At 32.6% G+C, this 60,948-nt stretch overlaps 3 protein-coding genes and 1 long non-coding RNA gene across 12 annotated transcripts in view; 2 read left to right on the top strand and 2 right to left on the bottom strand.

Annotated features, from left to right (window-relative positions):
* The first annotated feature begins 254 nt into the window (after window positions 1-254).
* On the top strand, window positions 255-31,025 carry LOC131941585 (myosin-VIIa). The gene is made up of 45 exons (XM_059300900.1): window positions 255-398; window positions 1,547-1,810; window positions 2,282-2,466; window positions 3,115-3,236; window positions 3,380-3,636; window positions 3,961-4,114; window positions 4,373-4,449; window positions 4,555-4,808; window positions 5,034-5,244; window positions 5,617-5,752; window positions 6,164-6,270; window positions 6,724-6,858; window positions 7,203-7,448; window positions 7,738-7,848; window positions 8,294-8,389; window positions 8,753-8,866; window positions 9,149-9,517; window positions 9,885-9,971; window positions 10,390-10,485; window positions 10,681-11,063; window positions 11,399-11,516; window positions 11,897-12,025; window positions 12,338-12,511; window positions 13,032-13,217; window positions 13,415-13,456; window positions 13,916-14,122; window positions 14,275-14,483; window positions 15,038-15,228; window positions 20,739-20,923; window positions 21,213-21,316; window positions 22,012-22,168; window positions 22,462-22,520; window positions 22,875-22,968; window positions 23,198-23,259; window positions 23,855-24,010; window positions 25,486-25,591; window positions 25,847-25,961; window positions 26,177-26,269; window positions 26,615-26,721; window positions 27,381-27,499; window positions 27,753-27,819; window positions 28,241-28,357; window positions 28,829-28,912; window positions 29,429-29,545; window positions 29,882-31,025. Exons 1-45 carry the CDS (start codon window positions 375-377, stop codon window positions 29,930-29,932), a joined length of 6,477 nt encoding a protein of 2,158 aa, XP_059156883.1. The 5' UTR covers window positions 255-374; the 3' UTR covers window positions 29,933-31,025.
* On the bottom strand, window positions 16,375-20,277 carry LOC131941580 (uncharacterized). 3 transcript variants are annotated; one of them, XR_009386658.1, is made up of 5 exons: window positions 19,661-20,277; window positions 18,819-19,057; window positions 18,280-18,418; window positions 18,048-18,164; window positions 16,375-17,669 (listed from the first exon to the last, which is right to left on the bottom strand). It is a non-coding gene; the product is annotated as an uncharacterized LOC131941580 (long non-coding RNA). The 3 variants fall into 3 exon arrangements; XR_009386659.1 differs by having other exon boundaries at window positions 18,644-19,057; window positions 19,812-20,277; XR_009386657.1 differs by having other exon boundaries at window positions 19,812-20,277.
* Window positions 31,026-31,975: 950 nt separating the features above from the next.
* LOC131941598 (sodium/hydrogen exchanger 6) lies at window positions 31,976-53,605 on the top strand. 7 transcript variants are annotated; one of them, XM_059300917.1, is made up of 21 exons: window positions 31,976-32,225; window positions 33,891-34,114; window positions 34,417-34,494; window positions 34,617-34,693; window positions 36,023-36,120; window positions 36,280-36,385; window positions 36,650-36,785; window positions 37,163-37,268; window positions 38,419-38,507; window positions 38,771-38,884; window positions 39,120-39,231; window positions 39,858-40,011; window positions 40,398-40,458; window positions 40,927-40,944; window positions 42,190-42,294; window positions 44,025-44,078; window positions 45,287-45,390; window positions 45,631-45,739; window positions 46,205-46,375; window positions 47,852-47,947; window positions 50,965-51,075. In XM_059300917.1, exons 1-20 carry the CDS (start codon window positions 31,976-31,978, stop codon window positions 47,897-47,899), a joined length of 2,214 nt encoding a protein of 737 aa, XP_059156900.1. In that variant the 3' UTR covers window positions 47,900-47,947; window positions 50,965-51,075. The 7 variants fall into 7 exon arrangements, with proteins under 7 accessions (XP_059156900.1, XP_059156901.1, XP_059156898.1 ...); XM_059300918.1 differs by lacking the exon at window positions 47,852-47,947 and adding an exon at window positions 47,653-47,693 and having other exon boundaries at window positions 50,965-51,060; XM_059300915.1 differs by lacking the exon at window positions 47,852-47,947 and having other exon boundaries at window positions 50,965-53,605.
* Window positions 53,606-55,974: 2,369 nt separating this feature from the next.
* LOC131941583 (mucin-5AC-like) overlaps window positions 55,975-60,948 on the bottom strand; it is a 6,156-nt gene continuing 1,182 nt past the window's right edge. The window contains exon 3 of the mRNA XM_059300899.1: window positions 55,975-56,783. Coding sequence (XP_059156882.1) covers window positions 55,975-56,783 — 809 coding nt within the window. The remainder of the gene's footprint in view (window positions 56,784-60,948) is intronic.

Here is a 60,948-nt window from a genome sequence, read left to right as displayed (position 1 = left end):
AAGAACTTCATATCATATCGCTTTTTTTTCCTACAGTCACTCTGTCTCGATCTTCAAGAGAAATAACATTACACTTGTAATGTAATCGCTGTCTGTCTTTACTGGGAAAACATGACAATACCATTTCCGCAACCTTAGGACTTATCAAGCATACCGAATCTGACCTAAATCAATCGAAGCTTAATCTAATGTTATCGATAACACATTCGTCTTCTCATCTATATGTTATAGCCAACTCAAGAACAGATAATACATTTATACTGAGTCCTGTGTTTGGATAATCAAACGCCCACTTTCAATGATGTTCTCATAACCCGTCAAATACATCGGCTTAGCACACAATCTGGATAATCCACATACAACACGACGTTAAAATGTCTCAGGTTCACGATTACAAGGTGATTATTAATTAGTCTTGACACCTATATATATATTTCTTACAAGTTTGTCCGTAAGAGTGAGTGGTATAGGTTTCGCAATTTTCTGATTTTAAAATAGATAATAGGAGCCTTCATCTCATGATGCAGTGTAGTCGATTGCTAACACATAACTCAGACATAAACATTATTGTGTAAGTTACATAGATAGATCTAGCTCTGTTCATATGCATTTGTTGATATCTTAAGGCCGAAGCAACATGTAAACTTTACATCTAACTCTGATCTTCATTATGTGAAAATTCAAATTAATTTTTTGAAGCTTGTTCTACAATTAGTAAACATTAAACAAAAAGGTATCAAACCCTCGCACAAACTTCATATAAAGTATGGGTTGTTATAATAAATACGAAACAACATGATTTAAACTAGGAATAAAAAAACTATTAATAGATCTACATGCTTTATATTCTACGGAGGCTCTATTAATTAGGTTGGTCTCTGTAATGACCCCCCAACCCTCACACATCCACATGTGTAAGATCCAAAACACATGAGACAACTTACTTTTTCATGTGAACATTTGTTTTGGTTGGATCAACTAAATTACCAAGTGTTTATGAGTTTACATCTGTTGCACAACTTTCTAAACTAGGATCAGCCAAATCTGTATTTTTCACCGTCCTTCTCTTCCCCCCCCCCCCCCCCCCCCACTCATGAAGTAGCGGTCCACACCACCTTAGCGACACCACGACAAGTCTGTGTGCTGTCACAACTAAAAGTTCACTAGAGACAATGTATTCAGGATCATTATTTCGCCAGACAGGAAAAAATAAACAAAAACGCGCACTAGATTATAGATCTAGATCTAATTCGTTTCACAATCTGAATTTTCTAGGCGCCAAATAACTTGGGAAAAGGCTAGGTCTATTTAAAAAAAAAAACGAGATTCTTAAAATATGTTTTGGCTATACAGTGGGGTATTGATTTTTATTAAAACAGTGTCGCTGAATCAGTATCGGTGAATGAATGGTGCGGTACTGAGTAAAGCTGGGGTTAGGTTATCAAAACTAACACACACAAATATATAAATTTTTTCTTTAAAATAAAATGGACTTGTAGCCCTTCGAATAGTCGTTAGTAACATGTAAATACCCATTTTTCCCCAGGACGAATACGTGTGGATCGATCCGGAAAAGCCAGGAGAATTTTGTGTGTCGATAGGGGCCAAAATAATAACATCGGATGCTGGCGAAATTTTGTTGCAAGACGATGATGGACGGGAGAAATGGATAGAAGAAGGCGCGCTGCTCCTTCGTCACATGCATGTTACATCGGTCGAAGGAGTGGAGGATATGATTGGTCTTGGGGACTTGAACGAATCCAGTATCGTCAGAAATCTGTTTACTCGATACATGAAACATCAAATTTATGTGAGGTTTTTTTTTTGTTTACATTATTTTACAATAAAACAAAACATGGGATGGTATGCTACTTTAGTACTTTAACTTCCATATCCGACTTATTCAATTTTAAATCTAAAAAGACTAGGATATGTTTTGATATCTAGATCAATGACGAATTTAGGTATGCATTTATTCTTCACAAATATTAGACACAGTTCAGCTGTTCTTTTGGTTCGCCTACCGACCTGGCCAGAATAAATTCTAGAAAATGGTTCTAAATGTTATACTAAAATAGCTCATTCAGGTTTCTTTCAAACATTTTTCTCCAGTGTGGGAAGGTGAGGGTGGCATTTGCAACTTCAAGTAAAGGGGGGGGGGGGTCCACAGTAATCTTGTAACACTTGTGTTTGCATTCGGAAAAATCTACAAGCAAGCCCTGATTTAAAAATTGTCTTTTTTTAAAGCAAAGTTTAAATTGTTTAAAACCATTCCCTCTAGACCTACACAGGATCAATCCTTGTGTCAGTGAACCCCTACCAAGTTCTCCCCATCTACACAGAGGATCAGGTGCATTTGTACCAGGAGAAAAAGATAGGAGAGTTACCTCCCCATGTGTTTGCTATAGCAGCCAATGCATACAGTAGCCTGAAAAGATATCAGAAAGATCAGTGCATCATTATTAGGTTTGTAGTTTTTCTTTATTAAGAGTAAAGTGTCAATTTGAATCTGATGATACATAGGGATAGTGATGATGATTTCACCTGTTTCTGCAACCTTGGTATAGGAAGGAATAATTTGGTCAGAACAATGCCCAGCCGACTACTTTTACTGATGCAAGGTAGTACTACTAGTCAAGGTAGGTACCCATCAGAGCTGGGTGGACTCAAGGACATTCTACACTTAAACCATGATTTGAACTTAGACTTTCGGTTTCTTCATTAAGACCCATCTGAAATCACATTACAAGCAGAAGTCTGTTTTGTAATTGATCTCACAATGTAGTAATGAAAGTCTTATAAGTTATAATGTTGTGGTATGAATGCTGAATGATTGTCCAAATATGCTATATAAGTTTCTGTAACAGATAGCGGAGAACAGAGATGTATTTATTTCTGCAATAGGAATTGATTATTAAAACCAATGGTAAAGTAATGAACATATTCTGACACAAACAAAATAAAATTAAAATTTTGCTTCTACTAAATTAGTGAATTGTGTCAAATCAATTGTTTAAATTTGTTTTATTTTAAAAATGAAAAAAATCTCTTTAACATATCTGATAAAGCTAGTAAGATTTTTAAAATGTACAGCTGTTTTAACTTTTTGTATAGCGGAGAATCTGGCTCTGGCAAGACAGAATGTACCAAACTAATTTTAGAATATTTGGCCTCTGTTTCTGGACAAAATTCTGGCATAGAAAAACAGATTTTACAAGCTAACCCTATCATTGAAGGTAAAAAGTAAAAAATAATTCCCCCTGTGCTTGCAGTAATTATAAATCTTGCCAAAAGACTACTCTAGAAAGTAGATTAAAACACACTTTTTACAATAAAAAGACAAAATAATTCAAATATTCATTTTTTTTCTCCCCTTCAGCTTTTGGTAATGCCAAGACAATCAGGAATGACAACTCAAGTCGTTTTGGTAAATACATCGACATCCATTTCAACGAGAAAGGTGTGATTGAAGGGGCCAGGATAGAGCAGTACCTGCTTGAGAAGTCTCGTATTGTCAGCCAAAGAAATGGAGAAAGAAACTATCACATATTTTACTGTATGCTGGCAGGGATGACTCTGGAAGAAAAATCTATTTTTGAGCTCAGGGAAGCTGAATACTATGATTATCTTGTACAGGTACTGAACTCTTCATTTTCAAAGTTTTGTTTTTTTAACACTGTTGAATTGACAGTTTTGAATAGAACTTCATGAAGTTAATGGCTACATAAACTTTATAATAATTAGCTTTTTGCATGTAGAATAGGGGAATAAAATAAACTGTAAAAATTCATTTTTTTAAACAGCAATAGCTGATTAAAAACTTATGTTGAGTTAAGATTTAAGCCATCATTTTATAAAAAGTGCAATGTTCCTTGCTCTAATTTTAGTCATCAAAATTTTGAAGGAGATTAAAAAATTATTATTAATTATTTAAAAACAATTTTAATTTGATTTCTTTAGGGTAAAAGTATTGAATGTGATGGAAGAACTGACAACAAAGACTTCTCTGGCATTTTGTCAGCAATGAAGGTTCTCATGTTTGAAGAAGATGACATCATGAATATCCTTAAGGTTCTCTCATCTCTACTACAGTTAGGGAACATTAAATTTATAGGTAAGTATAGGGGAAAATGAAACCAGCATAACATTCTGGAATTAAAAAAGGGAGTTTTGTTGATCTTGAACTTTCCCTAACTTTCGTCACTCTTTCTAAAGTTTCAGCACCTGAAATAATGACATCTGAATAGATTCAAGATTTCTGGAGATAATTTATATTTAAAAATGTATTTTTGGAATTTAAAAAATTATTTTTCACTGAATAAACATTACAATTATGTTTTATTTAAATCCTAAAATTATCTTGATGTTTCAGAAACTGAATTGGATAATATTGCTGCTTCAGAAATAGAAGATATAATTTTCATCAACAAAGCATCAAAATTGATGGAGGTTGAGACCCTTAAATTAAATATAAACATACCTTTATTTGTCTTCTAAATTACAATGTTAAAAAAGTAGGAATATTTTAAATGTTTTACTATTTTTCCGTTAAAGGTTGATGCTCAAGCATTAATTGATGCCCTGACCACTAAAACAATTTCTGCCAAAGACGACATGGTCACATACACAATGAGCAAGTCTCAAGCTGTTGATGTGAGGGATGCATTCGTCAAAGGGATTTATGGTCGTATGTTCATCTGGATTGTGGAGAAAATTAACAACACCATATTTAAACCCCAGGAACACTGGAACAGAAAATCTATCAGAGTCCTGGATATCTTCAGTTTTGAAAACTTTGATCAAAACAGGTACAAATACATTGGATTGTAAAATTGATGCAGTTTTTTATTTTTTGAACTATTAAAAAATCTGCTTTTCTTTTTAAAGAAAATGTTTGCACAGTTAAAAAGTAATTATTGTTTTGTTGTAAATACTTACTATACTTATGTAAAAATAATTTTCAGTGTAAAATTTGTAGTATAAATTTGTAAGAGTGGTTCTACATTCCTGACCAATCTAAGTTTTGTTTCCAGTTTTGAACAGTTCTGTATCAACTATGCAGTTGAAAGCCTTCAACAGTTTTTTGTGAAACATATCTTCAAATTTGAGCAAACAGAGTACAACACTGAGGGCATCAACTGGAAACACATTGAGTTTGTTGACAATCAGGATGTGCTGGATCTGATAGCAGATAAGCCCATGAACATCTTAGCATTGCTGGATGAAGAGAGTAAATTTCCAAAGGTAATTCTTTAGGCTGGACAGAGTTAACATAACATTTTAGAAATGTGGAGATTCTCAATACATATTAGTTGTAGCTCCATCAGATTCAAACAATTTATAGGACATTTTGATTTTGTGTTGACCTCTTTTTACTATCTTATTTGAATATTTTAAAATGCATGTTGACTGTCATATTGATATTATTAAAAACATGCCTATTATTTTGCTTTAACACTCTTCTGCAATAAAAATATAACTTTGTCATTTATTGTACTGTAGGTATGTTTTTTTATTGATAAACTTGCAGGGCACAGATGAAAGCATGTTAAAATATATTGATAAACTTGCAGGGCACAGATGAGAGCATGTTAAAATTTATTGATAAACTTGTAGGGTACAGATGAAAGCATGTTAAACAAGCTACACAGATATCACGCTAACCATCCCAAGTACCAGAAACCCAAGTCAACTGCCAGTCAAACATTTAGCATTCAGCACTTTGCAGGGCTAGTGGTTTATGATTCTAAAGGTAACTATTGAAATATACTATTTGACAATTAGTGATGAAATATAAAAATTGTTTTCCTAAAAAAGTTTTGAAATTTCACAAAAAAATGTTTTTAAAAAATTCTAAGCCTAGCTTTGTGTTAATTTTTAACTCAACTGTCTAACAAAAGTACATTTATTGAGTTCTGTTTTATCATTATCTTTCCACACAGGACTTTAAACTAGATGATCAGATAAACTCAATTTTACTGCTGAAATATTTTTTTTTAACGTCAAATTATTAAAAAATTCAATTCGTTTTATTTTAATATCCATGTTTACTAATCTCTATTTCTTTTAATATAGGTTCTGTTTTATTTTACTTGCTGTGTTTCCTAGAAATAAACATGCAGAAAAAAAAAATATTTTGAAAATATTTAATCTGATTGTCTAGGTTTTCTGGATAAAAATAGGGACACATTCAGCTCAGATCTGGTTCAGTTGATTCAGGCGTCTAAAAATAACTTTATCAAATCTCTGTTTAACTCCATCTTTTCAATGGTAAGTATAACTTTATGAAGTCTCTATGTGATTTGGATGTCTTTAAGTCTTTGACAGTATGGAATTCATTGCTTATTAAACCTGCTATAAAATTGGCTACCACAAAACTGCCATATTGTAGGATTTGGCTGGTTAATGCCAACAATGGCAGTTCTATTCACTGTCTTGTTGTGATGCTGAGTTTTTTTACACTGCTGAAATATATATTGTTACATTGTTTTTTTAAATTTAAATATTTAGAAGTTTAAAAAATTTTTAAATCATGATTGGCCTAAACTTTGAATATAAATAATATTCCTATTTTTTAGTTTATTCTTTCTGTTGCATGTAAAATCTCGAATTTATTAGCATTTTTATGCATTTATCTCCAGTCTGTTTAGACAACTTGTGTTTTTCTTGTCTAATTGTACAATTATTTTTAATGCTATCTCATCCACTTCCATGGAAACAAAGGACAATGAGAGAAAGAAAACCCAGACACTGGCTTCACAATTCAAAAAGTCCCTGGAACTTCTTATGGCCACACTAAATGCTTGCCAGCCATACTTCATCAGATGCATCAAACCCAATGAGTTTAAAAAACCTTTGGTACGTTTCAATAACTTGCTTATTTTTCAGTCTGTTGTTTTTTTTTTAAATTTTAATATCACTCTATACGCATCGTTAAAACAAACTTTAATCCAATTTTTTTAAATATTTAAAACTAATTTTACTTTTCAAAATGTTGTATGAAGTTAACTCTCAAAGCTTTTACCCAAGTTACATTTACAAAGAGCACATAATAAAGAGCACACTTGATAATCTCTTATTGTTTGCACTTCTTTAAAATCCCACTTGATTTACGTTATGCATGCAGTAGGCCTACACATCTTGTGCATAAGGTATTCTAGAATTATGGATATTTAATACTCACACCTTTATACCTCCACCAGGTATTTGACAGAGAGCTATGCTGCAAACAGCTCAGGTATCTCGGCATGATGGAAACCATCCGCATACGTCAAGGGGGGTACCCCATCAGGCACAGGTTTGCAGAGTTTGTTGACCGCTACAGGTGTTTGGTCAGTGGTGTTGGACCCTCTGTGAAAGGGAACTGTAAGGCCTCGTGCACTAAGATATGCTCCAACTTTTTGAAAAGTTCTGACTTCCAGCTTGGAAAGAGTAAAGTATTTTTGAAGGTTTGTCATAAAAAACTTGCTATAAATTACACAAAGCTTCTGAAAATTTATTAAGTTGTGTTAATATATTTCAGACTAGTCTAGTTTATAAAATTAATACAGTTCTAATGCCCAAAAAATATTGCAATTCATGTAGGCCTACATACTTGATAGATCGATCAAGACACATCTCATTCTCAATGTTGTGATTGATTATGATTTACTAGTGAATTAATGTGTGATAACTACCACATTTGTGTATCATGTGCTTATGGCAGTATTTTAAAGTATGGATGACAATAATATTCAGGGAACTGCTGATCTGTGCCTAGAGCATGAAAGGGAAGTAATTCTGACAAAGAATATTTTGATATTGCAAAAATCAGTTCAGTGCTGGTTATGCAGGAAGAGATACTTTAAGGTAGGAAAATTTGTTTAGGTGGGAAATAATATTTTTATATTAGGTGGATATTATTTTTTAAGGTGGGAAATGTTTTCTTTAGGTGGGATATCATTAAGGTAGAAACTGTTTTTATTTTAAGATAGGAAAAGCTTTTTTAAGTGGGATGTCATTTATGTATATTATACTAAATTCAATTTGAGGTAGAAAATTAAATAAAAAATTCTTTAGGTGGGATATTATTCTATTAAGGTGGAAAATGTTTTTTATTTTAAGGTAAGAAATAGGTTTTTGTATTACAGCAGGTAATAATGTTTTCTTCTAAGGTAGAAAGCAAGATTTATTCTATGTAGGGAAACAAGTTTTTGTTTTACATTAGGAAGTACGTTTTTATTTTATGGTGAAAACATTTTTATTACATTAAAAAATAAAAAGAAATGACATTAATAGATTTACTTCTTTCTAGATGAAAAAAGGATTTACCCTTCTGCAAGCAACCTTCAGATCGAAAAGATTGAATAAAAGCTGGAGAACTATTCAGAAATGGGTTGTTGATCTACAGGTGTGTTGATCTAAAACTAAATTCATTACATTATTTTACTTTTATATTTAACAATTAATGCAGATTCACAATGTAAGTAGCTTGTTCTATAAATGGGTTTATTTTTACCTTAATTTAGATGAAATTCTTAATAGTTAGATTTTTCTTGTTAGTTTAACAATACCTAAAAGGAGGAGTTGAATTTAGCATTACAGTTGCATTGTAGAAAAATAATTGTAGTTGTGACCAAAGGAGATAACTTTGCAAACAAGAAACCCAACTGCTTTTAACTATGATGAGAATATTACCATTTTAGTGTAAAAATATAGGTAGATTTACAGTATAGGCCTACTTAATTGAAAAAAATCTTTGCTTTCATTTTAGAGTGTATGTAGAGGCTACATGGTAAGGCGTAATTTACAAAACCAACAGATTTCCAAACCAGTTAGGATTAAACAGCAGCTTAGCTCCTCAGTGGGGAGTGATACAATGCATGAGGTAAATTAATAGACTAATTAACTTAATTATCAAACATTATGTTTATTGAAGAAAATAAACCTGTAAAGAAGAATTCCATTTAGATAAGTTTTGAAATTACCATCTTTAAAGTTATAGAAAAAAGCGGATGTTAAAAATGTAGAGCATTGTCAATTTTTTTTTTTTAAAGTGTTGTGTTTTACATGGTGCTTTTAGCAGCTTATTTCAAAAACTTATGTTGTTAGATTGTTTATGTGTTTATACTTATGAGATTGACAATTTTATGTTTGTTTTTTTTTCCAGACTAAAAACGTTGAGAAGATTTCTGATAGGTTGACTATAAATCCTTCAGTCAAAGAAAAAGATTCACTCAAAGAAGAGGAGAAAGAATCAGTGAAAGATGAAGAAAATGATTCAGTGCAGGAAGCAAAAAATGGTTCACTGAGTGCACCAGATGTAAATGATACTGAAGACAAACATCAAGTGACACAGACTCAAGAGGTGCCCTCAGTGACAGCCATGAAAAATGTGCACCCTATGATAGACACTACAGATGAAAATACATTTTCTAACTTTGCTGCCAAGAACTTTCAATGGGAGGTCACTCCGAGTCACAGTATAGAACTCCTGACACAGCCATTGCTTGCCTTGTCTAGTGAGGCTGATCAGCTAGTAAGAACTGATTGGTTAAAACAGTGTTAATACATATAGACAAAGTATTTTTCATAGTTAAAAACGGTGTAATACACATTTATCATAACTTAATCACATGTCTTCATTTAAAGAAACATTACAAAGTTGTTGTTTCAACTTATTTTTCAAAAATATTTATTTAGTTTATTTAAACTAATTTATGTTGTATTTATTCAGAATATATTCAAAATATAAATATTTTATCATGTAGCTAATTAATTATATTTGCAAATGCTTTTTTATTCTGTCTATAATAGCGGTAAATAAAAATAGCTTTGAGTTACATAAAAAATTGAATAAGCAAATGAAAAACAAATCTTTCTAACGCAATTTTGCTTTTCCCTAGGCAGCCTTGGCAATATGGATAGTTATTCTCAGATTCATGACCGACCTCCCAGAACCAAAGAACACTCTGACCAGAACAAGCAGCAATGTAAATACAATGGCTTCTTTGTTCTTAGTTAATCAAACCAAAAGTATGTAGCATTGTAATCCTTAGTGGCTGGGGCCTTTGGAAAAATCTGGCTTTAATTTCTTACAATTTCTTTCCACTTTTTTTCTTTACATAGCTAGCTCCAATTAAAGTTTATTTGCTTTACTTTTAAAAGTACTTATGAAAAACAAATCACTGGTAAAAATCTAGATAAAGTTTTATAAAATGCATCTACCAATGTCTATTGACTGTAATGCAAGTTTGAAACATAACTACGACCAAAATGTTAGTTTAAAATATAAAGTAAACAAGATATAAGAGATAAAAATTTCATTTTTTCTTTTTAATTTATCAAAAAAGAAAATCTGTTTAGTTACTGGGTAAATAGTTATTTTTAAAGACCTGTTTTTGCTTACAGAATGAGACACCAACAATGACCAAAATAGCTTCAAATCTTTCACAAAAGTTTAGCAAAAAGGATGTGCAAAAAGCAGTCAGGTTGACTAAAGCTAAGGCAATTATACTTTTGATTAAATTATTTGAAAAATTATTTATATGTTGCTTTGGATTTGATTTTCAATGATAGAATTATTTTCTAAAAATGATATTTAGCATTTATTTTTTATTTTGTTAAATGCTTGCAATACTTATAGATAGATAAAAAAAAATTTTTAAACTTAGCCAAAGCAAACGTAAACTTTAATTTTAGATAGCAGGGGAGGCAAATTTACCAGAGACATCCAATTTTTTCAAACCATCCAACATGGATGAGTCGCCAGACTCAACAGATGAGTCAGATACTGATACATCAGATGATGAAAATGATTCAGCTTTTCGAAAACTCTCCTACGCTGGTTACGACTCAAGAAAACATTCTGTCATCACTTTACCCAAAACTTCTGGCAAGAGATCAGAAAAAGATTTGGACACAATATCAGATATTATTGGTGGTGATATTAACACCACACAACACAGTAATGGGACTGTTACTAGTCTTGAAATCCACAACCCACTTTTGGAAGACCGGCGGATGTCCAGCTTTGAAAAATTGCAATATATTATTGGTCATTGCATACTCAGATCAGATTTAAGGTTTGTAACATGCTACTCATAACCATTAAATGAATAATAATGCTTGATGATAGAAATATATATTAATATCAATGTAGGTTTTAATAGGTAAATTTATTAGTCTACTTAAATTTATCCCTCATTAGTACTGATGTTAAATATAGTAATATATATATATATATGTATTAAACAATTTTAAAATGTGATAGAATATTGAAAACACAATAAGATTCATCGTAAATTTTATTACACTACTTTCTGTACTTTTGTTGTGTGTATAGAGAAAATATAATTTTATTTTGAAATTTTTTTGAAAATTTTATGTTAATTAAAAGAATTCACTTTGTGTCCACCAGAGATGAGATCTACTGCCAGATCTGCAAACAGCTGACCAACAATAACTCCAACATATCTGCTGCCAGAGGCTGGATATTGCTCAGTCTGTGTGCCTGTTCTTTCCTACCATCAGATAAGGTAACTTCTTCTGAGCAATTGGGTTTATAATTATTTGGTCAGATCAATTGAAATTGCTGAAACTGTAATTTTTCAATCAAGAACTAGAACTAAGATGACAACCTAACATTTAAGAATCTGCTTTTTCTATTGATCATATATATCATTATATGTAATTTATTATGTATTTTGATGATTTTAAAATCACAAATATTCATACTTGGTCTATCTAAAGTTAATACCTTTGTAAATTTAAAAGTTTTGAAAAAATAATTTAATTTTAATTTCTAAACCGATAATATTTTTTTAATAAATAATAAACCGTGTTTATAAACTTATTTTATATATATATATATTCACGTTTTCTGCATTTTTATGAAAACAACTTTTAAAAATTGCAGTTACTTCCCTGTTTGCTCAACTTCCTTCAAACATCAAATATACAGCAGGGATCCTTCTGTGAGAAGCTGTTGAGGAGAACATTAGTTAATGGTGTCAGGACTAGCCCACCTGGGTGGACTGAGATCAAGGTAAGATATGTATTAAATACTCACATCTTAGTAGATAAAACAAACAAGTTGTTCTTCCCAGAGTAAGCCAACAATCTTTAAGTGATATCTTAAAAAACTGATGTGAAGTCAAATACATTTTATTAAAATTTGTGGGGTTTTTCTATGCACTTAAATATAGTAAAATATTTTACAGGGTTAGTACACTGACTAGTACTAATGAAAAATAAGGCAAAGCTTATACCAAAACACATGGATGCAAATTTTATTATTTAAATGTGTAACAAATGCATACTTTGTTTCACATTTTTTCTTCATATTTATCTCACACAGGCTGTGTCGGCCAGAAAACCTATTTCACTAGAGGTGATATTAATGGATGCGAACCCATGCGCAGTTGAAATAGATTCTGCCACGACAGCTACAGAGCTGTGTCTGCAACTCTCTGATCACATCGGACTCAAAGACAAGTTTGGCTTCTCACTTTTCATCGCCCTTTTGAACAGAGTAAGTCACTTCAGCATTTGCTTCCCTCTGTTGCTTGCTTATTTTTATTATATTTTGTTTGTAAACTTGAAATTTAAAAAAAAACATAATAATAATCAAATAGTATTTAACTTACAGGATATGATTTTTTAAACAATCATAGGTTAGGTAAAAATTGAAGTACCTTGTAAGAATTTTGATATCAGTGTATAAAGGGATAGTAGTGTCACATTTAACATTAGATTTAAAAGTTTTCTTTACTACAGTTATTGGAAGGCATGATCTAGCAGTAGATCACTCAATTACTAACCTGAAAGTCTCGGCTTAGTTCACTGGCTCAGTAGGACATTCCTTAGTTCACCCACATACGTGAATACATGAGTCCATTCACAAAAAGTAAAGATAGCTGGGCATTGTACTGACCACACATTATTCATTATGTCTAGCTTTGACTGGTTTAAGCTGCTACTTTACTTTATTTACTACATTAAAATTATTGACAATAGTTAAATTTTTGTACTTCACATCTTTATTTTTTAAGATATCAAAAATCGATTCTGATGATGATCATGTGATGGATGTTGTAGCCCAGTCTGAGCAGTATGCTGCACAGTTGGGATGTGAGGAGAAGGATGCACCATGGAGGTTGTACTTCAGAAAGGAAATTTTCACACCTTGGCATAATCCGTCTGCTGACCCTATAGCCACTGACCTCATATACCATCAGGTATTTATTTGTCTTGTCTTGGCAAAGATATCTATAGTGGTCAACTATGGTGGTCAGCCAATAGAGAATTGGCCAAGATCTCGCTAACCCAAGTAGCAGCTTGTCCTTAATTTAACCTTTGTGTTTAAAACTGTGTAAGTGAATATAAAATAGTTTAAAATTATTATCCTCCAAGTTGTTTTTCTTTCTTTTGGCAGATTATTATAGGTATAAAGTCAGGAGAATACAGTCTAGAAAAGGTAAATACACATAGTTTAAACCGATATCCACTAAACTGACCATCACATAAAAAAATAGTTAAAAACTTTAAGAACTCTTATTGAAATATACATTTTTGTAATAAACTACAATGATGAGTTTCCAAATTCCTTATAATCATGAAAAAACTGAAAATAAATTAGAAATAAATTTAAACACAGCACATGTAAATAAAATAATTTTAATATAAGACCCATGATAACTAAAAACATATTTGTAAAATATACATTTTTTATTGCATGTAAGAAGGTGGGGATGAATTCTACTTATCTGCCATATGTGTCTTGGGCATGTATAGCAAGAGATAATGAAATTAAAGACATTAGTTATTCAAACAATGTAAACTAAAAATGAGAAATTGAGGGTTTTATAAATTGAGTTTAATTTACTAGCAATACAGTGTAAATGTCACACAGAAATTTGGATATTTTAACCCCTAGGATCAGGACCTGGCTATGTTTGCAGCCCAGCATTACTTCATACAGCATGGGGTTAAAGTTGTCATTAAAAAACTGGAAGAGCTGGTACCACTAATCATTCCAGACTCCATGTTGGATGAAGAAGGTTCTGTGAAAGTCTGGATCAACACCATTGTAAATAAGCTCAGGGACCAGTACTTTCAGAACCCTAAAGTTGAATCTCTCAAGGTTTGGTTTCTTTTATTACTTAGAGCAAAGAAAATAGGCTTTTCCTTTAGCAAACATTAAAATCAATCATATATTTTTAAACTTTTAGATAAAAGAAGACAAACCTATACATTTACTACTACTAAATTTATATTTTATTTTTTAACTTCTAGATAAAAGAGGACATTGTTAGCTATGCCATGTTTAAATGGCCACTGTTGTTTTCAAGATTTTATCAAGTTTACACAATATCTGGCCCCAACATGCCTGATGAGGAAGTCATTATAGCTGTAAACTGGACAGGGGTCTATGTTGTTAATGAGGCAGAGGATGTTCTGTTAGAGTTGTCTTACCCTGAAATTATCAGTATCACAAGTGTAAGGTTAGAAAATTATTTCAGTAGATTTTTTAATAAAATTTAAGCTTATTAATAAATAATAATTAATATGTCAGGCTTAATTCTTGGTTTCCTTCAAAAGATTATATTACATACTGTGTTTTTAATTAGTTTTAGTTTTGTTCTATTGTTTTGAGGAATTTTCCGTACTTTTCTTTCTTTGGTGCTATATCTCACCATATAGGCATGTTTTTTAATGCATGCTTATTTCTATTTTTTTATAGCTATTTAGGGTGATTTTAATTTTATATCTTGTTTAGAATTCCTCTGTCAAGTTAAAAAAAATGCTTAAACAGCAGCAAATATCATGCGAGTAAATCTTAAAACTTGAAAGATGCAAACAGCCTCTTTGTCGCTTGACTATGTCATCTCAGTTTATGTCTTACTTTCAAATATTTGTCTGAAATGTTTTATTAACTCTTATAAATATGAATTTTTTTCTCCCCTGTCTCCCAATATACTCAAAAAAATAATACCAACCCATTATCATTAGATCCTTATTTTAAAATGTTATAATTCTTTTCAAAATGTCTTTATAGAACTAAAGTTCAAAAACAAGAGCAAGGAAGACAACCTGGACAGAGTATATCAATATTAACAATCAATGATGAGGAGTACATTGTTTACCTCCCTTATGCTGATGATCTCAAGAAACTTGTTCAGTTGTTTTTAAAAGGCTTGAAGGAGAGGTCCAAATATGCAGTGGCCATTCGAGACTCTAAAAACACTGGTATGTTCATTCATTATTTCTTGTCTAAACTACTTTGGCATTGGCAATGATAAAAATACCTGGATATAGTTGTAACTTTAAAGCAAACAGTATATTTTCTGGCACACATGGTTTTAAATTAAAAAATAGATTATAATGTACATGTAGTATACTGTTATTTGCCGACCACTCCCACTTCAAATAATAAAACCAGTACCATACAAATGTGTATTAAGTCTTGGTAAGAAAGAACAAATAATATCTCAAACCATCAAGTGCTGTACTTTGGCTATTTATTCTTAAGCTAATTTTATCTGAAATTGTACAGACTTAATTAGGAAAGAGAAAATTAAAAAAAAGAAGAAAGAAAGATGCATATAGGCCTACATCAATATAGACAATGGGAAAAAACACTTTAGGAGAATGTCAGGGGAATACAATTCATTAGTGAAGGCAAACTGTTAATCTTTGTGTAGTTTAGGTGGTGTAAGTTGACTTCTAATCCAATATTTATTATTTCTATTGTGGTGTCATGGAGTAAGTGGAATTAGTTCTTTAGTTTCAGTTTTACAATCTTAATTAAAGTCCTACCCAGTCAGCACACATATATTGGCCCAATATTGGCTAAACATTGGTTACCAATATTGGCTACATCTTGGTGCAACATTGGCTTAACCTTGGCGAAACATTGGTAGTGAAACTCGGCATGATGTTGGCGCAATGTTGGCACAATATTGGCTATATCCCGGCTACATATTGGCCCAACATTGGCTAGATCTTGGCCAAATATTGGCTATATCCCGGCTACATATTGGCCCAACATTGGCTATATCCCGGCTACATATTGGCCCAATATTGGCTACATCTTGGCTCAATATTGGCTATATCTTGGCCCAATATTGTCTATATCATGGTTACATCTTGGCCCAATATTGGCTACATCTTGGCTCAATAATGGCTATATCTTGGCCCAATATTGGCTATACCTTGGCTCATCCTGTATTATATCCTGGCTACATCTTGGCCCAATAATGGCTATATCTCGGCTATACCTTGGCTCAGCCTGTATTATATCCTGGCTACATCTTGGCTCAAATTTTTATTTTTAGCATACAAAAAGATCCATTCTCATATCAGTCATAATATTTACAAAGGTAATTTCAAAATGTGAAAGAAATTTTAATCAAAATGTAGTAAAGCAGCAATACATACACAAGAACTGCTCATCTATTAAAATCTGTATTATACCATCCATTCAATTGTAAGAAAATTATAACTATACTATAAAGTATTGATTGAAAAAGAATAAGTAAATTATAGTGTAGTAACTTTCATTTTGACTTTTATACAAACAAATTAAAACAAATATACAAAACATTTTCATATAATGTAACAGATGTTAAGCAGGCCTACAGTTTAAATTAAACTAATGTAAAAACTTAGTTTACTGTACAAGAATACAGAAGCTGTCTTGTACTATGATACGTAAACATAACATTAAAAATAAAAGTATAAAATATTTGTCTAACAACATTTAATTGCATAGCTCGTTTAAGTATTCTAATTAAGGTTTACATTTTAATGCTGGACCAGTCTGCCTTGTCCATAAATAACAGAACGAAAATATGTTCAGGATCTCTAGATTATAATTGTGGTTAAATAGTGTTGAAATGAATGCCATTGTGTATACAAAATGTACAATCTTTCAAAAGACAGATGGTTCGAGGGTTTATACGCATTGTGTAGAACAGGAATATCACTGCGATATTTAATAAATGTTTTTTTGTCTCGAGTATGAGGTATTTAATTATAGTAAACTGAATATATATTAATTTACTTCATTAATTAGAAATAAATATCACCAGCAGAAGTATTGTCAATACAAATGTTGCAAGCTTTTTTCAGATTGTACAGTGAAACTAAATAATGAAAGAAATTTGCAACTAATTCTTTAAAGAAAAAAATGTCAATTGTATATTTCATTTAGGGCATTAAATCTACACTAAACATACATACAATGCCAACTTAAATTATTATATTATTACAAAAGGAAACAATTTATTAATTTAAAATCAGCATTTTTCTTAGACTATTTTGGTAAGAGCATCTTTTCTTTTCGTTAAGCACTTAAATGCAATATGTATTAAACTGTTAACCTGATCCATCTGATCAAATTTTTTTTTTTAAATCTGATCTAAAATTATTACGAAAATCACCGTTGTCCTCATTCTTGTGGACCCTTGTGGAGCTGAGAGACACAACCACACCTCTCTATTTTTATACTTGGTTTTAGGAGATTCCCCAAAGTTGTGTCCATAAGACTCTGCCTGCTTGTGTTTTGTTCGTTTCTGATATTTTCCATGTTTGTTTTGGATAACAAACTTTCTCTTTCCTTTGGGATTCAAATCCAATAAAAGCCTGGTTGTTGATTTGTGCAAGGTATGTCATAATCCATCCACATTCTAAAAAAGAAAAGTTACACACTAAAAGTCATTTATGAAATAATTACAACCATACACTGCTCATTTTGCACTAAATTTATTATGTTTATTTTATTTTGCACTGCACTGAACATACAACAAGAAGCCCCTAACATCATGTTTGCTACCTTGTAACGATATATTATATAGGTATAAAGACTGGTGGTCTGGGGTGTTCATGCTACCCAGGTAACACTTATACTGCATATATATATATATATATATATATATATATATATATATATATATATATATATATATATATATATATATATATATATATATATAAACAAAAGTGAAAAAAAAGACCTGGTAATAAAAAAAATAATAGTATGTATATAAATATTATAAACCCCTTACCCTATGTCTCTGAGCTAAGAAGGTGCCAGAAAATTTTTGAGCAATTTCATCAACTTTATCAATTCAGTAATTGAACGATTAGACCCTTCAGAGTGACCCAGAAGTAATGCTTGTGGTCTGAAATTATTTTACTAATATCAGTAAAGGCATTAACTACACATGCTGATCAATACATGCAAGCAAAAATTACTAAATGAAAATTATTATTCACTTTGAAACAATGTAAACTTACAGTTGTTAAGTGTTAAGAACATTTAGTCATTTTCTGGTGTAGCCAGTATTTGGTGAAGTATCAAGCAGTGGGACCTTATAATTTATTAAAGATTGATATATCTCCAGTGGGCTGATTGATATACACAACACCTGGAGGCCTGAAAATAAATGGCATTCTTAGTTATTAAATATAATAATAAAATGAGTGAGTGATACAATAAATGATAGCCAGATTAGATACTAATTTTTAAGTATCTCTGTTTATTTGATCTCTGTATATAAAGGATTGTGTAGTCAACACTATATCTAGCCACCTTTTTTATTTCATAGTCTTAAATTGGGTATATATCAGACTTAGGTGAACTGATGAATGTACTACTAACTTGGCTTTATGTTTAGCAATAGTGTCCTCAACCATTTGCCTACTCTGTCCTCTATATGATAATATGAGTAGTGTTGATCATTAAGTATGGCTTACTAATAGTACCATCTTATCGCTGTTGGTCATGAAATTAAGTGTTGCTCTGAGGTCTCCACACTACTATTTACACAACTTACATCTTATTCATCAAAACATGCATTAGACTGGAATCCCCAGGGAAAAAGGAGGGTGGGCCGGCCAAGGAAAACATGGAAGAGAACGGTTGAGGAGGAGGCGAAAACAGCTGGGCTCTCATGGGCACAGATTAGAGGAGCAGCCCAAAACCAAGTCCGCTGGAGATGTGTGGTTGCAGCCCTTTGCTCCCCAGGGGCCACAAAGGAGTGATGATGATGACATCTTATTCTCCCATAGGGACCTGTAACAGTAATAGAAATTTGAATGACAATCTTGAATCAATTTAGAATTCTAGTTGACTATTTTTTTTTTCAAAATTAATACCTATCAAAATACACTGTTTAACATGTAGAAATTTGTTCTATAATTGTGTCTACTGTTCCTCTCTCTCTCTCTCTCTGAATTAATTAATAAAGACAGTTTCAAATCCTTACACAAATAGGCCTAGAACAATAAAATTAAGTTTTTAAAAAAGTTAAAGTGAATGATTATTTATTAATTTATAAACATTTAAGCCCCCCCCCCCCCCTTTCCCTGTGCGTGATAATTATACCTAAAGTTGAAAACCAATAAATACATCGATCTATCAATAATCAATATAACCCCAAACGTACTTGCATACTTTTCAATACAAAAAAAAAGTGCTGTCAAAATTAACCGCCCTCTGATTACGATTTTTAGTTATTTAGTATTATTAGAATCTAGATCTATCTAGATCTATCATAAAGGAGATTATTGTAAAATGTAATTTTAGCCTAATGCCAAAATAAACAGAATATAGACTCTAGTATTATTAATATTATATAGATCTAGACTAGATCTAGATCTAGGCTCATTTTATTACCTCAAATAAACTACCTTTTATAACTTTTATTTGATGACTTAGGCCCATAAAGTTAAAGTTTCCAACAAAAAAATACGAGTTTTCCAGATTCTGCATAAATACAGTTATACTACTTCTCACTGTTGAACTAAAATGGCTACAGTGGGCCTACCTGTTTTACTGTGACTGGATACAAAGTCTTTTGTTAAGAAAAATGGCGCAGGACCGGGATGCTGGCTTGCGAACAATAGGAAGGAATGTGAACAAAGGGACAATGGGCGACAGGGGGCCGGTGGCAGTAGCGCACACAATTTTAAAAAGATTAACAAAATGTTTAACACATGCAACGTAGTCTGTTAATCATGCTATGTTTACATTAGAGCATGATATTAAAAGATAAATTAATTTTAGTTAACATATATTAAGTTTAACAAGCATATTTAACTAAAATTTCTGCAGTGAATCCATAAATCAGTGTAATCTTGGCAGCCAAGGTAAAAACGGTTAAATATCAAGGTATCAAGGGATGCAAGCATGTACAAATCTTGGCTGTACCCTGGCGTAAGCTTGTCCAATGTTTGGCCATGATTACAACATTGGGCCAAGGTTGGGCCGACCCTGGTATTACATACTGTGTTAGCTGGGTACTTATTTTTATGCAATAAATTAAATTTTAACACTTGTTTGACTTGTATGGGGTGTTAATCTTTTATGTTTTACATTAGTTATCTTCGCATAATGAACCTAATAAATCAACACTAATAAATCAAGACTATTAAATCAACATTAATGTATCAAGCTGAAAACTGTGATTTAGATTGGTCTGCAGTGTAAGAAAATGATTGTCTTTAATATTTTTTACTATAGTTATATTTATTCTAAATAATAATATTTAGTGCCTTCAGTTAAGCTAAATAAAAATTCGGATTATACTCATACATTTTTATGGTTGATTTTTAAACTGTGTTCAATTAGGCCTATACTAAAAACTTCTGAAATTACATTGAGCTTTTACTGTTGGTATCAGTACAAAAGGAAATCTGATTTGTTTTGTCTCCTTTTATTCATTTAGTTTTACTTACATCCTATTTTGTTTCAGATCCCACAAAGCTGTTTTTAAAAAAAGGAGATTTTGTCCTGCTGGACAGACCAACAGGGGAGTCTCCACTTCCTAGCTCTGCTTTATGTAGTGGTCACAATGTCAACACTGGGAAAAAGGGGAGCTTCACACTTGATAGTATCAGCATAGTCCCAGCTCTAACCAAACCTCCTGTTGAAATTATGGTAAGAGTTAAATAATGTTTAGAAAAGAAATATAAAAATGTCTTAAGAACTGTTCATGGAACACTGGTGTAATGTTTAAATTGACATTGAGGCATACAAAAATGTTTTTTGGTAAAGCAAATTAAATGACATGTGTCGGTTAAAACAGGAGTGTAAACTAAAAATCTTCTGGCTTATCAAAACCTGATTGTCAATAAAAATATGACCTTTAAATTATATCATTGTTTAAATTTAGACCCAGTAAGTCAACTTTGGTGAGGGTTACAAAAACAAGTTATTTATTAAACAGAATATGGTCACAAAATGGGCAAAGCTTTACAAGGAGAAAGAAATTACAAGAGAAGTTTTTGCTGACTTTCACACACTAGAAGAGTTTGCCACCGGGAATTTTAGGTCAGTCCTATAACTTTGGCGGGACGGAGTGGTCTAGCGGTAGAGAGCTGGACTGCTAACCCGTAAGTCTCAAGTTCGAATCTGGGTTCTAGTCAGTAGACCGTCCCTGAGTCCACCCAACTCTGATGGGTACCTAACTCACGTTAGGGAAAGTAAAGGCGGCTGGGCATAGTGCTGACCACACTATCTCTTCATGTGCCGAGGTCACAGAAACAAGTGAACTCTACTTCACTTGTCCCATAGACCGTCAGGTCTGAAAGGGAAACTTTACTTTTTTTTACATATAACTTTGAGGGAATTTTAAGGCGGACCTGTATTATACAGGATTTTAATGTCAGTCCTGTATTTAACTGGGAATTTTAAAAGGTGTAAGTAAAGTTCCCTTTCTTACCTGGTGCCCTACGGTGCAGGTGAAACAGAGTTCACCTGTTCCTGTGACCTCAGCATATGAAGGGATTGTGTGGTCAGCAGTATGCTCAGCTGTCTTTTTTTTCCTAACTTAAGTCAAATACCCATCAGAGTTGGGTGGATTCATGTTGTGCTACGACTTTTGCCCAGGACCTGAACTTAAGAGTTTTGGGATGGCAGACAACTGTTCTACCATTCTACCATGCCGCCACAAGTATAGTGTATTTTATTCATAGAATGCAAATCTGTTCAAACTTTAAAAAATGTTATAACCTACATTATGTTAGACCATCCTCCAAGCGGAATGTAGCACATGGACAAGAGAAATGGAGGCATTCCAAGAAACCTTTGAAACATCCACTCTTGAAGAGATTAGTTGGGCAAGAACAGTTGTCTCTACAGGCTTGCAAGAGTTATGTTGATATCCTTGTTCACATACCTAGTGTGTGTCATTATTGATGTCATATGTGTTTCTGTTTGCAAGAGTTATGTTGATATTCTTGTTCATGTACCTAGTGTGTGTCATTATTGATGTCATATGTGTTTCTGTTTGCAAGAGTTATGATGATATCCTTGTTCACATACCTAGTGTGTGTTGTCTATTGATGTCATATGTGTTTCTGTTTGCAAGAGTTATGTTGATATTCTTGTTCATGTAACTAGTGTGTGTTGGCTATTGATGTCATATGTGTTTCTATTTGCAAGAGTTATGTTGATATCCTTGTTCATGTACCTAGTGGGTGTCGTCTATTGATGTCATATGTGTATCTGTTGGACCTTTCCTACAACAAAAGTTGTACATCATCATATATATTTTTACTTGCTAGTTGGCTGTATATGAATCCAACGTGGTAGAAATAAATTTTAATTGGATTAGTGAAGGCAGGATCATGACATGGGGAGGGTGGTTTTAAGAAGGTTAAATTTTGAGTTTGTGCATAAACAATATTAGTATTAAGAATAGCACAAACTAGCCTTCATGTTAGTACTGTTAAGGTAACTACATAAATGAAGAAATAGTTCCTGCTTTATTCTATGATAGACATATACTAATTTAAAAAAAACTAATAGATTTTCTGTGACTCATTATTCTTTTAGTAATAATTACCACATTTTTGTTGAGCCAAAATTTGATTTAACAAAACATAAGTATTATGAAATATATGGGAGACTACCCAAGTAAAAAGGCCAGAACTGCCAGTGTCTTTTTTACAGATCAAATTTTTACAGGACCAGTGAATGATGTGAGTACATTTTGCTACAACAGTTTTCATGTTAGAATATAATTTTAAAACAATATTTGGGCATTTTTACCTTGTAAGATTCATGTTACCTAGATATTTTTACCTGTGTGATTCATGTCACTTAAGCATTTTTACCTTTTGTGTGATTCATGTTACCTAAGCATTTTTACCTTGTGTGATTCATGTTACCTAAGTATTTTTACCTTGTGTGATTCATGTCACTTGACAGGAGCTGTTGAGAGATGAGTTCTACTGCCAGATGATGAAGCAACTCACTGACAATAAAAATAGGTGAGCAATCCAAACACATAACATATATCGTTTTAGATTTATAGTGCTATACAATGTGATGTTCTTTTCTTTCATTTTTTTTCTCTTTTTTTCGATCACTTTTTAAGTAGATAGCAATTTTTACTTCAGAAAATATACAAGTTAAAAGTTACCTTCTTCCCTTTTTTGAGAAAAGAATTGCTTAAACACATTGTATAAATATATCTAGATATGAGCAAAGTGACAAATATGATGCTATAGATCATCTATACATATTTTATAAATACCAAAATGCTTTTTTGGTAACATTTAATGCATATTTTATAAATCCAAAAATTTTATTTTAGCAATGAATGCTTTTTTTTTTTAACAAAGCTGCAATTTGTTGGGTGTATAGATTCATGTTTTATAACACTTAAAATATTTGTTGTTAGCATCTGATCCATGTTTTATTAAGTTTTAAAAGTTTGTTTTGTTATCATCTGAGTTATGTTTTTATTTTGTTGAAAAAGTTTGTTTTGTTAGTATCTGATCCATGTTTTATTAAGTTGAAAATGTTTGCTTTGTGTGCATCTTATCCATGTTTTTATTAAGCTTAAAATGTTTGCTTTGATAGTGTCAGTGAGGAGAGAGGTTGGGAACTGATGTGGATGGCCACAGGTTGCATCTCACCCAGCCCAGACCTGCTGAAGGAATTGATCACATTCTTGATGACCAGGTGCCACATCAGTCTTGCTGCTGAGTGTCTGGGCAGGCTCCAGCTGTGTCTGAGGTAAACTCTGGTACCATATAGGTGTGTCTAAGGTAAACTCTGGTACCATGCAGGTGTGTCAAAACTCTGGTACCATACAGGTGTGTCTAAACTCTGGTACCATACAGGTGTGTCTAAGGTAAACTCTGGTACCATGCAGGTGTGTCTAAACTCTGGTACCATACAGGTGTGTCTGAACTCTGGTACCATACAGGTGTGTCTAAACTCTGGTACCATGCAGGTGTGTCTAAACTCTGGTACCATACAGGTGTGTTGAACTCTGGTACCATACAGGTGTGTTGAACTCTGGTATCATACAGGTGTGTCTAAAGTAAACTCTGGTACCATACAGGTGTGTCTAAAGTAAACTCTGGTACCATACAGGTGTGTCTAAACTCTGGTACCATACAGGTGTGTCTAAACTCTGGTACCATGCAGGTGTGTCTAAACTCTGGTACCATACAGGTGTGTCAAAACTCTGGTACCATGCAGGTGTGTCTAAACTCTGGTACCATGCAGGTGTGTCTAAACTCTGGTATCATACAGGTGTGTTGAACTCTGGTACCATACAGGTGTGTTGAACTCTGGTATCATACAGGTGTGTCTAAAGTCTGGTACCATACAGGTGTGTCTAAGGTAAACTCTGGTACCATGCAGGTGTGTCTAAACTCTGTTACCATACAGGTGTGTCTAAACTCTGGTACCATACAGGTGTGTCTAAACTCTGGTACCATACAGGTGTGTCTAAACTCTGGTACCATGCAGGTGTGTCTAAACTCTGGTACCATACAGGTGTGTCTAAACTCTGATACCATACAGGTGTGTCTAAACTCTGGTACCATACAGGTGTGTCTAAAGTAAACTTTGGTACCATGCAGGTGTGTCTAAACTCTGGTACCATGCAGGTGTGTCTAAACTCTGGTACCATGCAGGTGTGTCTAAACTCTGGTACCATGCAGGTGTGTCTGAACTCTGGTACCATGCAGGTGTGTCTAAACTCTGGTACCATGCAGGTGTGTTAGGGTAAACTCTGGTACCATGCATGTGTTTCCAAGTTAATCTCTTGTACTATGCACCTGTCTTAATCAAACTCTAGAACCAGCTAATTTTACAACCATGAATCTCCCAACATTAATTTTAAGTCCTTTAAATATTGTCACAACTCACTGTCTTTGTATACACTGAAGCCAGTTTTTTTATTCATTTGACAGATGACAACCTAAAACCCAATTGTATTTTATCTAAAACGTTTCAATTCTGTATGAATTAAGTAATAATTAGTGGTTAAAAATGCTCTATTGGAAGATTTTAATTATAAGAGCAAAAAAACATTCCATGAGTGTCTATATAAAATTTTTTAGTTTAAGCATAATGACATAGTGATTTGCTATTTTTTTTATCCTAGAGGTTAATGCTATTCAACACGAGAATGTTTATATAATATTTTGTAGGTTTAACCATAATGACATAGTGGTTTACAATTTTGTTTATTTTAGCAAGGGTGTTCGCAAGAGCCCCCCTCACATTCTTGAGGTAAATGCCATTCAACAGAAGACACTGAAGATCTCACAAAGGGTGAATTTCCCAAACAACAGAAATGAGGTATGGACCAGCCACACTTGTATTATTTTGAAATAATTGAGTCTATTCTATTTAAATCCCTTGACACCTTATCCATTATTTAATTTGAATAATGTGTCTTTTAGGTTATCTTATTATTGGATTTTTGTTTATATGATTAACTTTGATTTAATATACAAATTTTATTTTTTACATTTTTACAAAAAAATAGAAGGCCTACTTATTTTTTTTAGATCCATGGCTTATGTTTTTAAAGATTTACTTCATAATCTTTAGATATATGACATACATTCAAGCTCAACAGCTGGTGACCTTTGCCAGGAAATCTGCAAAAAGTTAAACATAAAGTCATTTGAAGGTTTCAGTGTATTTCTACAAGCTAATGATAAAAGTAGGTTCCTGTTTGAATTCTTATTACGGTAAATGCTTAAAGTTCTTAATTTTACAAACTAGTGCTAAAAACATGTGACAATTTGGATAATTGAACACTATTAGTATTATCTGCTGATAAAAGCCTTCCTCATTCATGCTACATATTTGAGTATGGTGCAGTTAGGATAATTAAAATTAGAATTCATTGGTTCTTTTTTTTTTTTTTTTTTGCAGTGTTGAGCATACCAGAGGAAGAATTTTTTTTTGATTGGCTGCACATGAGCTCATTAGAATCAGCCTCCAAAGGGAAAAAACAACCAAAAAAAGGTTTGACAGAAAAAAAAATCATTTCTTCCAAATTATTTTTAAAAAACACAAGCATTTAAATTGTTAGTAAATAACATTTGGTTTTAATGAGTGTATATTTGTGTTTTTGTCCCACCATATTATAAAATTACATAAAAATATTTTTATAAGCTGACATAGCCCTATACTTAAAGAATTGTATTTTTCAAATCCATGTTATTTCAGCTTTTCATGAGCCCATTACTATTTTTTAAATACTACAACAGCTGCTATTATTTGTATATTATAATTTCTACCTTCAAAACATGCCAAGCAGTTAGTTTAGTTTATTTAATTAAATGTGGTTTACTCTCCACTGGATCACAGGATCAACACCCAGTACAGGGTGTGAGGTATTTTTCATGAAGAACATTTGGATTGAGATAGAGCCAGGAGAAGACACACAAGCAGATTTGTTGTTCCATTATTATCAGGTAAAAAATGTTTTCATCTTCTGTGGTCTCATTTTATGGTAATATTCAAATTATAAAATGCTATGATATATAAATTTTTGTAGAGTTAAATTACCTTTTTTATATTCCTTAGTCACACATCAAAAGTCCTATATGTACAATAGTTTATTCTTTATCTTTGCAGATTTATTGTGTGAATTGTAACTCAAGTATAATGAACCACTCACTCCATTCACTTTTCTAGCATTTAATAATCATTTCAACATTTTTATTTCTCAGCTTTTTTTTTACATTGTTTTTTTTCCTTCTCAACCACTACCTATTTTTTTTCTAATACAATAAAACTACTTGAGCAGAAAATAATCCCAAAAAATAAATTTTAAAAACCCATTTGTTAACTTAGTCATCACAGTGTTTTTCATTCATCTTAATCTGTTCCACTATATATCGTTACTTAGTAAATATAATTGTTCTTGTTCTACCTTTAGAATGTTGTTTTATTTATACTTCTTATAAAAATGTACTGGTTACAGTCAATGTGAAAAAATGCTACTGTGCCTACTATAGTCAGCCTAAAAATATAAAGTTAATTATTATTTATTTTTATAATCTTTTGTCTCCTTACTTAATATATTTGTTACACTTTTTTTTGTATTTTGTTGTATTTGTTATCCCCCCAGACACTGCCATACTATTTAAAGAGTTTTTACAAATGTACATTGGAAGAAGCTACACAGCTAGGTGCTCTGGTCTACAGAATACAGTATGGGGAAGATGAAGCAAACTTCAACAACATTTCGTATGCCTCATCAATAATACCTACTATTTAGCACCTAATCATTGTAATACATTTAATTAAAATAACTTTAAATTACATACTTACTATTTACTTCGTAAAAAGTTAATTCAACAGTATTTTGTATGCCTCATCCATAATATCTACTATTTAGCCCCTGTTTGTAATACATTTAATTAAAATAATTTTAAATTACATTATTACTGTTTACTTTGTAAAAAAATTAATTTGAAATCTAATCAAATCACTTTGACAGAAAGATCTTAAAGCAATTGATTCCAAGTGATTTGATAGAAGTCCAAAAAGCTAAAGTTTGGAAACAGGTAGTTAGAGTTATTCTTGCTTAGCGCTAATTTTCTTATCTAAAAGACAGAGGTTGATTGATAATAGAGAATGTATGTTTGCTGTTGCAAGTTCAAAACACTGTACATAGATGGAGACTTGATGTGAATTGTTGCCACTCAATCGTTTCTCTTAGCTGTTGCAGCTAATAAAACATGCCTATCTTCCTTCATAACTTGTATACCACATATAATATATGTGTTACATTACTTCCATTTAGTGATTTATATGTTAAGAGTTAAAATTGCCATAGAAGAACTTACATTATTTTTTTTTTTAATATGGACTTATATTCTATGTAGCCTACATAATATAAATAATTACTTAACTGTGAAAATTGTATTTATTAAATGTGTGCAAGGTAATTCTTCATTACTAAATTATTTAAATGATCTTTATTAGGATATACTAGCAGAATACCATAAAAATGAAGGCAAGAGTGACAGTTTATGTAAAGTTGATTTTCTTAAGATCATATCCAAGAATACAACCTATGGCTCAGATTTCTTTGAAGTTAAGGTACAGATATTTTTTTTTATATTTCTTTTAAAGAAAATAATATTTTTTTGTTTTCAAAATATCTTTAAATATTGTTTTATGAGTGAATATTTTAAAATTGTTTTATGAGTGAATATTTTAAATTGTTTTATGAGTGAATATTTTAAAATTGTTTTATGAGTGAATATTTTAAAATTGTTTTATGAGTGAATATTTTAAATTGTTTTATGAGTGAATATTTTAAAATTGTTTTATGAGTGAATATTTTAAAATTGTTTTATGAGTGAATATTTTAAAATTGTTTTATGAGTGAATATTTTAAAATTGTTTTATGAGTGAATATTTTAAAATTGTTTTATGAGGGAATATTTTAAAATTGTTTTATGATTGAATATTTTAAAATTGTTTTATGAGTGAATATTTTAAAATTGTTTTATGAGTGAATATATTTAAATTGTTTCATGAGTGAATATTTTAAATTTACTTTTACAGCAAACATCAGACTCAAGTCTCCCAAGTGATCTTATTATAGCAATCAATGAAAATGGATTTCACCTGTTACACAATGAGACAAAGGTAATTTAGGTTCAGGTTTTTACTTTTTAAAAAATAAAATTAGTTCTGATTTCAGTGTCACAAGATGGATTCTTCCAAAACTAGGTGCACTATGTAATATAATGTAAAGTCAAGAATTAGGGTTAGGACTTGATCAGGGATAGGGTTAAGCCTATTACATTAGCCAGTTATATTAGTTAACAGTTAGTTCTAGTAACTTTTTCTTGATTGTTTGTTACAAAAATATTTTCATGAAAAACCCCTCACACACTCTGTTTAAAGATCACTCAGTGAAACAGTTTATGCTATCAAACAATTTAAACTTTCTATACTGTACCAGAAATGTTAAGTAGTTGAGGGTCAACAGGGTTCATACTGAATAAATAATAAATGTTTCTATAACTGTAACATGTATGCAATTAGAACTTTTTTTTGATAAAGTTAGAAAAGGATAATAATAATTAAAAATTGCTTATAGAAAAACTACATTAAGTAGATTATTATTTTTATACTGATATTTTTACTATTGTTGAATAGAACCTATTGGCCAGATACCCATTCTCTAAGATCACACACTGGAAGAGTGATGACACGTTTTTTCATATGAGTTTAGGTGGGGATCTCAGTGATGAGTTCAAATGCAAAACAGCAATGGTAAGTGTACAGGTCAGGTGGTACATAGGTGTACACATAGTTTGTACTTAAGTGTACAGTATAGGTGGTTATGGGACTGCGTGGCCCAGTGGTAGAGCGCTAGACTGCTAACCTGAAATTCTGAAGTTCGAATCAGGGTTCAAGTCACTTGGGAAGTTTAAATAGAATCTCATGCTTGGGCTTTTATCTGGGGAAGTTCAAATATAATAACTAATTAACATATTATTATATAGTCAGTATGGCCTATCTACTGAAAAATTGTTTTTATATCAACTATCAAACATTATAATGAATCACCAAGTGTATGGACTGAATATATTTTTGTTTATATTTCAGGGTTACAGGGTTGCTGATCTGCTCAAGTCATACATTAAGTTGATAAGTTAATTTTAGAATACACTGCTATAAATATTTATGTTTTGTCTATGAATGATATTGTAACTATTTATATCTTTAACTCAAAGTAGGCCTAAACAAAATTTGTTTGTATATTAATGATGACTGTGGACATTTAAACATTCAATTATCATCACAATATTGAAATATATTTATCGAGTTTTATTTCTATAACAAATTTTTTTCACAGACATTGTTTCACCTAATTTATTATCATGATAACATTTAATGTAAAATAGTTATTGTTGTCAGTTATTATCAGGTAACAATCATTTTTCTTGGACCACTAAGAACATTTTGGTATGGTGGGGCAGGTGAAATAGAGTCTATCTGGATTTACAGCTACAGAAAATGACATAACTGTATGACCAAATTTACTTTCTCAGGTATCCAATAGGTATCCAATAGATCTAATTGGAAAAAAAAATTGATTTCCAAATTTGAGTATTTAGTGACTATTGACAGTTTACTGGCAAAACAGGATAGTTTTTGGTGTGCTATATTTGCAGTTGAACTCTACTTCATCTGCCCCCTATATCTTGGGCACAAATGGGAAATGATGATATTAACAGTAGATACAGAATTATTAAAGTGAACAGAGTGTGAGAAATGTTTCAAATATGGAAGAATAATTTTAAATAATTAAAAAACGAACTGGCCACTTTGTCCATATTTTTGGAACTTGCTAATTTTTATACTACTGTGACTTATAAATTTGTATTTTTTTCTGTGATTTGTCAATTTGTATATTACTATGACTTGCAACTTTGATTGTTTTTTCACATTACAAATTTAAAAATACAAACACTGCAGATGAAATAGGCCTTACTTCAGTATCAGGTTTATAAACAAAAGATTATTTAATTTATGCAACATTAGGTCTATACAAAAGTGTACTAATATGTACACTAAGCTGTATTTAACTTTATGTAAACGTAATTAAAATATACTGTGTTACAAATTTGTTACATTTTTATGGCATACGATACTAATAATAATAAAAAAAAAATTGTTCTGGCCTGTAATGACTTTTTATTGTTTTGTATGAAGTATTATATATTCCAATAATATAACTGAGCATGCTCTTGACATAATTTCTCACAGCACTTGTGTAAAACAATGTTGTATCTTCATTTTAAATAAAAACATTTTAATATGTTTTTGACTGCACTATATATATAGTTAGAGCATTGGTTGGGTTCTAAGAGTGCCATATAGTGTAGTGTTGTTTGTGTATGGTGTATGTTTGTAATGTGTATGTATTGTGTGTATTCAGTGTGTGAGTGTGCTTTTAGTGTGGGTAGTGAGTGTGTGTGTGGCATGTGTAGGCCTTATGTATGTAGTGGGTTTCTGTGCTGTGTGATTTTCGTGTGGGTAGTATGTGTGTTTTTGTGTAGTGTGTGTATTTGTATGCTGTGGTGTGTGTAGTGTGTGAATGTACTCTGTATGTGTCATGTGAATAGTATGGTACAATGTATGTGTTTACGCCTATATATGTATACATAGTGCTCGTAAGCACTGTGTGAATTGAGTGTGTGTGTGGTTGTCTACCGTCGCCCCCCCCCCCCCCCCCCTGAAAAAAGTCAGAAAGAAACACTGCATTTGGTGGTTGTCTTGAGCCAGCTAAACTTTGTGCCAGGCAAATCAACATACATGAATTTTAACAAGAACATATGCATGTGACAAGCAATATTACTGGCATGGACTCATTTTGTATTAGGTATGGGGGCGGGTGCGTTTTATTAGTTTTAAAATTGTTTATGATTAGGCTTACGCTGTCCATTAGGGATATTTATTAGTCGTCATTAGTGTTATAAGCCTAGAATTGGCTAGAATCGATGTGGATAATAATTTTTTTTTAATGTTAAAAAACGGTCTTAAAATAGACAAATTATTCTACGTGTCTATTTTTTCTTTTAAAAATTTCGTAATGTAGCTACAGAAAGGGGAAAGGGGGGGGGGGGGGAGAAGGTGAGACACGGTACCAGGGAGTTATCCTTGACCCGGAAGGTTAACTTTGTAGGAGTTCTCAAAATGGCGTCTAACAATTACATTGAACTTATTATTTTGATGTTGTTTATCTCTGTAAATTTCTGTGCTATGGCTCAAAATTATGGAGATTTCGACCCTTCTTATCAACAGAAGGCTGTAGCCCAACACAGGACAGACGCCTTGACAATTCTTATGCTTTTAGGACTTCTTTTATTAACAATTTTAACTGTGTGGCTATTCAAACACAGACGTTTCCGATTTGTTCACGAAACAGGCTTGTCGATGATCTATGGTAAACAAAATTCAAAGTAGTTATGCCCAACTAGATTAAGATTAGATCTAGATTCTATAAGATAACACTTTGTTAAGATGAGAAAAGTAAAAGGGTATTTACACTAGGGTGAATAAAATAAAGGTAATAATGTAACATAAATAAAAATATGAGTCATTCCCAGTTCATTGACACAGCAGACTCATCAGTTGACAGTTGTTGTGTCTGGTGGGAATAGACACGTTTTAGGCCTAATTTAAGTTTGTTTTACTAATTTAAACTTTCAACTAATTTTAAATACATTTTTAAAGATTTAGGCCTAATAATGTCATGAAACTATGTAGCTGAGTGAACCAATGCATGGCTGTCATGCTGTAGCTAGTAGTAGATCTAGAATAGATCTAGACTAGAAATCTAGTAGAGCTAGTGAATAAGTGATGCTGGATGTTGTGCCTTCAATTCTAAAGTTCATCCAATCGGCATTCAGTAAATTTTTAAATTCTCAACTTTACTCTTTTGCCGTTACTCATTTCATTAAGTAGGCCTAAACAATTTATATTTTATAATTCCAATATTTTCTAGCTTATTTAGTAATATATAGGCCTACATATTTGCCGAAAGAAAAAAGTAACACTTTTAACACCCCCTATGCCACCTAAGGCCTATATTTTTGCTAAAAGAGAAAAAAAACTTGGGAAAATTGTGATGAAAACATGAATAATAACCTATTTAAACTTAATGCTACTTCACCTGATATTTGTTCTATGTTAATTTTAAAATGGTAGGCCTAATTAGAATGAACTGCTAAACCAAAAAGTGTTGGTGATGCATAATAATTAAATTAAATATTACTATTTCTATTAGGCCTATTAACTTATTAAGACCTAGTGTAATAATCAGGTCTACTCTAGTTTTAAAGTGTATTAGTATAATTAATCATGTACTTAGCAAATATACTTAAACCATAATACCTTTTCTTATAAAAATATATAATTACATTAAAAAATAGCTTGTTATTGTAAGTCACCTACAGCAACTGGGAATAGCCATATTAGGGCTATTCCCAGCTGACAATTGACATATAAACTTAAGTTTAGTAAGGGATGACATTCCTGATACCTTTCCATGGTAGAATAATTTGCTTTTTAATTATGAAGTTGTAAATAATAAATATGTAAAAAGTTCTGCATTTAAAGTCAATTTAACTAAAATTCAGACTAAACATTAGCTCAGTTGCAAGACCAACTTCGAGTCTAAATGATTGTGAGTGATAAGCAAGCACTCTCTAAGATTATCCTTAAAAAACTCTACTATAAGTCAAGTCAATATGATTTTGAAAATATCTTTAGCCGTTTTTGTGAAAAGTCAATATTTTTGGGTACTTGTCTAGAACTCTTGGTGTCATTGTTACAAACATGATTGGAAAGTGCAATTCATATTCATTCTAAAAATAGGTCTAAATAAATAAAAACTAAATTTGAAGACCTGACTCTTTCAAGAGCTGAAATATATTATTTTATTCATTAGGAAATTTAATTTATGTTACATTATTTGGTGTCAGATCATTCCTTCTTGGTGGTATAAAGGGTCCAGAACGCCAATTTGTAAAAATAATTTGTAATTATTCTTAAACAACTGTTTGTTAATGAAATGCAAATTTATAAACTTATTTCTCCTATTGTTTAGGTCTTATAGTAGGAGCCATAATCCGTTACACCAGTGATGCAAAACACATACCTACCATACCGGCAGAACTGCGTTCAAATGAATCATACACATCTTTAAACCCGCCAGATTATATTTCCATTTATCTCAACCATTCAAACACCTCTCATGGACCACCAGACCAGATTATCTACGCCTTTAAGGGAGCAGTGAAAGCTAATGAAGAATCACCTTTAGAGAGAGCTGTAAGCTACTTATTCTTTTTTTTTGTATATAACCTGCTAAATGTTTGTAAAATTATTAGAGTTAGAGTACTAAAATTTCGTATAATATATTTTTGCTTATATAATTGTAATTCAGAAAGCATATTTTAACATTTATATTTAGTTTAGGTTTAATAAAGTCTAAAGTTATAACAGACAAACTTTAAAATTATTTTGTAAAAATGTTAAATGTTTGTTATATTGGAATGTTGCAATAAAATATTTATATTTAGTGTTATGTTGCATAAAGTTTTGAAAAAATAAATGTTTTTTTTTCTTGGCAGGTAACGTTTTCACCCGAAATGTTTTTTAATGTAATGCTTCCGGTCATCATATTCAATGCTGGCTACAGTATGAAAAGGGTACAGAGAATTTCATACTTTTTATACCGTTTAAACTTTTACCCATTTCAATTGAAATTCTTTCAATATTTACAGTAATCAAATGGTAGCTTTAATGTTAAAAAATGTATTATTTTTTTTAGAAACATTTCTTTAAAAACCTTGGAGCCATTCTTATGTACGCACTAATTGGCACAACAATATCAGCACTGGTTGTGGGGTGAGTACTTCCGCTTTGTGGGTATAGTGTGGTTGATTTTATTTTAGTTCATGATGTTCATGTTCATATTACTTTACTTCTGCCTCCAGCTTATAAAGTTTTGTTTAGTTCATGGTTTTCATATTAGAGTTTTACCTTGTGGGTATAGTGTGGTTAATTTTATAAGTGAGTTTTTATTTGAGTTCATTTTGTTCATATTATTTAACTGCTGCCTTGAGCTTATAGTGAGGTTGAGCTCATGAGGTTTTGTTTAATTCATTGTGTTCATATTAAACCAGGGGCGGAACTACAGTGCCGCCAGACCCCGCAATGCGGGGGGGGGGGGGGGGGGCACGCCATTTAGGGGCCCAGAGCCGACCATAATCCATTTTTTATAGTTTAAAAAAAAGGAAATTTTCTTTCATTTTTGACTTGATGGTTGTTTTGTAAAAAATTACCGTAGCTGCGGTTGGATTATATTTATTCTATAGACACCACCCCACGCTCTTGTATATTCTTTTTCCCTTTGTTTTTAAACCAATGTGAAAGCCGAGTCTTTCTCCTACAATTAAACTTATCAAAGATAAGCAACTGTTTAAACCACTTCCATGACTTATTTCCCTTTTTTTTAAAATAGTCAAATAGGGGTGATCATAAGCTCGTTTTAATAGATTTGTACTAAACAAATTTAAAAGCAATTACTTCTCTTAACTATTCTTTTTTTATAAAGTACTTGCTAAAGAATGACATAGTATAAAAAGGAAATGTATTAAGTCAATAATATTTAAAAAATTAATAATATAAATACAAAGAAAAACATAAAAATAAACATAACACGAGGCACCATTACTTATACAAAGCTTTTATGTTTTATATTATTTTGACCCAATGGAAATATTAAGAGGGCTTCTAATTAAAATAAATTAAAACTGATTTTCACAAAACATACTAATGCACTTACACACATGACATGATGTTGAAATTTCTTTAATTGATGTTTTTCAAAACCCGAACAGGCCAGCAACGAGTATCCTATGTTCGCATTTTGTGATTGTATATATATTATTATGTGTGTATATATATATATATATATATATATATATATATATATATATATATATATATATATGGGGGGGGGGGGGGGGGGCTAAAAAATTTTTTTGCGGGGTGGGCCTTTTTTCCTAGTTCCGCCACTGTATTAAACTTTTGCCTTGTGGGTATAGCTTGATATATTTCATTAGCTCTTGTCTTAGTTCAAGATGTTATTTCTTAATCAACAAATGTGTGTGATTACTTTAACCATTGTATGGGTCTGTAAATAATCAAGGAAGTGTATTCTTTGCTTCATAGGGCTATTATGTATGGATTAACCAGGCTTATGGCTGACATCAAAATTACTCTTAATGAGTGCTTTATTTTTGGGGCTTACCTTTCAGCGACAGACCCAGGTAAGGAGACATTTTCCTCTCACGTGTTGATTGTAGAAATTCTATTTATACATTTTAATAACTTATCTTTTAAAAATAAAAAGTGTAAAGAATTGCCAATGTTATGATTTGTTTTAGCTTTATTGTGAGCAGCAATGAAGTTTAAATTTTTCCTTCTAGTGACAGTCTTGGCGTTGTTCAATGACCTTCATGTGGACGTTGACCTGTACGCCCTAGTATTTGGAGAGAGTGTCTTGAACGATGCAGTTGCTATTGTTTTGTCAGAGTACGTCTTTATTTTCACATATTTTTTAGTTATGTCTGTTTCATTTGGTTTGCCAGAAGGGGAATTAAATATCAAAGCTTTTTTGCTTATATTAGTATTACCAAGGTTTGGATAAGGCATAGTTATGGCCATACTAGAGATTATAGAACTATTTTTAAGTTTTAAGACAAAGTATTTTTTATATCTATTTTATTTCTACTTTAACATGGTTATGAAAGCAGTAAAAAAAAAAACTAAACTTGTGTTTAACCCTGCTTATTTCAGGTCAGTAGAGACATATGGTGAGTACTCTACAGATGCCTTCAGCCTTGAAGCATTCTTCAGTGCGTTGGGAAAGTTTGTGGGTGTGTTTGCTGGAGCTTTTGCTATTGGTACAACCATGGGGGTGATAACAGCTTTTGTATCCTTTTCAATGGTGAATGGTTTGATAGCCACATGATCAATGTTTTTGGTGTATTTTGTGTTGTTGATTTGTATAGCCATCACTGACTCTACAGTTGTTATGGAAGGTCCAAACCTACCATATTCCCATTCTAGTCTGTAAAAATGGGTCTATTCAAATAGTTTAAGTTTGCTGTGGTAACTGTTCAACATTTAGACTATCTGATCTTTGGTTGACAATAAAAACATATTCTTTGATATGATAGTGTTTCACATTTAAGAATAATATATGAAGTAAATTTCTACTTAAAACAGGATCAGTAGTACAAAGTTCAATACAATTTTTATTTACAAATCGTTTTTGCTGTGTTTTAAAATCCTTAATGAGATAACTAGCTGACAAAGTTTACCAAACTGAGAGATTTTCCTCTATTGGAGACGGCGCTCTTCTTTCTCATGTCCTACAGTACGTTTCAAGCTGCAGAAGCAGCAGATCTGACTGGTAAGTCTGCAGTATTAGCAGTAGATCTGACTAGTAAGTCTACAGTATTAGTAGCAGATCTGACTGGTAAGTCTACAGTATTAGTTGCAGATCTGATTGGTAAGTCTACAGTATTAGTAGTAGATCTGACTGGTAAGTCTACAGTATTAGCAGCAGATCTGACTGGTAAGTCTATTAGCAGCAGATCTGACTGGTAAGTCTACAGTATTAGTAGCAGATCTAACTGGTAAGTCTACAGTATTAGTAGCAGATCTGATTGGTAAGTGTACAGTATTAGTAGCAGATCTGACTGGTAAGTCTACAATATTAGTAGCAGATCTGAATGGTAAGTCTACAGTATTAGTAGCAGATCTGACTGGTAAGTCTACAGTATTAGTAGCAGATCTGACTGGTAAGTCTACAGTATTAGTAGCAGATCTGACTGGTAAGTCTACAGTATTAGCAGCAGATCTGACTGGTAAGTCTACAGTATTAGTAGCAGATCTGACTAGTAAGTCTACAGTATTAGCAGTAGATCTGACTAGTTAAAATACTTTAAATACAGTGTTTATCATTCGTAGATTGGGTTCAATCTTTTGTAAAGAAACTTCTAGGGTAAAAGTTCAGATAAATATCTTGTTAATTAACCAAACACAATTAAAAGTGATTGCCAGATAAATTAAGTATTGATGTAAGTAGGTTGTTGCTGGAACTACTTTTTTAAGCTGTTACCTTAGTAATGATGGCTGCGGAAAAGACCAATCCACATTTTCATTTATTTACAAATTTGAGCGGTCATTTCAAACTACATGCCTTTAGTTTCATTCAATCAAATTCTGCAACAATAATGATTAGATTATCACAATGTATGCTTAGTACATTGCACTTTCCCTAGACTAAAGCAGGGGAGATGGTTAGGTGGTAAAGCACATGACTGCTAATCTGAAAGTCTTAAGCCAGGATCATGGGCTAGAGTCCCTGAGTACACCCAGCACTGATGTGTACCTGATTTACATTAGGGGAAGTAAAGGCCACTGGACATAGTGCTGACCACAGTATCCTTTTGTATACAGAGGTCACTGTTATTTAGTGTATTTATTCTCTTAAAATAGCCTACTTATCTTTAAAATCAAAATTTTCCAATGAATTAATTTGTATTCTATTTCTTTAGGCATTGTGGCTGTGTTATTTTGTGGGATCACCCAAGCTCATTATACATACAATAACCTCTCTATTGAGTCTAAGTACAGATCTAAACAGGTCAGACATTTTATAGATTATTGTTATTATTTTCTTTTTGTTTTTACACCTATCTTGGGACATCACTCAAGTTTAGAAACCAGACCTTAACAGTTTGTTTATCTCATTATTTGTTTTTGGTGTCTTTTATTATATACTGGCTATGTGTTCAGTTTACTTATTAGGTCTGGTATAGAAGATCAGCTGTTAGATAATTTTATGATTAGGGTAATTAAATGTGGACCATGCAGTGAATAAATAATTTATCATTTGTTTACTTTCAGCTATTTGAGGTTATGAACTTCTTGTGCGAAAACTTTGTGTTTTTGTACATTGGTGTGTCCATCTTCACATTTGAGGCACTCAAGTGGCATGCTGGATTTATTTTTGCGTCTTTTGTATCCTTTTTATGAAGTCTCTGGCGTAGTTTAACTGCTGCAGTGTTGACATCAAGTGACATTTTCTAATAAGAAGGGAAAAGCCATTAATACTATTCTTACCAGTAGTTTTAATATTCTTATTTAATTTTTTTTTAGCAAATCCTTACCTTTTACACAGTTTTTAAGCTATTTTAATTTTAGTATATGACATTTATTACAAAAAATTAAAATATTTTGCTTAACAAATTATTAGATGGCTGTGATAGTGGCCAGATTTTTTAATGTGTACCCACTGTCTTTCTTGCTAAATCTGGGCCGTAGTAATAAAATCAGACCTAATTTTCAGCACATGATGATGTTTTCTGGTAAGTCTACTTTTGTGTTATCATGAATGAGTAGTGTAAATTAATACCTAGCAATGTAAGGAAAATATACTTTTGATAAAAAAAATTTTATATGACATGCAAAGAGTTAATTTGTTTCTTACTTAAGATAGTTCTTGATAATTCTTTTTTTTTTTTAAACTTTTGTACTTGTTTTTTTTTTTACAAATATTTAAGAACATTTGTCGGCGTGGTCGAGTCGGTTAAGCTCATGGTTGCTTAACCGAAAAGTCTCGAGTTCGAACCCTCGGGCAGATGAGGCTCGTTAGCTGGGGACAGCCACTCTTCTAGGAGAGACAACTCCAAAATTAAACAACTGCTGCCTTGTAGATTGTTTTTGGTTGGACAAAGGCTATGGAAGCAAATCCAAAAAAAAGAAAAGCAGGCTGAAATCGGAGTCAATGGCCTCAATGGCGCATAACCAGTTGACACGTAACGCTTAATTGTGTTGGAGGCGTGGTCGCGTCGGCAAAAAGCTCATGGTTGATAAATTCGAACAAAGTCTCGAGTTCGAACCCACTGGCAGATAAATCTCGATCCCCTTCAACACTAATAATTAAGAACGAAGAAGAAGAAGAAGATAAGAACATTTTTTAATACCTTTTCAGGCTTACGAGGTGCTATGGCCTTTGCCTTGGCTATACGGGAGACTGACTCTGAAGGGAAGCAGCTCATGGCCTCAGCAACCATAATCATTGTTTTAGCCACTGTTATACTTTGTGGGGGTTTCACAACACCTATGTTACAGTGGCTTCAGATAAGGTAAATACTGGGTGGACTTTAGAACACATACACACAATCATTAAATCTTGATTATTCTGTGCATTAATTAATTTAAATATTTAAAAATTTGTAAGTCTGTATCATGAAGTTTGTAAAATAAATTAATTATAACATACATATTTTATTCAGTGAAAATCAAGATTGTGGTTTTAAAGAATGAAAAATGTTTTGAAATTTTTTACACAAAATTAGTTCTCAAAAAAGTTGACCAAAATTTTTGGCTTTTCTCTAAATGCTTAATTAAGAACATCAAATTATCTTTTCTCCTATACCAGTCATTATAAATGTTAAATAAAACTTATAGAAAAGTTTGATCTTAGCCTTTATTTATGTCTTTACATCTTCAAAAATCTTCTATGCAACAGGGTGGGCGTGGATGAAAATGAAACAGAAATGCAAAACATGGCTGGGGATTCTGTTCGAAGTGTAAGTGATTTTTGTATTTCATTTTGTTTATTGGAATTAATGTATAATGGTACCATAATACTGCATTCATTTTTTTTTTAAATATTTATCCCCATATATTTTATTTTTGTTTGAAATGTATCATTAGACATTAAATACATTATATTATTTTCACTATAATTAGAAATTTTAGGTCATGGCATGATTTGGAAGTAAAATACGATCTTAAGGATGTTAAAATAATTATTGTTTTAAAAATGTGCTAACAATCAAATTTATTAAAACACAAAACTTCTTTTATTGATTAGTTCAACTTATGAATTAAAGAAAATCTTCTATGTCCATTTGTTTGAGAATCTGGTAATTTTTCTCAAAGAAGTTTGATGGATCAGCATTTTGTTGGTAGCTTTCAAAAACTTCAGTGCTGAAAGAGCTCATGACTTTGGTTTTTTATTTCCTAATCTACTTTTTATTTTTATTTTGGAACAGCTGACCCCCGATATGGTGGTATGTTGACCATTGTCCCCATATTCAAGACAATTTTACAATTTTATAGTTCACTTCCAATCACAAAAAAGTTTTCATGTTTTTATTAGTAACCCAGTTGCCTTTACATGTTGTGTTTTTTTTCTCAATTTCTAAGGATACTGTTTCAACATTAATTCAGGGGTCATCCATAAGCAATGTTATGCAAGTTTATCTGATTCTTATCCCTCACCCCCACTTTCATTACAGTTAAAGGAAAACTAGACCAGTCACTCTTTAAATGTCACACTATTTCCCCCCTCTCGTTAAAATCAACACATTTTTTTATATTAATCTTATTTTTAGGTAAAATCCGTACTAGATTTTTTGATACCCGTACCTCCACAGCACACCTTCAAACAATGTATAAGTCCCTCTACGCAGTACTTGGCATTATTGTATGGATGGCCCTAATTTTAAAAAAAATATATATAATACTCTCTAAAAGCATTTCTGAATTCATCTCCAGATTTTTTTAGCCTATGCTTTCATTATTGTTGGCATATTCTAACTGTGGGGTTGGGGTTCAATTTACATGGAGTAATGGTACCAAAACAGGAGTAAAAAAAGATTAGTATAAAATACTGGTATAATATAATGCAAGATGCATTTAATGCAATTACCAACAGATAATAAAAAGCAGTATAAAATGTTGATACAGAATATTGCAGTCTTTTTTTAATGAAGTTCCAGGATGTGATAATGGTTATATTGGCTTGTAGGCTATGTACCAGTATCATTAAATGTTTTATAATGTTAATTTATAATTAGAAGATTTAAACTTATCCTTGTTTTAAACTGTGTGCACAGCCTACATGTTCTTATTTTCTTCAGCTTTTGTATTCATTTTCTGTCATATGCTATCATGGTTACAAGTGTCATGGTTTCAGCTATGATGGTTTCAGCTATCATGGTTTTAACTATCATGGTTTTTTAATTTTGTTTGGGAAACAGTGGGGGGAGGGTTAGGGGTTTAGGGCTATTGATATACGTATAATAAAGATAAGCTTCCAAGTCTTAATTATATTATGTTTGACTAGATTAATTAGTTTATCTTTGAGTTCAAAAGTTTTTGTTTGACTGAGTTAATTAGTATACAGTCAATTAGTTATTTTTCTTTAAATTAGTTAATTAGCTTTCAGTTTTTTTAAATTATAAAAATCTTTTGCCTTGTTTCTTCAGACCTTTGATTAAACTTTGCACCTGTCTCATGCCCTTCTCCCTTAGGCCATATCCTCCCAGCGCCTGTATAGCACCATCAGCAGCCACCAGAGTGGCGCCACTGGTCAGTCCTCAGTTCCTCACTGCCGCAGGGTTCATCTCCCCACCTCTGTAGGTGACAGTGTCAAGCTCATTTTGCATGAGATTTTTTTCTTCTCAACAGCTTGTGTTGACTTGGATTCAACTGTTTCATTTTGTGTTCTTCGTGTTTCTTTTTCATTGGATTCTTGTTCAATATTTTGACCACTGGCACAATTTACTGCTACAGCGAGAAAAACAAATTTTTTATAAGATTTAAATTATTTAGTTGTGAATGCCAAGCAACAGGTTTTAAGTTCATTATATTTTATAATGCTCTGAAATTAAATTCGGAACACAAGTGATACATTCTAGGAAAAAAACAACTTCTTTCTGTTTCATAGAAATATATAATACTGTTATGAAGTACTTATTTCCTTCTACTAATTAATTTTGACGGTGCTACCATTGAGGGATATTAAAAAGTATTCTTTTACTCAAAATTGTAAAATCTCAAGAATGAACAAGCCAGACAAGTTGAAATATTTGATGTTGTGTTATCATTTCAAATTGTTTTTTTTTAGTGTGTGTTACAAGTTCAAGAAGTTTTTGTTGTATTCTGTCATGTTTTTGTTGAATTCCAACTTCAAGTTAAAAAAAACTGATTGAAAGTGTCGCAGCATAGTCTACACATGTTGATCTTAAAGTTATTGGTGTCACCTAAGGGTGTCATGTGTTGGTGTCTTTATTGGTGTCACCAAAGGGTGTCATGTTTTGGCTTCTTTTGTTCATGTCACCAGAGGGTGTCTTAAGTTGGTGTCACCAGAGGGTGTCTTAAGTTGGTGTCACCTTAGGGTGTCTTAAGTTGGTGTCACCAGAGGGTGTCTGAAGTTGGTGTCACCTTAGGGTGTCTTAAGTTGGTGTCACCAGAGGGTGTCTTATTTTGGTGTCACCTGAGGGTGTCTTAAGTTGGTGTCACCAGAGGGTGTCTTAAGTTGGTGTCACCTAATGGTGTCTAGGACCCCGTAGTCTCTGCCCCACATCTGTAAATTGTGCTATCTTTAGCAGACACACATAACTACATCAGGGATCTACTGTGGTACATCTTGTTTTCTAGAACATGCTTTGTTTCATTAATTTTCTTACTACAACAGTTCAATTTTTGCAAATTACAACATAGTAAAAAGTTGACCTAATTGATCTGTGTTTTTAAAAAAAAGGTGCAGAAGTGTAGGATTTCTGTTTTATGATCAGTAAATTATTTTAGTGGTTTACATTCTCAAACAAGCAGTTTTCAGTGTCAACGATTCCATTTTTTTACTTGGAACTTGGAACAAGAATATTGATTTAGTGTCTGCATACAACAAAACAGTTTTATCTTGTTTCATTTTTTGTTTTGGATGATTAAAAAGGTAGTAGCTTGGGATTTATCATCTTTCAATTCTTCATCAGTAAAATGGTTTGTTTAGTATGTAGTAAACAAAGCTAAATCTGTACAGAGAGCTTTAATCATTTTTTCCTTTTCTCCTTCCATTGATGAAAGCTTTTGTTCTGATTGGATGAGACTGTTGAAGCTGGTTTTGTCAGAACATTAAATGAAAAAAAAAACTCACTTAAAATTGTCCAGTATTGATGCTATCATTGACTTTCATCTGACAGTAGGGTTGGCAGTAAAGAGCTTGTCCTGAGTTATATTTATCTGGCAATGCTGTATCTGAGCACATGTGTAGCTGCTACACAGGTGTGCCACCAACTGTATCACTTATGGACAGAGCCAGGCCATATTAAAGCCTTTGTTTGAAATATTGAATAATTTATTTCAGAGCCCTTACTGTACACTGGACTTAAATTGCCAGTCATCTCCCTTGTTGGACCAGGTACCTCAGATTGCAACAAACCCCTTTTGATTTCATTATTGAAAAGAGCTCATTTGATTCTTTTTCTTTCAAATACAATTTTTTTTAACTTCTTTTTTTTTTTTTTAATTTGCTGACTATTTTGAAAAACAAATGCTTTGTTTTATTTATTTTTTAAATTTTTTAATGAAGAGTTGAGCTGAAATTATTATGGGGGTTAAACGAATCGCTATACGTCTCATTTATTTTTTATCAAAATTCACATTTGAGTGTTAACACAACACACAAATGCTTATGTGCCTTGTTACCAATTTGTCATTCACTTTGTGTATACAGCACCTGGTAGAAATATCTGACTCAGTTGTGCTGCTTCTAAACCCAGCATTGTTGTTGTGTCTAAGGTTTTGTTCAGTCTTCACATAACCAGAGCTATAGACTCTCATCTTCTCCTTACATGAATGTGAATGTTTTCTTCTCTGTTATGTACACTTGCAAATATTTGTTTTTTACTAAATTATGTTTTTTTCTTCTTCAAAGAATGTATTCAGTCTTTGTATAGCATGCAAGAAGCTGCTTTTGAATTGTCATTTCTAATTTGCTGAATGCTAAGCTGCTTACATTTTGATTTGAACCAATTGACTTTCAGAGTGTAACAATGGTTTTAGTGCATGGCCTGTAATAAAAAATGTTTACTAAATTATTTCTTTGTTAAACTATTAGAATATGTCATACATATTTTGCACTTAACAGCTTATCATCTGAATTTGAGATTAAACTGTGGAATGAGATGATTTTTTACTGAAGCAAATCCCATGTGAAAAAAATCATTTTTGACCCTTTACATTATAAAAACATTCTTAACTTAAAAAAAAAACAGCTTTAAGAATTAAATTAATAACTCAATATCAAAATATTTAAAAATAAATATTAAAAAAGCTACAGTTCAGATGATTATTTCAAAAGATTTTGTCTTAAGAAAGTTAAGCCACTAGCTTGCCTAAGTTATTTAAATGCTTAGCAATGTTGCCAATATTTTAAGACCATCTTTCTAAATTTCTATTTATAGACTTATTTCTCAGTACCAAACATTTTTTTTTGTAACATTTTGCTTTAGAATTAAATAAATTAACCAAAATTAGTAAGATATTTTTGTATACATCTTTTATTACATTAATTATTTAAGCTTCATTAGATAAAAATTTAATGTACGAATGTGTTGTTTGTTTCAGCGCCCATCTGAGTCAGTTACCTCCATTGGTCTGCCAGCTCCCAACTCACTAAGGGTGACAGAGAAAGCTTGGCTTGTTGCCAGGTGGTACAACTTTGATATGAGGCAAGTCTTAATCTATTCATGCACTGCTTCTATTGTAGCCAAGTTATTGGGCTTTTGTTCCTTAAAAAGATTATTTAAAAAAAAAAGCTGAATTAAGTTGGATTCATATACTATTTTAGCTCAATAATATTTAAGGGGTAACTGCCTTGTGTTATTAATTCTAAGTTAAAATAGATATAAGATGAGTCATTCTGTGAATATTTTATGTTAACGATACTTTTTACTGTATTTAAAATGCAGGTTTATGAAACCCCTGCTGACAAACTGTAGACCAACACTAATGGAAACATTGCCAAAATGTTGTCTCCCTTTTGCCAGAGTTTTCACCACAGATGAGCAGATCTCTCAGGTAGAGCTCTATATTTTTTGCAGATTACTCTACTTTTTGCATTTAAATTTAGACTGGGTTATTCCCCTTTTTTTTAAATTTCTACTTTTTTAAAATTAGATTATTTTACTTTCTACATTTAAAATGTTTTTTATATAGATTATCCCCCCCCCCCCCCCCCCCCCCCTTTTTTTTTTAGGTTTACCTCTACTTATTAAGTGTACATTATTCTGCTTTCTACCATCCATTGTAGATTATCCTAAATTTTGAGGTTAATCTTTTAATTTAAAATGTTGATTATTGTCCCTTTTTAAAGCTGCAGATCTTAAGTGTAGATTATTGTACTTTCTTCATGTAAAGTATAGATTATTCTCCCTTTTTAAAGGTAATCACTACATTTGAAGTGTAGATTACTTCCCCTTGTATTAGTTCCCTCTACATTTCAAGTATGCCTTTTTCTTCATATGTGTATGGTAACTTCACCAGGGAGAAATCCACATAGACGACGACTCAGACACGGATATGATCCTAGACCAGGGGAGCCTGTCTCAGAGTGGTGACTTCATGGAACCCAATGAATCAGGTGGCCATGGTGACAGCCACAACCCACCCCACCACGTCACCCCACCTGCCTGGAACAATAAGGAACCAATGCAGGTAACTCTCGTTAGTAACTTAATTGTCTGTGTTAATTTGATGATTAACTTGAGAAATATAGTATGGGTATCTATGGTATTGTTGACCAGATACATGTCTTGAGCCATGGATAGTCTTTAGAATACAAAGATGGGACAAAGGTCTTCTTGGTTTAGAAGAGAACCAGTGTTAGTAATTGTCTTGTGTTGTGATGAAGAATCTATCTGAGAGATGTACTGTAGATTTGCCCTACTCCCAATAATATTCCGTGTGAAGAAATAGAATGCTTTTGAAATATTGGCCCACCCCAAAAGAAATAAATAAAGGCGTCATCACCTTTTTCTGAATTAAATTCTAATAAAATAAATAAATGCAGACTAATAAAAGTAAAGAAAAATATTTATAAAACACAAACTTAATTAGATGCTGACAAAACTAAGTATAATGAAAAAAATAACCATTTAAACTTGGTTAAGTTTTTTTGTATTGTACTGGAATGAATCAAAATTAGAAAGTTGGGTGCTGTATCAGTTTTCTAATTATTGTTAATTTAAATTTATTTTCCATAGAGTCATTGTTGTTTATTTTAGTTGAGAGCATGCTTTGTTTGTTGTGATTATTAAATGAGGTCAACCTGAATTTTTTCCCCTACCCCCCTATTGCGTAAAGAAAAGTATTTTAATGTTAAAAATGTTGTTTTGCCTGATTGAATGTGTTTTTTTTTTAACACAATTTTTTAATTTGTCGTATAAATATTTTATTTTCTTAGTACACATAACTAAGTTTAAGGGAACTAAGTTTATAAATCAAGGTTATAAACTGTAGTTTGTCACAGATATATATATATATATATATGTATATATATATATATATATATATATATATATATATATATATATATATATATATATATATATATATATATATATATATATATATATATATATATATATATATATATATATATATATATATATATATATATATATATATATATAATTGCATAGATAATACTATTGAGTTGTTTGTCATTACAAAATTAACCATTATATAACCAGAGTTGCCAGAAAAACAATTATTGTGCTGCATGAAGTTTCATAACAACTCCCTTGATACAAATTAAAATATAAATCATCTGCACAAAACGTTTTTTACTAAGTTTTGGCTTAATTAAAATTTCACATGCAGAATTTTTTTTAAAACTCCATATTCTGCACTATGTTAGAAGTTTTTATATGTGATGGGCTGCTGTATTGCTAGTTATTTAATCACTGATTGTTTTACGTTCACAATTTCAGCTGTTGGATGACCCATCTAAGAGCGAAAATATGATGTAAATGTATGTCAACCTGATTATACAACCCAATTCTTTTCGCCCTTTTAATTTACTTATGATTTTATGCCTTTTTTGTTTGATGATTTTTATAATTTCCTCATTATTTTCCTTTTTATTTCCCCTTTGTTTTTGTACCCACTCTCTTTGGTATGGTACTCTAGATGGAGGAAATCATTGTGGAGGATGATGATAGGCCCATCACTCCATGAGGGGAGGTCACCCTCACTGTGGGTTCTCCTTAGTTTGATGCCTGTAATGTAAGCAATTCCGTATAGTGTGTGCTTCTCTCCCTACTGCATACTTGGAAACCCTGTCTTCTATTTAATTTTACCCTCAGTAAATGATCATAAATCTGCTTGTTTTTAAAAGAATAATTTTTAATTTATAGTTGACAACCTACCTGCTTTAAAGCTAAAATTGTATATAACAAGAAAGAACTAGGAAATGCTTTGTGTTTTTTATTATTCCTTTGTGTCAAAAATATGCAAGTTAATTATGTATTATGTGCCTTATTTGTGAGCTTTTAATTAATTTTAAGCCTTAGCTCAATAGTTTTTGTTTTTATGGAGCTTAGTGTATGAGAAAATGGGTTTTCAGTTTGCATAAGGGTGGATCTTTTTTTTTTAAATGTATTCATACTCCATATCTAATCTTTGTTTTGCATGACTAATGAATTGTGCATGAAATTGTGTAATGGTTTGTATAATAAACCATATCAGGTATAAAACATTAACTAAAAAACTGATTAATTTAGCTGAAGTTGACAAGATGTTAAAAATCTGGCAAACTTGCTTGTAATATCTATGACAGTTGCCATTCAGTTTTTAAAATTTATTGCAAAACTGATCACAATTTCTGTAACAATTTTTCTTGTGTGATCTTTTAGCATTGTGCTCGTAGTTTACATTTTCTTTATTTTCTTTCTTAAATCTTGCTTTATAGGTTTAATACTTATAATTTGTCCTAAAATCCTAATTATCTTCTGTATTCTCTACTTTTGTATATTCCAGCATCTTCAAAATTCTATTAAACTAGAAGTTGAATCTGTCTAAAAGTTAAAAGGAGATTCAACAATACTTAAAGCAATATAATTAACGAGCCGACCCGCAGCGTATCATACGCCGCTATTTAGTTGTTTTATTTTCTCCTTTTCAGTAATTCATAATTTGTAAATTCGACAGTACCAATGCTGCCACTGAAAATATTTGCTTTAAAACACTACCCCCCCCCCCCCCCCCACTTTCCCGTAACCCCGGCCCTACACCTCCCCCCCCCCCCCCCCCCCCCCGTGAAAGCAGCCTCCTCTTAGTTATTTCTTAGTTACCTCCTGTAAGTTTAAAATCGAACTAAATTATCTGCCCCTAATAGAAACCCGGCTCTACGGCTCTACGATTTGTAAACATTTAGCTTTGTAAAAATTTAGAGTGGACACCGCTCACCAGACAATGTTGGGGTGGGGTGGGGGGTGGTAGTGATAGTGATAGAGAGAAAGAGAGGGGACTGCAAGGAGGCGCTTGCAGCTTGTTTTCTAACTGATCCCAGAAGAGAATTATATATATAGATTACCTATACTGAACTCATAGTTAACAATACAGAAGTGTTTTATAGATGAGATTAAATTCAGTTAATTTTAGAAGTACAGTTTAGTCTTTTTTATAGAAACTCACCTCTATAACTTTTTTTAATTAGCTGCATTTAATTGTTGTTGACCTCTGACCTAGAAGAGAATGTGAATCACTTAACCTCTGTGTAGGAAGTCTGTTCTTGCTTTCAGTTTAATGTTGCAGAATTTAACTTACTACAGTCAGAGAGTAGGCTTTCAATAAGTTGGTCTCTGAACTGGGAGTTGCAACTTCCTGCAACGGCATGGACAGATGTTTAGGGGGGGGGGGGGGAGAAGAATTATACTTGTTTATTAATAAGTACATTTTCTTTTATCATATCTTTGTACCTATGGTATACATTGAATTAGCAATTCAATCCTTGGTTGTTCTTATTTCTTTGCTGTAAAGTTCAGAAAGTTCTGGATCATGAGTGTTATTTTTATATGAATAGCTGCAAACATTTGTAAAACGTTATGTACAGTTAAGTTGCCAGGGGTGGGGGAGTGACCCACATTTCTTGGTATTTGAACGTAACATAAGTTACAAACGTTTGTAAACTGCTGGCAATATCTTCTATGATAATATTTTAGTTATTGTAAATATAGATTAACTAATAGATGATTTGAGCTAATACCTATGCTTTTATTTATAATGTCTTGCTTTGATTATTATATGATGGTGGTCTTAATGAATGAATAAACAGGAGGTGGAATAGCAGACTTTATTGCAAGGCACTGAGCCTGGAGATTTTGTTGAATGTGGTGCTGGGTTATTTATCATTGCACAGATGCACAGGGCCATGTGTTAACAGCTTTGTGTATTCTGGAACTATTGTTCTAACATCTTGTACATAATGGAACTAGGTTTATTACATGGGTAAAGGGTTTCAGAAAATAGTTCTTACATCTTGTATATAATGGAACTAGGTTTATAACATGGATTAAGGGTTACGGAACTAATGTTCTAATATCTTGTATAAAGGAACTAGGTTTATAACATGGGTTAAGGGTTACAACATGGAAGTAGGATAATAGCATGTTATACTGGGACTATTAGGCTACCTACATATTGTGGGCTGGAAGTTTTAATTAAACAACTCATCTGCTATAATTTATACAAAATATAGTAATTAGGTAGTCCATTTAATTAATTTGGCTAAAGTTTAATTTATAATTCTAGATACATTATTTAAAATTTCAATGCAATGTAAGAGTGCAATAATCTATACATATTTAATTACATGTACACATACATATGTAAATAGTCAGCTTTGTTACACAAATTAACCTTAAATTTTAAAACAAAATTTCTAACCATGAGTCAAGCACATTTAATGCCTCTGAAAAGCCAGCAATAATTCCATGATTTTGTAAGGGCAGGTTTTGCCCTCATTCTCTTTTATCTAGCTCATTAAACTCATCATTCTTTAGTAGACCAACAGCTTTATGATTGGTTGTAAGGATTGTGTAAGGGTTGGTGTCTGTGTGAGGCACAATTTTCTTGAAATCAAATTCTCATTTGATTAAAATTTTCTTATCAAAATAATGATTGCCCGTTAAACGTACTGCAGTAAATTAAAAATAAAACACTGAGTTTGTTAAATAATCTAATCTAATGATATGTGAATGGTTAAGAAATGCTTAATTTTTTGTTTGTTTGTTGATCTGCAGGTAGAGGATCCCCATCTTGGTGACCTTGGCCTTGGGTTAGGGAACCAGATGAGCACCATTCCAATGAGAGTCAACCTGCCCGGCCCTAAAGGCGACAAGGTCTGAAACTACTGAATCTCCTCCCGCAGTTATCTGAGGGCTACGCTTTCTTCTTCACCCAACTTTGACACCCGACTGATTGATATTGACCTCGTTAAGTAGGATTTGTTTTTAATTTAATTAACATTGGAAGATCACCTGACTTTTATTATTTGCTAAAGAAAATATTGTATTGATGGTTTTATTTATAAGATTTGGCTTATCTGTATTTTGTATATAGTAATTTTAAACATACAGATTGGCATAGGTGTTGTGTGTAGATTCAAAGAATCAGACGCTGAAGTAAATATAACTGACGTGTAGACATTCCAAATGTTGTCTTGAACAGATCTAAAGCTGTACAACCCCACAGCTAATTTTGTTAACATTAAAGTATATTGGATTGTTCTCTCCCTTGTCCATGTTCCATACCAGTGTCTGATCATGGAATCTTGGAATCTTCTTAAAACAGGGGTGTCAGGTTATTGGTTGTAAGCTGTCGACTGACATTACGTTATGATGTCAGCCCTAACCAAAACTCTAACCAAAGTTCAACCACAGCACAAACCATAATTTTTGCCCAATACTAAACCTGATGTTAAATACTACCAACAACCAAACCCACCTATTTTTGGAAGAGTCCTTTATCAGACATGGGTAAGGGAAACAAACCCTATCCCTGGTAGTGACAGGTTGATAGTGAGCACTTTAATTTCTGTGATCTGATGCCTTGGGTCCATCTTGAATCAGCTTGGTAGAGAACATTTTAATTTCTGTGATCTGACGCCTTGGGTCCATCTGTGATGTTGTAGAGATTTTTATTTTGTCAGGTCAAACCACATCAGGTAAACTAAATGCCTGAGTTTTGGTTTGTGTCAGAAGCTACTAATTTCATCTCAGTACACTTTTTAATTGATCAAAATAAATGTACAATTTTCTTAACAAAAGATTCAAAATTTTGATATAATATATATATAAAACCAATTTTTTAATGCTTTTAATACACTTAACATAGTGCAAACTTAAATATCTGGACAATTTTACATATAAAATTTAAATCACAAGTGAGCTTTGAATTTGAAAACTTGCCAACTCTCTGTTGCATCATTTTGTAATCAGTTAATATTTTAAAAGTTAATCAATTATTTATTATCCGTGGGACTTTTGCTCTTTAAGTGAAGAAAAAATACTCATGGTGTAGTCTTCGGGACAGTTTCATACTGGGAATCTGACTTGGATTTAAATGTGTTGATACCGTTTGATCTTCTGCTTCTGAAACCATTTGGATCAAGTTGCAGTTTGGTTTTAGACATAAAACTTGTTGCTTGTACAAATTTCAATGGTGAACCAAAAGGAACTTGTGATCAATAAAAAATGTGAAGCTAATTTTTTGTGGAACAAATATTTTAGTCTCAGTGTTTACATTTTTTTTTAAGTTCCACAGTTAGACTTGAAGCTTTAAAAAGAGATGTCCTTGCTAATTTTTAAAATGTCTTTTTAATCCTGTATTATAAAATCACCCCTGTTTTGTAGCTTTGCATCACCGAATATTCAAATGTACATCCACACAAAGATAGGTAGTAAAATGTTAGAGGTGTTAGAACCAATATAATGGGTGTCAGTAGTTAGATTTACTTTGTGGTTCAATAAAACATGGTCTGTTAAGGGAGGATAACTGCAATGTGCATTGTTTTAAATGCATATTCTCAACATTGTTATGTAAATTTTTTTTTGACAGTCAGTTGCTGCGTCAGTGACTTATTACAATTTCAAATATTAAAATATCATTTATAAATCTTTTGTTTCATGAAAAAGTCTATTTCATATTTTTACATTTTCAAATATTAAAATATCATTTATAAATCTTTTATTTCATGAAAAAGTCTATTTCATATTTTTACATTTTCTTATCCACTATGCATACTATCGTCCTTACGAAGATCATAATTATAACTTGAATGTTTCTGCTTCAAAATACTTTTTTTTTTCCATTTGTACATACTTTAAATAGTGTTGATTTATTGCTTTCTGATACTATTTGTTTGCTCAAATACACTGAACTATTTCCCAAAACTGGGATGCACATTTACGTAACAGTTCAGATTTTAACTAGAAATCCTTCACATAAAATCAGGATCTGTGGTGAATGTCAAAAATGTATCCAGCTGTTGAGGCTTGTTTGCAGATGTGATTGATAGAAACTATCAACAGAGATATTGTGTTACATGCTGTAAGACATGACAGTTGACCTTCCATAATGGTTGCAGTCTCGTAGCACCTATAGCAGATTTTTAATTTAACAACCAGTCTTGAGGTATATTTTAAGCTGATTTTAATGTTGAAAATATTTGAGAAATCATGGATTGTCCTCGAATAACAATAGTTTTATTGTTAACTCTATACAAAATGTGATTCTAAAAGTTCCAAATTTACTATCTTCGTATCAAGTATATTAAAAGCTACTTTTTAAAGACAAAAAACATTTTAGTAAGATTTTTCCCAAACTTACACTGCAAATTACTAATAAGAAAGAACTAAAACCTAAACTTGATATTCCAGACCCCCCCCCCCATTCAAACATTTGGCTCATTTAGTAGAGCATTTTCTTTGTCTTAAGTTATCAATTATTACAGTAATTGAAATCATTCAAAATTAATCATTTCTGCACCAAAAACGTGACAATATTCAGTTTTGTCAGTTTTCTTGTGAACCCTGTAATTTTCAATTTGTTGATAGATGATCTTGGTAACCAAACCAATCATTTTAGCATGAGTAATGGAACAATACCCAGTGTAGGAGGACTTTAAAATGGTGGTTATTTCGTCAAAATTTTTAACTGGCATGATTGGTTTATTTTAAAACGAACTAGCATGATTGGTTATGTTAAAAACTCAAACCAGTGTTTCATCTTGTTCATATATCCAATCTACTTTGTCCCCATTTTTTATTTTTTGTCACCACTATTTAATTTTAAATAAATTCTATATACATTTTGTTAATGCTGTACTCGAGTGCTTGAGCAATCTCAAGCTATAAGATAATTAAATAAAGCTAACTAGAAGTTCCCACTTAAGATTTTTTGTCAGAAATATTTAAGTGAACAGCTTTGCTAATTTTGCATTCAGGATTTCTTTTCATGTGTAGATTCCACTGTAATCTTTTACTCAACACACTCTGTTGCTTTCAAAGATGATCGCCAGTGATATATACCCAAGACTTGTCCAACAGTTGTGGACACCGGATAGATGCTTGTGCCTGGTGTTGTGTGTTGTGTTTCAATTTTTCATTTTGGATTGCCATGTTGCAGATCATCAAGACCTAGCTCTGTGGTAGTAAACCTTCGTACTTGTCATCAGTTGCTTTCAGACAATTATCTTGGGAAAGTGTGACTTTCTTTTGTATAGATGTTTTTCATGCAGAAATTTTCCACCATCAAACTTTTATCAGACACTGGACTTCTAGATATACAACTATTGATAATGCGAGATGCTAGTTCATTAACAGCAGTTTATACAGTGTTCATCTGCTTTTTTCTTCACCATTTTCAATAATTAACTTCACTTAACTGATAATCATTTAATCAGTAGTTTTCACTAGTTGTGTGTCAAACGTATAATTAACAGTACTTGTAATGCCACACTTAATTAAAGCACACAGCCAATGATGTATTTAAAATCTGTGCATCTTGTGTTAGATGTTGGCTTATATTTGCTTGTCTGTATGTCTAGGTATCAATCAAGAGGCTCCATACAAGGTTATTGCTTTTGGTATTTTCTGTACTTTAGCTTGCATGATGCCTTGGTATCAGTCAAGACCTTGCACCCATTCATCTTGCCTTGATTTTTGCTTTCATTTCTCTGTGTCAAGGTATCAAAAGGTCCCTGCTCATTCCTTAAATTATTTTATTGGATTGTTTTATAAGGGCCATCCAATCATGGCATAAAAATTTACTTTCTGCTATTGTGAGGGTAGTAATATACACGTACAATAATTTAAATGCATTTAGTTCAAAGAAATGTGATAACACATACGAGGTAGTCTAATAGTACTTTTTTTTTCTCCCCAAGTGTTTACTAGTGTAAACTGATTATGTATAATAATGAATTATTTAATGGATATTATAATTAGATTAAACCTATTATGACCAATTATAATTTGCTTCGATGTTTATATTAGACACCTCTGTCACCAATGTCTTATGGATAACCCTAAGGTGATAGCAAATGTTTACATTCATATGTCTGGGGTGGGAACATCCCCCAGCCACCCACTCATTTCATCCATATCCCTTGATGACTACTAACATCACCTAAAAAAGAAGACTGACAAAGTTGACATTTTTTTGATAATTTGAAAATATTTTTTCCGAGTGTTTGTAAAAAATTTACATTTTCTACAGGGTGTGTTGAATTTTAAAAATTGTGATGGAGACAGTTATATTTTTTTTCTCAGAAAAGGGAAATTTTTAATGTAATTTAGATTTTTAATTTTTGATTTGGTTAGGAAAAAAAATTGTCACATGAAATTTCATTTAGTTATAGATTCTAGTGCTGGTAATCTTTGCCAGTTATTTAAAGTAAAAATAGTTAATTTTCCCAGGGTATTTTTACACACTGATTACTGCAAGGCAATTAAAAATTATTTTGATGCTTAGTGCCTAAAGTATATTTAAGTTTAATAATGGTAATAAAAGTTAAAAATATAGACATGTTTTATGGTAATTGTGAATGTATAGAGAAATTTTATTTGGCATATTAGCCCCAATTGATATTGTCACTAATTGATATTTATCCTTCTTTAAAAATCAATCTCACTGCTACATTTTGAGTTTTGTCTTTGTCAATGATTTTATTAAATATTTCATCGGATATAAAATGTGGGGCCTAATGAGGCAATGATAACTTTAAAAGCTAATCTTTGATCAAACAGCATTTAGTCAGGTGGATATGACTTCTGGTGACTGGACCTGACTGTGTGCTGGTGACTGCATCTGACTGTTGCTGGTGACTGGACCTGTGTGCTGGTGACTGGACCTGTGTGCTGGTGACTTGACCTGACTGTGCTGGTGACTGGACCTGACTGTGTGCTGGTGACTGCACTTGACTGTGTGCTGGTGACTGGACCTGACTGTGTGCTGGTGACTGCACTTGACTGTGTGCTGGTGACTGGACCTGACTGTGTGCTGGTGACTGGACCTGACTGTGTGCTGGTGACTGGACCTGACTGTGTGCTGGTGACTGGACCTGACTGTGTGCTGGTGACTGGACCTGACTGTGTGCTGGTGACTGGACCTGACTGTGTGCTGGTGACTGGACCTGACTGTGTGCTGGTGACTGGACCTGACTGTGTGCTGATGACTGGACCTGACTGTGTGCTGGTGACTGGACCTGTGTGCTGGTGACTGGACCTGTGTGCTGGTGACTGGACCTGACTGTGTGCTGGTGACTGGACCTGACTGTGCTGGTGACTGGACCTGTGTGCTGGTGACTGGACCTGACTGTGTGCTGGTGACTGGACCTGACTGTGCTGATGACTGGACCTGACTGTGCTGGTGACTGGACCTGACTGTGTGCTGGTGACTGGACCTGTGTGCTGGTGACTGGACCTGACTGTGCTGGTGACTGGACCTGACTGTGTGCTGGTGACTGGACCTGACTGTGTGCTGGTGACTGGACCTGTGTGCTGGTGACTGGACCTGACTGTGCTGGTGACGGCACCTGATAACAGCTGCTTGCACCTGACTGGGTGCGGGTAACCACCTGACTGTCGACAGCACCTGAACCTAGACTAGACTGCCTGTCTGTCTGTCTCTCTCAGCTCCACCTCTCCTGTTTGCTGCCCAGTCAACTTTCTACATAATCCCAGTCTGTCAAGGATTTGATCCAGGAGCGGCAAGTCAAGCCACCTCCTTAGACTGTAACCATCTTTGTGTCCACTCTCTAACCAGTGACCTTTCTTCTCTCTATTTCTTATCAGCTAACCAAAGGCACACAGCTATTATTAGTATGATTTCAAAGATATCTTTAAACCAATCCCACATCCACAACTTATCACTTTAGAGTTTGACTGTTGTTGTCAGTATTGTGGTTCAACCTTACCAGCTGTGGATATGGCTAATGGATTAGAACCATGTTTTGTCTTCACACATTCCTGATCACTGGAGTCATGCACTACTAGGTCATGCACCACTTATTCCAAGGTCAATGTTGGTGCTCACTCAAGCATATTTTTCCATGGGTTGCCCCCTGCCCCCTCCTCCCAATCTAAAACAAGAAACAATGGTTTGCTTGTAACTACAAAAGTGCTTCCATTTTCTGCATTATTTTTTTCTCTTCTTTTAAATTATTTCCCTTTACACATGCACCTTAAATTCTGTATATCGTGTGACTATTTGGGTTAACATCGTGTGTCATGTGACCATATGGCTATTTATAATGTCTAACCACAGAATGCGTGTTTTGATGAAATGTCTTTAAATAGTGTATACTCATTAAACATCTCCACAACATACGCGTGTATTCATGTTTTGTTTTGTGAGTTTGTATTGAGTGCTGGTATTTTGGCTGATGTGTATTTGGTTGTATAGTTGTATGGTGAGCTCTTTGTTCATATTGTGTGTGGGTGTGTTGGTTCGTTTGGTTGTGTGGGTGTGCTGGTGTTTTGTAGTAGTATTGTTCTTACAGAGGGTTGGGGGCAGAGGCGTAGCGAGGGGGGGGGGGACATATGTCCCCGGGCGCCGACCTTAGGGGGCGCCAAAATGGGTTGGAAAATAAATTGAAAGTTCGAGGGGGTGCACATCGAAAGTTCAAGGGGGGGGGTGTGCAAATCGAAAGTTTTTCCCCGGGCGCCGGGAAGGTTCGCTAAGCCTCTGGTTGGGGGTGACATCATTTAAATTTTATGGAGTGTCAGGTCTGAAACTGAATAGCGCCCTCTTACTTTACCCTGAGTGGGACGGCGTGGTCTGATGGTAGATCATACGACTGATAACCCGAAAGTCTCGATGTCAAATCCACGGGTTCGTGTCCGTAGAACGTCCCTGAATCCCCTCAGCTCTCTCAGAGCTTGCGTCAGGGAATGTTAAGTCGACTGGACGTCGTGAAGACCATACTTTCTCTTTCTATGCCATGGTCACAGAAACAGGTGAACTCTACTTTACCTGCCCTACAGACCGTTTTACCCACCCTGCCCATACTTAAACCCTAAACTTGACCTAAGCAGTAGTACCGACCTCTAGCCTGTACGTGGTCATCCATCACCGATCTCACGCTTGTGTAGGAGACGATTGTGACCTTCACCCACTCCCATTGTCACATGTCACAAAAAGCCAGACCATCCCCATAAAATGTCACACTTCGGTCTACCACCCCTCTCAACACTGAAGTTTTTAATTTTTCTTTTAAACCACGATTTTTAAAATAATACTGGCTTAGTTAGCATTGATAGACTTGTTATAATTGTTGTACCGAAGAAAGATAATTCCTTGAAAAAAAAAACCCGTTAAATAAATGTCGTAGCACTTTCTAACACCCCCCCCCTTCTCTCTCTCCCATCCAACCCTCATGCAAACCTATGAATGCGATGCTATGCAGAGTTTCTTGGATTGGGGGGGGGGGAGAGAAATAGAATTTATAAATAAAATATATACCTCAACCAGAGGCGTAGCGGGGTGGGCGTGCGGACCATTTAAGGGGGGTTTCACTAAGAAAAAAAGCACATACACATTTACGCGTATGCGGCATCTATTTACATTATAGGCCCATGTAGGCCGACACAAACACACACACATACACACACACAGACATATATATATATATATATATATATATATATATATATATATATATATATATACACACACATATATATATATATATATATATATATATATATATATATATATATATATATATATATATATATATATATATATATATATATATATATATATACACACACACATATATATATATATATATATATATATATATATATATATATATATATATATATATATATATATATATATATATATACTTTGTTTCTTGTTGGGGGAGGGTGACACCAAGAAGTTTCAAGTGCCCTCCACCTTCAGAGATATGTAATCAAAATTTGGGAGCTTGACTTATGTAATCAAAATTTGGGAGCTTGACTTATGTAATCAAAATTTTAGCCTACATACATTTTTTTTTAAATTGTGAACTTTGGTCAGCTGCTAATTGACACATTGACCTAGATAGATTACATCTGCTCATGATTTGTTTATGGTTGTCACGTGATGATTGTTTTGTTATTAAATCGACAGACACAATGTGTAAGTGTTCTGTATTGATCAGACAAAAACCAAACAATTGGTGGGAGCGCTGGAAATTCCAAAACTAGAACTTAACATTAGTGTACAAGAGTCGCCAAGAGTACAGTAGTAACGAGGCTTCGCGGAAACCCATGTAAAACGAAGGAAATACGCGTTGAATATACCATTGCTTTTCTTAATGTAAAAAAAATAATTTAAAAATTTGCATCGAAGTAAAAAAACGATGTAGTGATTTGAGATTAAACATTATATTATATTGCAAGGGTATACATCGAGTAGAAATGTGAGCAGAATTTCTTCCAGGCATCTCTTCGGGGGGGGGGGGGTGTCACAGCCCCCCCCCCCCGAAGAAAGTCTACCCCCCCCCCCCCCCCCCCCCCCGCGAACGAGATTGAATTTATATAGTAAACATACACTTTCTCTAGTGTCCGCCCCCCCCCCCTTCCGAAAAATGTTAAAATGTTGACCGCCCTCCGGAGAAAAAAGTCTGAAAGAAACACTGTCAACCAATGGTAAAATCCTTAGCATTGACCCTCAAGAACGTCTTTACAAAATCTAAATGAAACAAGGGAGGTTATTCCGTAGATATAGGAACACAGAGTTTTATAATTCAGTATTTCTGTATTGGTTATGGAATAGATAACAAGAGTATATAAACTTTAAAAGTTTGAGGTAGTCCATAAATTACATTACACATTTTACCTGTAAGGGATGGATGCGAATTTTCGTGACAGTTTAGTATATTTTCAAAATAACCTAATAACTTACAATCAAAGCTTCTACTTGAAGATAGTTGTGACAGTCCTCAGTATTGTTTCTTGGCACATTATTAAAACATTCAGTATTTCATTTATGGAAGATTACACTATGTAGAAGTAAACCATCTTAATGAATGAAAGTAGGCTACAAGTGAGAAAGAAATATTACTATTGTAAATCTGTATCAGTCCTCAGAAGCCGATGATGAAAATTGAAATAAATTAATGATTTTACGACACTTTAACAACATCTATGATTAGTGATTGAAATAAAGTATTTTCTGATGCTAATAAATTATGTTTTTAAAATAGCTAATGTTTTCTATTATATCTAGAGCCAAAAAAAAACAATACTAAAATCTTTAAAATATTAAAAATGTTAAACAAACCGCACAGCAAACTAAATTTTCTTAATTAATTTTAAAATAAGCAATGATAAAATCTTTTATGTTAATACTACTGAATTTCTCTGTATTTCTAATACATTTTTTGAACATATTAATAGTTTTTTTCCCCTAGTTACATTTGTATTATGAAATGGGAAATAACTAGCTCATTTTAATCTGTAATGAAAAATAAAGTATTTCTATTCTTCAAAAAAAAAAAAAAATTCATTTATGGAAGACAGATTGTTAATATTTTCTATTAATTCCTCACGCTGTTTATATTGTGCAAAAATTCTCAACAAAACTGTAAAAACACCTAAGACTATTATGGTAAAAAAAAAACATGTTTGTATTTCTTTATTTCTGGTTATCGTCATTTGAATTGTTGATCGTTTTTTAGTAATGTTCACCATTTTGTTCATGTAATGATAATTTTTGTTAATGTTTGAACT

This window comes from Physella acuta, unplaced genomic scaffold, assembly GCF_028476545.2.
Source record: "Physella acuta isolate Inbredline_101_S28 unplaced genomic scaffold, ASM2847654v3 ptg000366l, whole genome shotgun sequence".
Classification (NCBI taxonomy): domain Eukaryota; kingdom Metazoa; phylum Mollusca; class Gastropoda; family Physidae; genus Physella; species Physella acuta.
The sequence above is the reverse complement of the archived record's forward strand: the minus strand, read 5'-3'. Positions and strand labels throughout refer to the sequence as shown.

Bases quoted from the DNA above. Each gene is read 5' to 3' on its own strand.
- LOC131941585 (XM_059300900.1), top strand. From the start codon at position 375: ATGTCTCAGGTTCACGATTACAAG. The intron at 11,517-11,896 runs GTAACTTCTTCT...TAAAAATTGCAG, and splicing joins CTTTCCTACCATCAGATAAG to TTACTTCCCTGTTTGCTCAA. The intron at 21,317-22,011 runs GTCAGTCCTATA...ACATTATGTTAG, and splicing joins TTTGCCACCGGGAATTTTAG to ACCATCCTCCAAGCGGAATG.
- LOC131941598 (XM_059300915.1), top strand. From the start codon at position 31,976: ATGGCGTCTAACAATTACATTGAACTTATTATTTTGATGTTGTTTATC. The intron at 36,386-36,649 runs GTACGTCTTTAT...TGCTTATTTCAG, and splicing joins GTTGCTATTGTTTTGTCAGA to GTCAGTAGAGACATATGGTG. The intron at 36,786-37,162 runs GTATCCTTTTCA...TGAGATAACTAG, and splicing joins TGGGGGTGATAACAGCTTTT to CTGACAAAGTTTACCAAACT.